General features: G+C 43.5%; 1 protein-coding gene across 1 annotated transcript; it reads right to left on the bottom strand.

Moving 5' to 3' along the window:
• Positions 1 to 6913: 6913 nt before the first annotated feature.
• On the bottom strand, positions 6914 to 31286 carry LOC139164703 (plasminogen activator inhibitor 2-like). The gene is made up of 8 exons (XM_070747151.1): positions 31210 to 31286; positions 29325 to 29438; positions 28428 to 28562; positions 28204 to 28321; positions 27527 to 27630; positions 20609 to 20647; positions 19328 to 19495; positions 6914 to 7377 (listed from the first exon to the last, which is right to left on the bottom strand). The coding sequence occupies exons 1-8, from the start codon at positions 31261 to 31263 to the stop codon at positions 6973 to 6975; spliced, it is 1137 nt and encodes a 378-aa protein (XP_070603252.1). The 5' UTR covers positions 31264 to 31286; the 3' UTR covers positions 6914 to 6972.
• Positions 31287 to 60948: the final 29662 nt, after the last annotated feature.

The raw sequence follows: 60948 nt of genomic DNA, 5'->3' as shown, positions 1-60948 counted from the left end.
TAGGACACTGCACCCATCATATGACCATGGAGAATCACTAGTGTTGTTGTAACTTTGAATGGTTACTAAATGAACTGTAGTAAGTGAAGGACTCCTTGTATTTAGTTGACAGGTTGCAACTGTTGTTTGGATATCAAAGATAATTCTTTTTTCTCTGCTGGATTGTGTAAAGTTAATTTTATTATTTTTCTCATCATACAGTGGTACCTCTACCTACAAACACCTCTAATTACAAACTTTTCTAGATAAGAAACGGGTGTTCAAGATTTTTTTTGCCTCATTTCAAGAACCATTTTCCACTTACAAACCTGAGCCTCTGAAACTGTAACCGGAAAAGGCAGGGAGAAGCCTCCATAGGACTTCTCTAGGAATCTCTTGGGAGGAAACAGGGCCAGAAAAGGCAGGGAGAAGCCTCTGTGGGGCCTCTCTAAGAATCTCCTGGAAGGAAACAGGGCCTCCACCCTCCCTGTGGTTTTCTCAATCACACATATGATTTGCTTTTACATTGATTCCTATGGGGAAAATTGCTTCTTCTTACAAACTTTTCTACTTAAAAACCTGGTCACTGAATGAATTAAGTTTGTAAGTAGAGGTACCACTGTATTTCCATACATCTCTACAAAAAAAAAACCATTAGAGGAAGTAATTGCATCAAATTAGATCTTTTATTTAGCTCACATTAAAAAATCTGCTTTCAAAATGATTTAATAAAAACAAACCATTGCTTGTGATTTCTTATGTTTCCTTAGCAGGAGCAGTAAATATGACTTTACTTCTTTCTGAAACATCAGTAAAAACCATATGCTACAGTTTCTAAAGATACCGGAAAGCAAAAAGAGGATGTTTTTAGTTTTGTTGTGCCGGATGAAAAAAAGGAATGGGTGATCAGCTGCAAATAAAATGGCACCTTGGTCACCAGCAGTTGAAGCAGCTGCTTCTGTTCCTTCTTCATTGACGTCAACAAAGCACTTATGAAAAATCTGGGATACACTCAGGTTGCTGTTTGCAGACATCCCGGTGAAATCAGCTGTCTCGGCGTTGAAGGCATCTGTTATTCCCATGTTGATCAGCAATGATTTCAGTTCATTGTGGATAGTGAAACTAAACCCTAACAAGGACCCGCAGGGTCAAACAATAATTTCCGGGGCGGAAAATGATGTCAGAGAAACTTCCGGGGCAACTTATGGGCGTAGCTCCATGCTGATCGAGGTGAAGGGCCCCGCCCTCAACTGGATCTCTGCCATGCACCTGCATGTGGGAGGTCTCGCCATCTAAACCCCTACAAGGGGATAGAAATGGGTGGGACCCAAAGACGGGTTCCTCCCAAATGGTCAGATCGAGCTAAAGGCACCATGACCTTTGGAGAGAACCTGTCAGTCATCCCCAAAGATGCCCAACGGAGAACACGCAGTTGCTAAACACCACCCAGTTTTCCACCCCTAATCTGCCTACCCAAATGACCAAAGGTAAGCCAATTAGCCTAAACAGGGGGAGAAGCAACCCCTAACTTCCTATCCATCACCACAGTGTGAAATAGGCGAAAAAACGGTTGCAGAAAATACAAAGACCGCCAAAAATTCCTATTCGGCCCCCCAAGGGCGACCCACAGTGGCACACTGAAAGATAGGGAGGGTGGGCGGGTGTTCGCTGCTCGTCGTCATCGGGGCAAAAAGGAGGCCCAAAGCCTGCACAGCCCCTTTTATAGAGCTGGCAGGCTCCGCCCCCGACGACGTCATCGGCAATAGCCGATGAAACCCAAAATGGCCAGGATCTCGCAAAATCTCACGAGATCTCGGCTTTCCAAGATGGCGACTGCGCCGAGGGCCGTGTCTCCCTGGCCCTGCAGCAAATCCGGGCCGGGGAGTAAGTCACCGGCCAGGCATTGCAGCAGAGGCGGAGTAACGACACGGACACAAAGAGCTCGATTTAAAATGGGTCATTTTTATTAATTAAATTTGCATAATTTATTCATTAAATTAGCATAAATTTAACTAAACCCTAACAAGGACCCGCAGGGTCAAACAATTAATTCCGGGGCGGAAAATGACATCAGAAAAACTTCCAGGGCAACTTATGGGCATAGCTCCATGCTGATCCAGGTAAAGGGCCCCACCCTCACCTGGATCTCTGCCATGCACCTGCATGTGGGAGGTCTCGCCATCTAAACCCCTACAAGGGGATAGAAATGGGTGGGACCCAAAGACGGGTTCCCCCCAAATGGTCAGATCGAGCTAAAGGCACCATGACCTTTGGAGAGAACCTGTCAATCATCCCCAAAGATGCCTAATGGAGAACAGGCAGTTGCTAAACACCACCTAGTTTTCCACCCCTAACCTGCAACAGAGTGGGGGTCAGATCTCTATCTTGGCCCCCTGACTCCCCGCTCTAACTGCAACAGCTCGCACAGTGACCTCTGCAGGTCCTGTAAGAAGATGGTGTTCCCCTGGTCTGACAGGTGAACGCCGTCAGCGCGGTAAAGCCACGGCTGGTCTATTGTGATGTTGGGATGGGAAACCACTACCCCACCCAACTCTCTAACCAACCTACCTATAGCCTTATTCACCTTTCTCCTGACCTTGTGAATGCCCCTAAGGGAAATGGCATCCCCAGACGATCCTCGGGAGGATCTCAGACTTGCGTGGTTGGCCAAGCTTTGCGAAGAACATGCAGGTCTTCGCGGGCATGTCAAAGCAATGCCAGACCCCCTAGTACACACAGGTCATTGCCACCGAGGTGCAAGACCGACCACCTGGGCGCGACACACCTTGTGCCGCCTTCCCAGGAGCAACGGGAGAAGCCCTTCCCCATGGCCTCTTCCTCCCCTTCAGACAATGCTGACCCACCGGCCCAAAGACAGCTGGGTCCCCACGGCGGTTCTTGCTGCGGAGCGGCCAGCTCAAGACCATACTGTGGCTGCACAGCAACGCTGTCGGTCTCGCCCTGGTGGGACTATCTAGAAGAGGGCAGAGAAAAGTTACCTAGCATGACATCCTGTCCTACTACCTCAGCTGGCCGTACATAACCCAAATAGGCTGCTGACCACCACCAGCCAATCTCCCAGATCCTGTGACCCAGGAAACCAGACACCGCTGCGCTAGTGGCAGCACCAATACGGAACGAAGCGTTCCATAGCTGGCGGGGTCAATGCCAATCTTGACTAAAGCCCTAGTCACTAAAGCCCAGAATTGGTAGCGGGTAAGTGGGGTACCGACCTGGTGTCTAAAAAGGTACCCCCGCCCCGCACTCCTAAGACTGCAGAAATTAGAAAGAGCTGCCACCGGGCACACAGACTGATCGGTGGCTGCCATCAACTCTATCCTGACACCCCTACATAACTGGTCAGTTTTGGATTGTCTCACCAATAGGGAGACACCCCCTTCATTAAAATACAGATCAGAAAACTGAAAAGCCTGGAGGGACCTGTCGCCCTGGGAGGAGGCCAAGGCCTCACTGACTCGAAGGGCCCCAAAAAACATAACGCTTGAAAAAGGCAGGCCTCGTACAGAGAGGCGCACAGGCTGTTCCAAGCATGATTAATAAGGGACAGCTGCTGTACAGTTAATTCCTGTCTACTGTCCGATGGGGGAGCAGGCCGTTCCCTAACCCAAACTTCCAGCATCTTCCGAATGCGGAAGTCGCAAGAAGAGTCCGGAAAGCCACTGGCCTTAGACAGAAAGGCCAGGCCTGCCAACCTGGACCGTATGGTTCTAACTGAGAAGCCGTGCTGCCTAAGCAGCACACAGAACTCCATGAGGTGATCTACTGGGAAGGGCCAAATGTGAGGGTAACCCCTAGCTTGCCTAAAGTCCCAAAGCTCCTTATCTGAGTTCTGATATGCCCTTAAGGTGCTGGGTGCCACCGAGAGGGCCATGGCCCTGCTTACTTCCATCCTCCACTGTTCGTGAGCCCGCCCAGGCTCCAGAGGTGGTCGGGGAAAACTTCCGGTGATGCGCGAGCCCACGGAGCCAGCATCTGAAACCTGGACAGCTGACCACGGGGCAAGGCATCAGCTATCCCGTTATCTAGCCCGGGAACATGCCGGGCCAGAAACAGGGAATTTAGAGACAAAGACCGGTGCACAAAATGGCGCACAAGCCGCATGACCCTGTCGCTCTTGGAGGACAGGGCATTCACAATGTGAACCACTGCCAAGTTGTCACACCAGAAGTGCACTGTTTTGTCAAAGTTCATCAGTTCATCAGCAAAGTTCATCAGTTCATCAGCAAAGTTCATCAGGAATGAAGTCATTCACTGATTCTCCCTTTGGGAAGGACAAGTGGTGAATCAACCTAAATTCACCACTGGCCTTCTTGGGAACCACCCCCAAGGGGGAGACCCGAAGAGCTGGCGAGAGCGGGCATGGGAATGGTCCCAGTACCCTGCCCTCGGCCACCTCTTTCTGAAGTTTAGCCCTAACAATATCTTCATGACCCACAACCGATCTAAGGTTGTCAGACATGAAGGCCTTCCTAGGCCCAACATATGGAATCCTGAAACCCTTGGTAAAACCCTGCAAGAGAGCAACTGCTCTCCCACTAGGGTGATACTCCCTCAACAAATCTTCCAGCGCTCCCAGCTTAATTGGGCTGGACCCCTTTTTCCCCAGCAGGCGGGGGCCGTTTAGCCGGCCCCGCCCCATCCTTCCTATCCTTGCCCCCCTTGGGCTTGGTGCAAGCACTGGTGGCATGGGAACCCCCACAATTCCCGCACGCGTGTCTGAACCTGCATAAGGGACGAAAACATGCCCCTTTGGCTGCAAACTCATGACACGGAGGGGCAGCTCTCATTGCACCTCCACCACCTGCCCGGGCCGCTGGTGTTACCGCCGGCTCCTCCTCCATATAGTGACCACTGTCCGTGCGGTCGCCACCCCCGGCCCGAGACATGTGGGTTGCGTTAAACCACAAGTCCGGGACGACCACGTCCCATGGGAGTGTGCGCTCAAAGGCCACACGCATCCTGAAAGCTTCATTGTAGTGGCGCCAAACCGTGCCCTTGTACTCAAAATGACCACGGGTGATAAGGTCAATGTACTTAAGGATAGAGGCAGCGTGAGCAGGCTCCCTCTGTATCACCACTGAAGCATAGGTCAGGTATGCATACAGCCATGAGCTAAAGCACCTACTAACCCTGACCTTCTTGGGTTTGTCTGCCTTAGCCTCATCCTCTTTATCCTTCTTAGGGACTTCCCTGTTAAGGATGGAGAAAAGATCTACATACTCTCCCCTCCAGATCCGCTCCCTGACAGTGGGATGAAGGTGAAAACCCAAAGGCGTGGAGGGTAACCCCCAAAGAATGGCAGCTGCCCGTACAGCAGCCAATGGGTCTAAAACCATGTGAACCCTCACGGTCGCCTCCCCTGACCCTGTTGAGGGCACTGAAGCCGTCGAAGGGGCCTGGGCCACCGGAGTAGCAGTGGGTGAAGCCCATACCTGACTACAGGTGATGGCTGAACTACCCATGGAGTTGACCCTACTCCCAAAACCCGGGGGCACAAGGGCTTGTCCGGTCAGAGGGAGGGGCGGTGTGAGTGTTGGGTGTGGTGCAGTCTCACCTGCCCCCAAGGGGGTAGAAGCCATCCACGAAGACCCAGCTCCTGCTGAGCCAGGCGTTGCTGCCATCTGCCCGGTCTGGGCCGCTGGTTCACCTGGTGGCCTACCAAGGGCTGCTGGAGCTGATGGGATGGTGCCTCCAGGCCCGTACCCTGATCTCCAGCATGCATCCAAATCATCCAGCCTCTCGATGATCCTGGACCAAGAATGAGCAGGTATATTAGACTCAGTTGCAGGGGGACCCCTCATCCTGACCCCCCTCCTGACCCCGGGTTGGGTGTCCTCTTGTATCAACCTGGCCCTAACTGAAGGTCTCAGGGCCCTCCTGGGCCGTGCCCCCATCTCCACCAGTGGGGGTAAAGGCTTCTGCCTTTTAGGAGCCATCAAGATGTCAAAATGAGTAAAGTTAAATGAAAAAGCCCCTTAATGGGAATTGCTCAAATGGGGATTGCCTCCGCTAATCCTGGTAAGGCGAAACTGCCCACTGGAAAGTAAAAAGGTTCACCCAAAGGCCTCTAGGGCCAAAGCTAACAGCCCCCAACTAGGCTGGCAAGGCCGCACCCACCCACCCCGGAACCAGGCCGCCAAAGGCTAAAAGAAGAGAAAACCTCCCCCAGAGAGGAAAGGCCCCTGCCCAGGAAGATTCCCCCCTTGTATCCAAAGGGGGGTCTCGAAAGCTCTCCGCCCCCCTGTGACTCCAAACCGAGGCCTCTGATGAGGGTTGCAGCCTTTCAAAATGGCCAACACCACGAGGCTGCCTCCCAAAATGGCCGATCGATAAAGCGAACCCCAGCCAGGTGTTCACTGCTCGTCATCATCGGGACGAAAACGAGGCCCAAAGCCTGCGCAGCCCCTTTTATAGGGCTGGCAGGCTCTGCCCCTGATGACGTCATTGGCAATAGCCGATGAAACCCAAAATGGCTGGGATCTCGCGAAATCTTGCGAGATCCCAGCTTTCCAAGATGGCGGCTGCGCCTCTCTAGGAATTTCTTGGGAGGAAACAGGGCCTCCACACTCCCTGTGGTTTTCTCAATCACACATATGATTTGCTTTTACATTGATTCCTATGGGAAAAATTGCTTCTTCTTACAGACTTTTCTACTTAAAAACCTGGTCACTGAATGAATTAAGTTTGTAAGTAGAGGTACCACTGTATTTCCATACATCTCTACAAAAAAAACCCCCATTAGAGGAAGTAATTGCATCAAATTAGATCTTTTATTTAACTCACATTAAAAAATCTGCTTTCAAAATGATTTAATAAAAACAAACCATTGCTTGTGATTTCTTATGTTTCCTTAGCAGGAGCAGTAAATATGACTTTACTTCTTTCTGAAACATCAGTAAATTATAGCTTGGGTTTTGTTCGTTGCTTCTGCTGTAACTTCCTTTCTATTGGCTAACCTTGGGTTGAAATTTTTCAGGGGGAGCAAAACCTTCCCCAAAAGAGGATGTTTTTAGTTTTGTTGTGCCGGATGAAAAAAAGGAATGGGTGATCAGCTGCAAATAAAATGGCACCTTGGTCACTTCGGCCATCTATGATACCAGCAGTTGAAGCAGCTGCTTCTGTTCCTTCTTCATTGACGTCAACAAAGCACTTATGAAAAATCTGGGATACACTCAGGTTGCTGTTTGCAAACATCCCGGTGAAATCAACCGTCTCGGGGTTGAAGGCATCTGTTATTCCCATGTTGATCAGCAATGATTTCAGTTCATTGTGGATAGTTAATTGTATCTTAGGCAGATGAACATTTGCTTCAACTTCTTCCATTTCTTTTGGGCTTGTCCACTTGGAGAAGGCCTCATAGGTTAATTTGTTTTCCAACTAGAATAATTGTGAGAAATATACACAAAGAAAACCAGATAGTCATCATTTTGAAAAGGCCTCACTTCATAGTTGTATGCTAAATAGTGAAAGCTTTCTGTTTATTTGTTTACAGATTGGACATAAGATCTCAATGCTAAGGTTATGTGCAAGATGGTGTCCCAATAGTTTTTCCCTCTCTGCAGTATATAAAAATTATAGATATTATTGTTGCAATTCTTCCTCAGATCCTTGCTATTCTGACGTTTCAGATCATATCATACTTCACCCCTACCTCAGAAAATGATTCTTTTTGTTATGACTGCCATTCTTTTCTCATTAAAAATGCTTGTTGATGATTTCCTATGAGTATCTCCTCTATAACCTTCATCATGTATTTTTTCTTTTCTCATTAAAAATGCTTGTTGATGATTTCCTCTGCAATGAGACAATATCTGCTGGTTATGGAAAATCGTTTTTTGCTGTAACGGTATACTGTACGTTGATGTTGTGAAAGCTTTCTTTCCTAATTGTTTTTGAGTTGCTTTTTAGATGTGTACATTCAAGTTTCAAAACTTTGTCTAACATATGGGGACTTTGTATTCCAAGAGTTTGTATTCAATAAACCTAAAAAGAGAAAGAAAGGCGTGGTGCCCCCTACCCCAATCTTTTCAGAGAGTATACGTAGATCACTTGAGCCCAAAATTTCTGGGGCTGAATGAAAGGTTTTGCTAAGTGAGCTTTGCCCCATTTTACAATCATTCTTGCCACAATTGTTAATTGAATCACTGCAGTTGTTAAGTTAGTCACGTGGTTGTTAAGTGAATCTGGCTTCATCATTGCTTGTTAGAAGGTCACAAAAGGAGATCACATGACTCTAGGACACTGCACCCATCATATGACCATGGAGAATCACTAGTGTTGTTGTAACTTTGAATGGTTACTAAATGAACTGTAGTAAGTGAAGGACTCCTTGTATTTAGTTGACAGGTTGCAACTGTTGTTTGGATATCAAAGATAATTCTTTTTTCTCTGCTGGATTGTGTAAAGTTAATTTTATTATTTTTCTCATCATACAGTGGTACCTCTACCTACAAACACCTCTAATTACAAACTTTTCTAGATAAGAAACGGGTGTTCAAGATTTTTTTTGCCTCATTTCAAGAACCATTTTCCACTTACAAACCTGAGCCTCTGAAACTGTAACCAGAAAAGGCAGGGAGAAGCCTCCATAGGACTTCTCTAGGAATCTCTTGGGAGGAAACAGGGCCAGAAAAGGCAGGGAGAAGCCTCTGTGGGGCCTCTCTAAGAATCTCCTGGAAGGAAACAGGGCCTCCACCCTCCCTGTGGTTTTCTCAATCACACATATGATTTGCTTTTACATTGATTCCTATGGGGAAAATTGCTTCTTCTTACAAACTTTTCTACTTAAAAACCTGGTCACTGAATGAATTAAGTTTGTAAGTAGAGGTACCACTGTATTTCCATACATCTCTACAAAAAAATAAACCATTAGAGGAAGTAATTGCATCAAATTAGATCTTTTATTTAGCTCACATTAAAAAATCTGCTTTCAAAATGATTTAATAAAAACAAACCATTGCTTGTGATTTCTTATGTTTCCTTAGCAGGAGCAGTAAATATGACTTTACTTCTTTCTGAAACATCAGTAAAAACCATATGCTACAGTTTCTAAAGATACCGGAAAGCAAAAAGAGGATGTTTTTAGTTTTGTTGTGCCGGATGAAAAAAAGGAATGGGTGATCAGCTGCAAATAAAATGGCACCTTGGTCACCAGCAGTTGAAGCAGCTGCTTCTGTTCCTTCTTCATTGACGTCAACAAAGCACTTATGAAAAATCTGGGATACACTCAGGTTGCTGTTTGCAGACATCCCGGTGAAATCAGCTGTCTCGGCGTTGAAGGCATCTGTTATTCCCATGTTGATCAGCAATGATTTCAGTTCATTGTGGATAGTGAAACTAAACCCTAACAAGGACCCGCAGGGTCAAACAATAATTTCCGGGGCGGAAAATGATGTCAGAGAAACTTCCGGGGCAACTTATGGGCGTAGCTCCATGCTGATCGAGGTGAAGGGCCCCGCCCTCAACTGGATCTCTGCCATGCACCTGCATGTGGGAGGTCTCGCCATCTAAACCCCTACAAGGGGATAGAAATGGGTGGGACCCAAAGACGGGTTCCTCCCAAATGGTCAGATCGAGCTAAAGGCACCATGACCTTTGGAGAGAACCTGTCAGTCATCCCCAAAGATGCCCAACGGAGAACACGCAGTTGCTAAACACCACCCAGTTTTCCACCCCTAATCTGCCTACCCAAATGACCAAAGGTAAGCCAATTAGCCTAAACAGGGGGAGAAGCACCCCCTAACTTCCTATCCATCACCACAGTGTGAAATAGGCGAAAAAACGGTTGCAGAAAATACAAAGACCGCCAAAAATTCCTATTCGGCCCCCCAAGGGCGACCCACAGTGGCACACTGAAAGATAGGGAGGGTGGGCGGGTGTTCGCTGCTCGTCGTCATCGGGGCAAAAAGGAGGCCCAAAGCCTGCACAGCCCCTTTTATAGAGCTGGCAGGCTCCGCCCCCGACGACGTCATCGGCAATAGCCGATGAAACCCAAAATGGCCAGGATCTCGCGAAATCTCACGAGATCCCGGCTTTCCAAGATGGCGACTGCGCCGAGGGCCGTGTCTCCCTGGCCCTGCAGTAAATCCGGGCCGGGGAGTAAGTCACCGGCCAGGCATTGCAGCAGAGGCGGAGTAACGACACGGACACAAAGAGCTGGATTTAAAATGGGTCATTTTTATTAATTAAATTTGCATAATTTATTCATTAAATTAGCATAAATTTAACTAAACCCTAACAAGGACCCGCAGGGTCAAACAATTAATTCCGGGGCGGAAAATGACATCAGAAAAACTTCCGGGGCAACTTATGGGCGTAGCTCCATGCTGATCCAGGTGAAGAGCCCCGCCCTCACCTGGATCTCTGCCATGCACCTGCATGTGGGAGGTCTCGCCATCTAAACCCCTACAAGGGGATAGAAATGGGCAGGACCCAAAGACGGGTTCCCCCCAAATGGTCAGATCGAGCTAAAGGGACCATGACCTTTGGAGAGAACCTGTCAATCATCCCCAAAGATGCCCAATGGAGAACATGCAGTTGCTAAACACCACCCAGTTTTCCACCACTAACCTGCAACAGAGTGGGGGTCAGATCTCTATCTTGGCCCCCTGACTCCCCGCTCTAACTGCAACAGCTCGCACAGTGACCTCTGCAGGTCCTGTAAGAAGATGGTGTTCCCCTGGTCTGACAGGTGAACGCCGTCACCGCGGTAAAGCCACGGCTGGTCTATTGTGATGTTGGGATGGGAAACCACTACCCCACCCAACTCTCTAACCAGCCTACCTATAGCCTTATTCACCTTTCTCCTGACCTTGTGAATGCCCCTAAGGGAAATGGCATCCCCAGACGATCCTCGGGAGGATCTCAGACTTGCGTGGTTGGCCAAGCTTTGCGAAGAACATGCAGGTCTTCGCGGGCATGTCAAAGCAATGCCAGACCCCCTAGTACACACAGGTCATTGCCACCGAGGTGCAAGACCGACCACCTGGGCGCGACACACCTTGTGCCGCCTTCCCAGGAGCAACAGGAGAAGCCCTTCCCCATGGCCTCTTCCTCCCCTTCAGACGATGCTGACCCACTGGCCCAAAGACAGCTGGGTCCCCACGGCGGTTCTTGCTGCGGAGCGGCCAGCTCAAGACCATACTGTGGCTGCACAGCAACGCTGTCGGTCTCGCCCTGGTGGGACTATCTAGAAGAGGGCAGAGAAAAGTTACCTAGCATGACATCCTGTCCTACTACCTCAGCTGGCCGTACATAACCCAAATAGGCTGCTGACCACCACCAGCCAATCTCCCAGATCCTGTGACCCAGGAAACCAGACACTGCTGCGCTAGTGGCAGCACCAATACGGAACGAAGCGTTCTATAGCCGGCGGGGTCAATGCCAATCTTGACTAAAGCCCTAGTCACTAAAGCCCAGAATTGGTAGCGGGTAAGTGGGGTACCGACCTGGTGTCTAAAAAGGTACCCCCGCCCCGCACTCCTAAGACTGCAGAAATTAGAAAGAGCTGCCACCGGGCACACAGACTGATCGGTGGCTGCCGTCAACTCTATCCTGACACCCCTACATAACTGGTCAGTTTTGGATTGTCTCACCAATAGGGAGACACCCCCTTCATTAAAATACAGGTCAGAAAACTGAAAAGCCTGGAGGGACCTGTCGCCCTGGGAGGAGGCCAAGGCCTCACTGACTCGAAGGGCCCCAAAAAACATAACGCTTGAAAAAGGCAGGCCTCGTACAGAGAGGCGCACAGGCTGTTCCAAGCATGATTAATAAGGGACAGCTGCTGTACAGTTAATTCCTGTCTATTGTCCGATGGGGGTGCAGGCCGTTCCCTAACCCAAACTTCCAGCATCTTCCGAATGCGGAAGTCGCAAGAAGAGTCCGGAAAGCCACTGGCTTTAGACAGAAAGGCCAGGCCTGCCAACCTGGACCGTATGGTTCTAACTGAGAAGCCGCGCTGCCTAAGCAGCACACAGAACTCCATGAGGTGATCTACTGGGAAGGGCCAAATGTGAGGGTAACCCCTAGCTTGCCTAAAGTCCCAAAGCTCCTTATCTGAGTTCTGATATGCCCTTAAGGTGCTGGGTGCCACCGAGAGGGCCATGGCCCTGCTTACTTCCATCCTCCACTGTTCGTGAGCCCGCCCAGGCTCCAGAGGTGGTCGGGGAAAACTTCCGGTGATGCGCGAGCCCATGGAGCCAGCGTCTGAAACCTGGACAGCTGACCACGGGACAAGGCATCAGCTATCCCGTTATCTAGCCCGGGAACATGCCGGGCCAGAAACAGGGAATTTAGAGACAAAGACCGGTGCACAAAATGGCGCACAAGCCGCATGACCCTGTCGCTCTTGGAAGACAGGGCATTCACAACGTGAACCACTGCCAAGTTGTCACACCAGAAGTGCACTGTTTTGTCTCTAAATTGCTCTCCCCACAGCAATAAAGCTACTATCAGTGGGAAGAGCTCCAAAAAGGTCAAATCCTTGACCAAGGGAGAGGCCCTCCATTCCGGACGCCACATGGAATGGCACCACTGGTCGCCTAAAATAACCCCAAACCCGCAGGTCCCCGCAGCAGCATCCGAACATAACTGCAGCTCGGCTTCCAAAAGAAGTTCGTGGCTCCAAAAGGAATGACCATTGAAGTGGGCCAAAAAGACCCTCCATAAGCGCAGGTCATCCTTGACCCCAGTGCACAGGTGGGTACGATGATGGGGCAAACGTAGCCCCTTCATCACAGTGTATACCCGCCGGGAGAAAGCCTTGCCAGGAGCCACCACACGGCAGGTAAAATTAAGAAGCCCGGCGAGTTCCTGAAGCTGGTGAAGGGTCACTTTCCGGCTATCTAACACTATGTCAAGCTTGCTCTGAATCTTTAGCAGCTTGTCCAGGGGCAATCTACAAGATTGCTCCTCCGAGTCCAATTCAATACCCAGAAAAGTAATCCTGGTGACGGGACCCTCGGTCTTCCCAGGGGCCAAAGGGACCCCTAAATGAGCACAAAGGGCTTCAAAGGCCGACATCAGGGTAGAACATTGCTCTGAATGCGCGGGCCCCGCCAACAGGAAGTCATCAAGGTAATGAATGACCAAACCCAGACCAGAGCGCTTCCTGAGCGCCTACTCCAAGAAGGTGCTAAAGCTCTCGAACAGGGAGCATGATATGGAGCAGCCCATTGGCAATTCTCTGTCTACGTAAAAGCCACCTTCGAAGTGGAAGCCCAGGAGCTCAAAGTCATCTGGGTGTATGGGAAGGAGCCGGAATGCAGACTTAATGTCGCATTTACCCATAAGGGCTCCCACCCCACACTTTCTAACCATGGCCACTGCCGCGTCAAAGGACACATAGCGGACTGAGCAAAGCTCATCAGGAATGAAGTCATTCACTGATTCTCCCTTTGGGAAGGACAAGTGGTGAATCAACCTAAATTCACCACTGGCCTTCTTGGGAACCACCCCCAAGGGGGAGACCCGAAGAGCTGGCGAGAGCGGGCATGGGAATGGTCCCAGTACCCTGCCCTCGGCCACCTCTTTCTGAATTTTAGCCCTAACAATATCTTCATGACCCACAACCGATCTAAGGTTGTCAGACATGAAGGCCTTCCTAGGCCCAACATATGGAATCCTGAAACCGTTGGTAAAACCCTGCAAGAGAGCAACTGCTCTCCCACTAGGGTGATACTCCCTCAACAAATCTTCCAGCGCTCCCAGCTTAATTGGGCTGGGCCCCTTTTTCCCCAGCAGGCAGGGGCCGTTTAGCCGGCCCCGCCCCATCCTTCCTATCCTTGCCCCCCTTGGGCTTGGTGCAAGTACTGGTGGCGTGGGAACCCCCACAATTCCCGCACGCGTGTCTGAACCTGCATAAGGGATGAAAACATGCCCCTTTGGCTGCAAACTCATGACACGGAGGGGCAGCTCTCATTGCACCTCCACCACCTGCCCGGGCCACTGGTGTTGCCGCCGGCTCGTCCTCCATATAGTGACCACTGTCCGTGCGGTCGCCACCCCCGGCCCGAGACATGTGGGTTGCATTAAACCACAAGTCCAGGACGACCACGTCCCATGGGAGTGTGCGCTCAAAGGCCACACGCATCCTGAAAGCTTCATTGTAGTGGCGCCAAACCGTGCCCTTGTACTCAAAATGACCACGGGTGATAAGGTCAATGTACTTAAGGATAGAGGCAGCGTGAGCAGGCTCCCTCTGTATCACCACTGAAGCATAGGTCAGGTATGCATACAGCCATGAGCTAAAGCACCTACTAACCCTGACCTTCTTGGGTTTGTCTGCCTTAGCCTCATCCTCTTTATCCTTCTTAGGGACTTCCCTGTTAAGGATGGAGAAAAGATCTACATACTCTCCCCTCCAGATCCGCTCCCTGACAGTGGGATGAAGGTGAAAACCCAAAGGCGTGGAGGGTAACCCCCAAAGAATGGCAGCTGCCCGTACAGCAGCCAATGGGTCTAAAACCATGTGAATCCCCACGGTCGCCTCCCCTGACCCTGTTGAGGGCACTGAAGCCGTCGAAGGGGCCTGGGCCACCGGAGTAGCAGTGGGTGAAGCCCATACCTGACTACAGGTGATGGCTGAACTACCCATGGAGTTGACCCCACTCCCAAAACCCGGTGGCACAAGGGCCTGTCCGGTCAGAGGGAGGGGCGGTGTGAGTGTTGGGTGTGGTGCAGTCTCACCTGCCCCCAAGGGGGTAGAAGCCATCCACGAAGACCCAGCTCCTGCTGAGCCAGGCGTTGCTGCCATCTGCCCGGTCTGGGCCGCTGGTTCACCTGGTGGCCTACCAAGGGCTGCTGGAGCTGATGGGATGGTGCCTCCAGGCCCGTACCCTGATCTCCAGCATGCATCCAAATCATCCAGCCTCTCGATGATCCTGGACCAAGAATGAGCAGGTATATTAGACTCAGTTGCAGGGGGACCCCTCATCCTGCCCCCCCTCCTGACCCCGGCTTGGGTGTCCTCTTGTATCAACCTGGCCCTTACTGAAGGTCTCAGGGCCCTCCTGGGCCGTGCCCCCGTCTCCACCAGTGGGGGTAAAGGCTTCTGCCTTTTAGGAGCCATCAAGATGTCAAAATGAGTAAAGTTAAATGAAAAAGCCCCTTAATGGGAATTGCTCAAATGGGGATTGCCTCTGCTAATCCTGGTAAGGCGAAACTGCCCACTGGAAAGTAAAAAGGTTCACCCAAAGGCCTCTAGGGCCAAAGCTAACAGCCCCCAACTAGGCTGGCAAGGCCGCACCCACCCACCCCGGAACCAGGCCGCCAAAGGCTAAAAGAAGAGAAAACCTCCCCCAGAGAGGAAAGGCCCCTGCCCAGGAAGATTCCCCCCTTGTATCCAAAGGAGGGTCTCGAAAGCTCTCCGCCCCCCTGTGACTCCAAACCGAGGCCTCTGATGAGGGTTGCAGCCTTTCAAAATGGCCAACACCACGAGGCTGCCTCCCAAAATGGCCGATCGATGAAGCGAACCCCAGCCAGGTGTTCACTGCTCGTCATCGTCGGGACGAAAAGGAGGCCCAAAGTCTGCGCAGCCCCTTTTATAGGGCTGGCAGGCTCTGCCCCCGATGACGTCATCGGCAATAGCCGATGAAACCCAAAATGGCTGGGATCTCGCGAAATCTTGCGAGATCCCAGCTTTCCAAGATGGCGGCTGCGCCGAGGGCCTCCGTGGGGCCTCTCTAGGAATTTCTTGGGAGGACACAGGGCCTCCGCACTCCCTGTGGTTTTCTCAATCACACATATTATTTGCTTTTACATTGATTCCTATGGGAAAAATTGCTTCTTCTTACAGACTTTTCTACTTAAAAACCTGGTCACTGAATGAATTAAGTTTGTAAGTAGAGGTACCACTGTATTTCCATACATCTCTACAAAAAAAAAAACCCATTAGAGGAAGTAATTGCATCAAATTAGATCTTTTATTTAGCTCACATTAAAAAATCTGCTTTCAAAATGATTTAATAAAAACAAACCATTGCTTGTGATTTCTTATGTTTCCTTAGCAGGAGCAGTAAATATGACTTTACTTCTTTCTGAAACATCAGTAAAATTATAGCTTGGGTTTTGTTCGTTGCTTCTGCTGTAACTTCCTTTCTATTGGCTAACCTTGGGTTGAAATTTTTCAGGGGGAGCAAAACCTTCCCCAAAAGAGGATGTTTTTAGTTTTGTTGTGCCAGATGAAAAAAAGGAATGGGTGATCAGCTGCAAATAAAATGGCACCTTGGTCACTTCGGCCATCTATGATACCAGCAGTTGAAGCAGCTGCTTCTGTTCCTTCTTCATTGACGTCAACAAAGCACTTATGAAAAATCTGGGATACACTCAGGTTGCTGTTTTATTTATTTATTTATTTATTATTTGGATTTGTATGCCGCCCCTCTCCGAAGACTCATCCAAATGTTTGCAGACATCCCGGTGAAATCAGCCGTCTCGGCGTTGAAGGCATCTGTTATTCCCATGTTGATCAGCAATGATTTCAGTTCATTGTGGATAGTTAATTGCATCTTAGGCAGATGAACATTTGCTTCAACTTCTTCCATTTCTTTTGGGTTTGTCCACTTGGAGAAGGCCTCATAGGTTAATTTGTTTTCCAACTAGAATAATTGTGAGAAATATACACAAAGAAAACCAGATAGTCATCATTTTGAAAAGGCCTCACTTCATAGTTGTATGCTAAATAGTGAAAGCTTTCTGTTTATTTGTTTACAGATCCCTTAAGCCAGGGCTGTCAAACTCCCGGCCCACAGGCCAAATGTATTACATGCTGGCCACACCCATGCCTGGTTTAACAAAGATGGGAAAAGTCCCGATATGTCCACATGACGCTGCCATGAAAACATGAATTTGACATCCCTGCCTTAAGCTATACAGAATAAATCCTGTTAGCCTTTAGTGTAAATGCTTTTCAAATGTTATCAGCAAAGTCACTGTGTCAGCAAAAAAAAGGTGGGCTTAAAAATGAAACTTGATTTATAAATACCCAGCATACCTATAAATCAAATGAGCAAAACTAATGAAGGTTACAGACCATTGAATTTAAGCTGTATCTTCAATATATAGTTCAAGAATAGCACGTTGACTAGTTTACTAGTTTTCCAAGATTATTTGAGGGAACAAACGGTCATTAAATAAAACAAGAGATTTTCAGAATATTATAAATATTAATAAATGGTATTTCAATTGTAGACTTTTAAACATAGAAACATAGAAACATAGAAGTCTGACGGCAGAAAAAGACCTCATGGTCCATCTAGTCTGCCCTTATACTATTTCCTGTATTTTATCTTAGGATGGATATGTATGTTTATCCCAGGCATGTTTAAATTCAGTTACTGTGGATTTACCAACCACGTCTGCTGGGAGTTTGTTCCAAGGATCTACTACTCTTTCAGTAAAATAATATTTTCTCATGTTGCTTTTGATCTTTCCCCCAACTAACTTCAGATTGTGTCTCCTTGTTCTTGTGTTCACTTTCCTAAAATTAAGGATATAACTACAATACCTCATCCAAACCTCTGCTTTTTCTTCAAGAAATTATGTGTGATTAAAAAAACCCCAAAGACTTATTATGCATTAAAATGTTACTTTATAGGAGGTGAGCTGGAATCTGTTCTTAAGTTGTCCCAGTCCAGCACAGTTTGTTTCAAATAAGGCAGAATCTATTTCTAAACTATAGGGTTGCAACAATGCTAAAATTCTTTGGTTCAAATGGAGGAAGATTTTTGTCTCTTGCAAAGTGTGAGATTAAGACATCTAGTTATTCTGAGGTTTCACTACTAGGAAATAATTCATTTTTTATTACTATTAATAAAGTGTGCCCTGCTGTATCGTGAATTTTTAGGGCATAATGCAAATGTTCCAAGTCATCTCAGTGAATACCATCTCATTCTTTTACATGGGATAAAAGGCCTGCTACTGCCTAGAAGAGAGAAGACTTTTGTGGGATGGTGAATAGGGCAGCAGATAATGTACCCAGCAAAAGTGATAATCCATCTCTCACAGTGCTAATACCTTACCATGTCTCATTACTTTTACTGGTTCTTCTACTACATTTTATTCTGTATAGTACTTATTTCCCTTTGGCTGTATTACAGAATTAATTCATTCCCGATTTCTAATAGGTTTTTTTTGAAGTCTGTGCACTTAGATGTTTTGCAGCATATGTATGTATGGGTTATTAGTCAAAGAATCAAATGAGGAGGGTGGAAATTAATAACAAATGCTTTTCCCAAAGAAATCGGTATTTGCCATCCATATAGCAGCAGACCAGTGTTAGCAGGACCCATGCTGTTTGTTTGTTTGTTGATTTATTATCTTGTAACAAGTATCTCACTTATAAAAGCTCTACAGTGTAAACTGTCACCCAGATTACTTAGAACAGTGATTTTCAACCTTTTTTGAGCCACGGCACACTTTTTACATTTACAAAATCCTGGGGCACACCACCAAACAAACTGACACAAAATGACACTCTAACACAGTACATATTATGCATATAGTTAATAATATCTATATACACCATCAGGATAGACATAACCAGCTGAGGCTGAGGCGTCATCTAGTGGTGGCAACATTTACCTCCAGTCCTGACCAGGATTATTTATTAATCAGATTTGTATGCCGCCCCTCTCCGTAGACTCGGGGTGATTAGAAATCGGGACCATGGGGAGGAGTAACAGCTTCAACTACTCACCAGTGTCATCTTGTTTTTCTCTTCTCAGTGTCATCTTGTTTTTCACTTCTGTGCATGCGCAGAAGCTGGGTTTTTGACACTGTCCATATGTGTGTGTGCCCATGTGGAATGGGAGAAGCGAACCAACAGCGAGGTAAGTTTCAACCCATCCCCGGATTGTAGTCTCTTTATCGTATTCTGTGATACCGCATGGATTCTGAAACTAATTTTATGATATTTATTGAAAGCCTGTATGTAGCATCCATACACATTTATTCCATTTAGATAGGAGAAATACTGTTTCTCAGTAAAGCATACTCAAAAATGCTCAAAAGACAGAATACTTTCTTTTTCCACTAAGGATCGTGGACTTTTGATGGATTAGATTTTTTTTCTTTTCTTTACTCCTTTTGGGGATAAATGATTTCATACGTACGATAACCAAGTCATAATAGTTTCTTCATCCAAATAATTAAGGGTCATTTTCTGTTTAAATACAAATCTAATATCTGACTGAAGAGTGTCATAAATTTTAAATAATTAAGTGGTTTCTGATACAGAACAAGTCAAGAGGAAGCATTAAAGATAACACAGTAAACATCTGGGATAAAAATATCAAAACATATTTCCCTTTTAATGTAAGCAGTTTACCATTTCCAAGCCAGTGCTGTCATCATTGATGTCGTCAGGAAGCAGTATAAACATGCTGAAATCATTACCGATGTACTGGAGTTCAAGAATCTGGACCTGTAATTCATCTATATACTTCCAGTTAAATTTGTCGTGCTGGTACATCATCTTTATTGGCTTACTTGTGCTCTGAAAAGAGGTAGAGATATTTTGTTATGAATGGGATTTCCATGCTGACCTCCAATATTTTTACAGGTTTCAGAGTGAATGCGGCCAAAACCTTAAGCAATAGGAATAGCACTTAAACATATATACTGGTTCATAGTGGTTTTCAGAGCTCTCTCGGTGGTTTACAGAGTCAGCATATTACCCGCAACAATTTGGATCCTCATTTCAGTGACTTAAGAATGATGAAACGCCGAGTCAACCTTGAGCCGGTCAGGACTGAACTCCTGGCAGTAGAATGCAGAGTTAGTCTGTAATACTTCTGCATACTAATCACTGTGTCAGGGTTCCAAATAACAGCTGAACTTAAATCAGAGACTGAGGCACAGCATTCCTCAAAATTCCAATTTGTTAGCAGAGCCATGTTGGTACCTTTGTGAGAAACCCAAATCTAAAACTACAAGTTTAAAGTTTATTCCCTTGTAAGTTTATCATGTTGACTGTATATTGTATATTGATTTTTACTGTATATTGTTTATGACTGTTGTTAGCCGCCCCGAGTTTTCGGAGAGGGGCGGCATATAAATCCAATAAATGAAATGAAATGAAATGAAATGACCACTGCTTTCTGCCAATGTGTCTGCTATTCCCATCAGCTTCAGGGCAGGTACTGAACAAAGAATGACCTTTAATATCTAGAAGGAATGTATTATGGCTGCATCACTACTTTCCTCATGCAACTACCCCTCCCAAGTTCCCACAACAACTTACATTCTGAGCATAGGTGTGTGGCAGGCCAAAGTCTCCAAGTCCACAATGGCTTGGGCCTGACACTCATGGTGCCATATACACACCATGCCTCATAGTGTTCTTTGCCAAAATTTGGAATATTGCCTAAATATATCTCACCTACCTTCGGATGTACACTCTTTGACATGTCTCGCAATGCCTCCTGAGGCTTTAAGGTGATGGGTAGCAATAGAGCACAGAACATTCAGTTGGAGAAGATAGAGTCTTTGGAGAGGGGCTGCATACAAATCCAATAAACTATAACTATAACTATAACTATTGAGTATGGACAGTGATCTTCAAAACCTTATTTTGTTGCATACAAAATTGCATTACATAATGATTTGCCTTGTTCAACCTGAAAGGTTGTTCTGTGGTGTCCTCTTTGCTGGAGAGACGGAGTAACGACACGGACACAAGAGCTGGATTTAAAACTGGGTCATTTTTATTAACATAAATTTGCATAATTTATTCATTACTTTGCATAAATTAGCATAATCAACTATGACCCGGAAATGGACCTGCAGGGTCAAACAAATACTTCCGGGGCGGAAATGACGTTATGCCAAAACATTCCTGGGCAACTCATGGGCGTATCTCGATGCAAGTCCAGGTGAGGGACCAGACCATCACCTGCGACCCTGCCATGCTTTGCATGAGGGGGGTCCCACCGGCTAACCCGAATCCGGGAATTAAAGGTGCAGGACCCAAAGACAGGTTCCCCCCAGCTGCTCAGGCAGACACTCCCTCCATGAGCTTGCGGAGAACCTGTCAATCATCCCCAAAGATGCCCAAGGGAGAACGCGCGGTTGCTAAACCACGCCAGTTTTCCGCCCCTAACCTGCCTACCCAAATGACCAAAGGTAAGCCAATTAACCTAATAAATGCAAGCACCCCCTAACCCAGGGGTAGGGAACGTTGGCTCTTCTATGACTTATGGACTTCAACTCCCAGAATTCCTGAGCCAATCATGCTAGCTCAGGACTTCTGGTAGTTGAAGTCCTCATGTCATAGAAGAGCCAACGTTCCCTACCCCTGCCCTAACCGCACATCCATCTCCTCAGTGTGGAATGGGCGAAAAAACAGCTCGACTAAGAGGCAGAACTGCCAAAAATTCCCATTCGGCCCCCTAAGGGCGACCCCTAAGCACACTGCAAAATAGGGAGGGCGGGCGGGTGTCTGCTCGTGGCTCTGCTGTCCGGGCGAAAAGGGAGAGCCCCGGGCCTGCTCGCCCTTATATAGGGCAAGCAGGCCCCGCCCGGACCAATCAGCAGCCGGGCCAATCAGGCCCGAACTCCCGAGCGAAGTCTCGCATTGCGAGACTTCGCCCGGGATTCAAAATGGCGGCCGCCATGAGGGTCCGGTGTCTCCCGGTCCCTCCAGCAAAGCCTGCCGCCGGGTAAGTCCGGCGCTGCAATTGCTGGAGAGATGGAGTAACGACACGGATACAAGAGCTGGATTTAAAACTGGGTCATTTTTATTAACATAAATTAGCATAATTTATTCATTACTTTGCATAAATTAGCATAATCAACTATGACCCGGAAATGGACCTGCAGGGTCAAACAAATACTTCCGGGGCGGAAATGACGTTATGCCAAAACATTCCTGGGCAACTCATGGGCGTATCTCGATGCAAGTCCAGGTGAGGGACCAGACCATCACCTGCGACCCTGCCATGCTTTGCATGAGGGGGGTCCCACCGGCTAACCCGAATCCGGGAATTAAAGGTGCAGGACCCAAAGACAGGTTCCCCCCAGCTGCCCAGGCAGACACTCCCTCCATGAGCTTGCGGAGAACCTGTCAATCATCCCCAAAGATGCCCAAGGGAGAACGCGCGGTTGCTAAACCACCCCAGTTTTCCGCCCCTAACCTGCCATGGAGCGGGGGTCAGATCTCTATCTTGGCCCCCCGACTCCCCCCTCTAGCTGCGCCAGCTCACGCAGAGACCGCTGCAGGTCCTGTAAGAAAATGGCATTCCCCTGTTCTGACAGGTGAACGCCGTCGGCCCGGTAAAGCCATGGCCGGTCTATTGTGATAAGGGGATGGGCCACTACAACCCCACCTAGCTCCCTCACTGTTTTACCCAGAGCCCTATTCACCCTACGTCTCGCCCGGTGAATGGCCCTAAGGGAAGAGGCGTCCCTCCACACGATCCTAGGTAGGATCTCTGACCACACCACTTGCGTGGTGGGCCATACCTCGCGAAGCCTTCGCAGGTCTTCGCGTGCCTGGATGATCAGCGCCAGGCCTCCCAGCATGCACAGGTCATTGCCTCCTAAGTGCAATACCAGCCACCTGGGTGCGGCCACAGGACGCTGCCCACCCAAACCCACCTGGGCACGACCCCGAGGAGCCGCCCCCACCACACTGCCGGGCGCAGCCACAGAATGCTGACCACCCAGCAACGCCGGTAGGAGACCCTCCCACCGCATACCTCTCTGGCCCATCCAGGCAACCTTGACCCACTGCCCCAGGGACAGCTGGGTCCCGATGGCGCTCCTGGCTGCTGAGCGGCCAGCCCAAAATATCATGCTGTGGCCACACAGCAGCGCCGTCGGTTTCGCGTTAGCCTGGGGACCTGCAAGAGGACACACAAAGAGAGGTTACCTAGCCTAAGCCCTGCCTAGGATCCTCAGTGGGCCTAACCTAACCCAAATATGCCGCTGACCGCCAGCGGCCGATCTCCCGAATCCGATGGGCCGGGAAACCAGAAAGTGCCGCGCTAGTGGCGGCGCCGATGCGGAACGAATGCGTTCCATAACCGGCGGGATCCATGCCTACCCGGGCCATTGCCCTAGACACTAGCACCCAAAATTGGTACCGGGTCAAAGGGGTACCGTCCCAATGCCTAAACAGGTACCCTTGCCCTGACCCACGCAGACCACAGTAAAGCTGTAGGGTGACCACCGGACACACCGACTGGTCGGCAGCCGCACTAAGCTGGATGGTAACCCCTCTGTGTAGCTGATCTTTCTTAGACTGCCTTACTACAAGGGACACCCCCCCTTGTCTAAAGGCCAGATCAGCAAACTGGAAGGCTCGGAGCGAAGTGTCAGCCTGAGACGAAGCCATGGCCTCGCTGACCCTGAGGGCCCCAAAAAACATGACACAAGTCGCTGCCCTAAAAAGATGGGCCTCGTACAATGAGGCACACAGACTGTCAAAACCCCCGTTAATTAAAGACAGCTGCTCCACCGTCAGAGCCCGACGAGTGTCACCAGGGGCCCCCGCTTGCTCCCTCAGCCAGCCTTCCAGCATCTTCCGGATGCGAAAGTCACCCGAAAAATCTGCAAACCCCCCCCGCCTTGGACAGAAAGGCGAGGCCGGCTAACCTGGACCGGATCGTCCTAACTGACAGGCCACGCTGCCTAAGCTGGACGCAGAACTTGGCCAGGTGCTCTACAGGGACAGGCCAACATAGCTGGTAACCCCTGCCCTGCCTAAAATCCCCAAACTCCTTACCTGCACGCTGGTATGCCCTAAGGGTGCCGGGCGCTACAGACAAGGAGATTGCCCTGGATGCCTCGTCTCTCCACCACTCTGGATCCCCCCAGACTCCAGAGGTGGCCGGGGAACTCTTCTGGCAACTCTCGGGCCCACGGGGCCAGGGTCCGAAACCTGGACAACTGACCACAGGACAAGGCATCAGCGACCCCGTTATCCAACCCGGGGACGTGCCTAGCCAAAAACAATGCGTTTAGGGACAAGGACCTGAGCACAAAATGGCGGACAAGCCGCATGACCCTGTCGCTCTTAGAGGACAGGGCATTCACCACATGGACAACCGCTAGGTTGTCACACCAAAAGTGCACGGTCTTGTCCCTAAACTGCTCCCCCCAAAGCTCCAAGGCCACTATTAACGGGAAGAGCTCCAAGAACGTCAGGTCCTTAACCAACGAAGAGGCACTCCATTCCGGAGGCCATGCCGACCAGCACCACTGGTCACCTAACACTACCCCGAAACCACAAGTCCCCGCGGCGTCAGAGCAGAGCTGCAACTCAGCTTCCAAAAGAAGCTCGTGCCTCCAGAAAGACAAACCATTAAACCTGACCAAGAAATCCCGCCACACGCCGAGGTCAGCCCTGACCCCAGCGCAGAGGCGGGTACGATGATGGGGCAAACGGAGCCCCTTCATCGCGTCATACAACCTCCTGGAAAAAACCCTACCAGGAACAACTACCCGACAGGCAAAATTAAGAATGCCTGCCAATTCCTGAAGCTGCCGTAGGGTAACCTTCCGGCAGCCCAGTACCTCATCAAGCTTCCGTCTAATCTTGAGCAACTTCTCTAGGGGCAATCTGGAAGATTGTTCCTCCGAGTCCAATTCAATACCCAGAAAGGTAATCCTGGTAGCGGGGCCCTCGGTCTTCTCAGAGGCTAAAGGCACCCCCAAGTGAGCACAAAGGGCTTCAAAGTCCCGCATCAGAGCAAAACATTGCTCCGAATGCGCAGGCCCCGTCAACAAGAAATCATCAAGGTAGTGAATGACCGTACCCAGACCACTCTGCCTCCTGAGCGCCCATTCCAAAAAGGTGCTAAAACTCTCGAACAGAGAGCACGAGACAGAGCAACCCATAGGTAAAGCTCTGTCCACGTAATAACCACCCTCGAAATGGAAGCCCAACAGCTCAAAGTTGTCTGGGTGTATGGGGAGGAGCCGGAATGCCGACTTAATGTCGCATTTGCCCATAAGGGCTCCTGTCCCACACTTCCTAACCATAATCACGGCCGCATCAAAGGATGCGTACCGGACTGAACACAGCTCGTCAGGAATGAAGTCATTCACTGACTCCCCTTTTGGAAAAGACAAATGGTGAATCAACCTAAATTCACCACTCGCCTTTTTGGGGACCACACCCAAGGGAGACACATGAAGATTCGGGAAGGGCGGCTCCGGGAAGGGCCCGAGGACCCTGCCCTCGGCCACCTCCTTCCGAATCTTCTCCCTAACAATGTCTTCATGACCCACAACCGACCTAAGGTTGTCAGACATGAAGGCCCTCCTAACACCCATGTAAGGGATCCTAAATCCCTCCGAGAATCCTAGCAAGAGAGCGGCCGCTCTCGAGCGAGGGTGGTAGTCGCCCAACCAACCCTCAAGCACTTGCAAATTGATTGGGCTGGGCCCCTTTACCCCCAACAGGTGGGGGAGGCTTTGGGGGACCCCCGCCCTTCTTTTCCGCCCCCTTCTTGGGGCGGGGACACACGGCTGCAGAATGGTTCCCCCCACAACTCCCGCATGCGTGACGAAACCTGCAAAAGGGACGAAAACACGCCCCCTTTGCGGCAAACTCGTGGCACACCAAAGAGGCCCCTTTCCCGACTCCCCCCGCCGCGTCCTTGGCCGGCGCGGGTGTCACGGGCTCCTCTTCCATAAAGTGACCGCTGTCGGTCCTATCACAGCCTTCCTTCCCTGACATATGCGTGGCCTGGAACCAAAGGTCCGGGACCACCATATCCCAGGGCAAGTAGGGGTCATGGGCAATACGCATCCTAAACCCCTTATCGTAGTGCCTCCATATTGTACCTCCGTACTCAAAGTGGGGTCTCGCTATAAGGTCGATGTATTTCAGCAAGGCAGCGGCCCTACCCGGCTGCCTCTGAATTACCACCGACGCGAAGGTCAAAAAAGCGTACAGCCAAGAGCTGAAACACTTTGTGACCTTCGTTTTTTTAACCTTCTCCCCAGGCACCACCTCCTTGTCTTGTTTAGGGACCTCCCTGTTTAAAATGGAGAAAAGGTCGACATACTCCCCCCGCCAGATTGCTTCCTTCACCGACGGGTGGAGGTGATAACCTAAAGGTGTCGCGGGCAACCCACAAGGGATGGCCCCAGGCTTGATACTGGCGAACGGGTCCCACACCGTGGTGGCCCCCGACCCCAGCACACCAAGCCCCGGTGGATACACAAATGGGGGCGGTGGCATAATGGCCGGCGGAGGAGGGATCCAACCCCCCACCCCTGCCCCAGGTGGGAAAGATACCCCTGGCGCCCCTACTGGCGGGGCCGGCGGGGACCAGACCTGCCCACATGTGCCCGCAGTGGCCCCCATGAAGCTGTTGCCACTCCCCAATGCGGGCGGGATGAACCCGGGACTCTGCACGGGAAGGAGCGGTGAAGTGCCTGCGTGTGGTGCGACCTCACCTGGCCCGTAAGGGGGAGAAGCCATCCACGGGGGGCCCATCCTTGCTGGGCCCTGGAACGATGACCACTGCCCCGACTGGGCCATCTGCCCGGTCTGGGCCGTCTGCCCAGCGTGGGCCAGCTGCGTGGTGTGGGCCACCTGCCCCTCCTGGGCTGGCTCCTCTTCGGGGTCGGTGCCCCATGCCGCGGCGGCAGTCATGGGAAGCCCCTCCGGGCCTGCACCCGACCGCCACCGCTCCAGTTCATCGAGCCGCTCCAGGACCCTGGCCCAGGAGAGAGAAGGGGAAACCTCGGTTTGAGGGACTGTGGGCATAAATCCCACCCCCCCTGCCGCCGGGACCACCCCCGGGGGCCCCTGTGCCGCAGCCCGAGCCCGGGCAGATGGCCTGGCAGCCCTCCTAGGCCGCACCACTGGTTGGGCCGGGAGGGCCTGAGCTTGCCGCTTTTTAGGGGCCATGTGCCTAATTTAGTGTATTCTAGCTTTTACAGAAAGAAATAAAAAAGGAGGAGGGAACAACCCCAAAGGCCTGCACCCACGAGGCAAGGCCTGCCCTATGCAGCAGGCCTCACCAATGCCAACCTCAAGAGGACGAACCTCCCCCCCCACCAGCGGTGGCAGCAAGGCCTCACTGCCCACCGCTTGGTACCTAGGCCCTTTATAGGCAGGGCCGCACCCTCCCAGGTACCCCTGCCGCCAAAGGAAAAGCCCCCAAGACCCCCGACCACCGGGGCGACTAAGGCTCCAAACCAGAGCGGAGACCAGCCGATGCTGGCTCCGCTGACCACTAGCTTCTCCTGCCGCCAAAACGCCTTCCAACGAAGCCTTCTCACCCGACTCCAGCACTTAAAATGGCCGCCGCGAGAAAACAACAAGTGTCTGCTCGTGGCTCTGCTGTCCGGCCGAAAAGGGAGAGCCCCGGGCCTGCTCGCCCTTATATAGGGCAAGCAGGCCCCGCCCGGACCAATCAGCAGCCGGGCCAATCAGGCCCGAACTCCCGAGCGAAGTCTCGCATCGCGAGACTTCGCCCGGGATTCAAAATGGCGGCCGCCATGAGGGTCCGGTGTCTCCCGGTCCCTCCAGCAAAGCCTGCCGCCGGGTAAGTCCGGCGCTGCAATTCTTAAAGGTCTTCAACCAGTTGCCTTTGAAGTACAATACGTTCACCATGATCAGCTGGGTGAGGGGATTTATGGAGCCCTCATTCAATAGGTTGAGGATTTTACCTTATCACAGAAGGAATGAGAAAAGGAATGTTTCTGCATCTTTATTCACGTGACAAAACCTAATGGTGGAAACATAAGCTAAAATAATCACTTAAGAAATCCAATTTTATCTTTTAAGTGTGGCTGTGCTTATCTGCATGATATTTTCAAAACCTTATTTCTTCACATACAGATTTTCTTTCATTGTTCCAGTTGAAGCGCTTATTGCTGACTAAAATCCTGCTTTAAAACAACTTCACTTCGTTTTCTTATGTGCCACTTTTACACTTAAAACTAGTAGCTCATTTGAGTGTCATCCAGGATGGAAACAAATTAGTATTATCAAAATCCTCCCTAACAATCTTTATTTTCAAAAAAGCATTTTGTATATTCCCTCTGTCCAAGCCCTAATGCAGCTCTTAATACCATTTCCACTTTACGGTTGCTCCTTGCTTCTTCACATTGTAAACACATTATATTCAATAGAAATCTATCAAATGATAATGTTTATATGTTGTAAAATGCAGGGAAAAAATGATAAAGGAAGCCAACTTCTTTATAAATGCCTGGCTAATTGTTTGGATTTTTTTTTACCTGCTGTCTGCTGTTCAACCCATGCATTGATCTCCTTTCTATCATCCTCTTTAGTTTCTTGAAAGTTTACTGTTTGCGGCTCAACTTTATAATATTTCTTCATTGATTCTGAGAATTCCTTATAGGTAAAATGTAGTTTAATAGAACATAGCAATATGATTAGCCCCAAAGTCCAAACTTTAACAATACATAATTATGAATACATTCTCACTACTAAAACTCACCCTTTGAAAAGACACCGATTTATCACCGTATAATTGATTGACGCTACTTAGCAAAACATTTTTTGTGGGTTTGTTGATTTCTTGATTTAAGACTTGGAATCTTGAATGGATGTTACTTTGTATTTTAGGGGAAGGCTAAAAGAAAGGAAAAAACAAAGGAATTTATTAACAACAGTGGGGAGGTATTCTATTGAAGGGTATTAATATACTGCATGCTACTATACATTTATTTCTAAATCTTTGTGACTTGATCTTTTAATTGTATGGTTTCCAGTTGGAGCAATTAATGATTGTTCTTGTAATGTAACAGTTTGTCTTTGAAAATATTGGGACCTGTTAAGCAGTAAAGATATGCAAATTGTAACTGGATATAGTGTAATTTCAACTAGCAATGATTTCTAATTTAAGCAATTTGAAAAACAAACAGAGATCTTATGGTTTCTCTGTTACATTACAATAGTCTAGGTAGAAACCAGCAGTGACCCAGGCCTGCCATGCCCCCAAGACAGTTCTCTTGGCATTGTCTATCTTGTTTTTTTACAGAAGCCTTGTTTTATTACTGCACCTGCGCATAGCATGCAATGTGTATGCACCTGCACATCAGGTGCACATCACATCCCTGAATGAATCAGCAGTAAAGAAATCCAGAACCCACCTGTTTCTAGGGATAGCTTTGCTTCTGTGTTTTTGTTTTCACCTTTTTTTTAATCAAATGGATTTAATTTTAAGAAGTCAATGCAAATGGTATAAACAATATCTCATGCTTTTCAATTATTATAAAGAGAGCATTTAATGAAAATAAGGCAAACTGGAATTGGTTGTGAGATATTTTTAGCCTAGCTTCAAATTAACACATTCAATCCCAAATTATGTTGGGAATTATTGTTAAGGAATCACCTTTGTAAGTGAGATGCATGGATTATTCAAAAGCTCTTCCATTTTGGAATACACTCGCGGATGCCTCGGAGGATAGGTGGTCTCAGTTCCTCCAGATTTATTGAAATGAAACACCTATAATGAAATACATTATGAATACATAACACCATACATAACACTTTAGAAAATGTCCAGAGATCTTGTGTAGCTTCTTCTATGGCAATATTAAACTGCTAATCAGAGCATACAAAACATTTGCCAGAGCAATCCTTGAATACAGATCACCCGTACGGAACCTGCACTGTATATTGGACAATAATACAATTGAGAGAGTCCAGAAATATTTCACAAGAAGAGTAGTCCATACCTCTGCTCACAACACAATACCTTATTCCACCAGACTTGAAATTTGGGGCTTAGAAAACCTAGAGCTATGTCACTTTCAATCTGATTTAAATGTAATTCATAAAATCATCTACCACAATGTCCTGCCTGTCAATGAATACTTCAGCTTCAACCTCAACAACACACATGCACAAAGTAGATTCAAACTCAATGTAAACCGCTCAAAACTCGACTGCAGAAAAGACGACTTCAGCAACAGAGTGGTCAATTTTTATTTATTAATTGGACTTTTATGCCGCCCCTCTTCAAGGACTGTAATGCCTGGAATGTACTACCTAAATCTTCTTCCCCAAACTCCAAAAACTTTAACCTTAGACTATCTACAGTCGACCTCACCCCATTCCTAAGAGGTCTGTAAGGACACCATCATGTCTACCACCACTGTCCTTCTGTCCTATTATCCAAATTTGCCTATACCTACTTTGCTTTTGTTTATACCATACCTATTATCTTGTACACATTTTATCAAATAAATAAATAAATAAATAAATAAATAAATGAATGAATGAATGAATGAATGAATAAATAAATAAATAAATAAATAAATATTTTATTATTCTATTAATCAACTATATTCATTGAATTTTAAAGTAAATGCAAACAATGGTTTCAATTTGTGGACCCATTCCAATATTTTTCCACTTTTCTTTTTTCTTGTCAAAATTTTTAAATGCCTAGCATTATACAAAAAGTGTTTTAAACTTGGGGTTCTTTTTCAAATTATGCTACAGTATTGTGTTGTATTGCTACAGTGAAACCTCAGAAGTCAGGAAGTGAAACAAGTAATGATTCCATCAGCAATGATGATATTATGGGATATGAATGGATGTAAAGTTCATGAAAAAATAAATATATATATTTTAAAAAATGAGATCACAAGCCACTCATTCAAATCAAATCAAACCAAGTTTATTATCACAGTCAACGACTAGAGACCAGAACAAATCAAAACTCTCAAGGAATATCCGATTTAAAATTCTAAAATAAAATAATAGATAACAGATAAAATCTATATTAATTAATTTGACTTGATTTGACATGATTCACTCATTCAAAGATGAGGCAATGCTCATTATTGCTTCTGAAGTGGCATTCACTATTTTGAGATGGTAATTCCAGGTCTACATATACAGAACATCAGTTAAGAGTATGTTAAATTTTCTTGTTTGGAAACTCCATTTAGAGCATCTTGTGATTGTTTGGAAAATGATAGTCTCACTCAAAAACTTAGTCCTTCTTAGTTCTTCGTGTTTGTAGCAACTTTATATGATGCAAATACAATGAATAATGAGAAATCTCTATACACTTGTCTTCCCAAATCTGGTGGTTTTCAGATGTATTGGGTCTATATACTTAGACTTACCAATCAATATGCTGATTGGAAATGATGGTTATGGGAATCCAAACACAATCTGTAGCCCATCACTTTGGGAGATAGCGGAATACAAGAAAAAACAGTCGTCTTTTCAAACCTTTCAGTTATGATTAAGTCAAAACTTACCTTTGCTATCTGTTGTGCAGTGTGATCTTTAGCTCCAAGGTAGAGAGTGGCCATAACTGATGAAATACTCCACGGTGAAAACAATACATTTGTGTTGGTTTGAATCTTGCATAAATGTTTGAAAAAATCAACAGCAAAACTAGTGTTAATGTCTCCATCGCCATTTAAACCTAGTTTTTTATAAACAAGAAAAATGCATTCAGGTCTATATATGAGCTCCCTGGAGACCACACAAGTCCTGTGAGGAAACACTGGAAACTTCTGATAAATAGGCATGACAACAAAGTTTCTGGAAAGTATCTATTTAGTCCACAAATTTATCTATAGCTGCATGGGGGCATTGATAAAACTCTGCCACTGAAGACGTATTCTTTATATTAATTGCTGGAGAAGCCTCTAACATACAAATGGGTGATAACTAGGCAGTATTTAGATGATACTTGCAAAGCAGCCCAAACCTTTGCAGCCTTGGGAAGCAAGAGTTTTCCCCCCTGCTTTCTCCATCTTCTGCATCAGTAAAGATAGGAAATGTGTGGACTGGTCAACAATCCCTCCTGTCTTTCAACTTATTAGAATTATTTTCAAATTGCAGGTTGGTAAAATAAAAAAGGAAAAAGAACCATCCAGGCTGAATGAGCTTTGGGGAAAGCTTGTAAGTTTAATGATTGTGGAAATATAAGCTGCTAGGTGGATGGATAGATGGATACAAGACAAACAGAGAAAAGGGACAGAGAAAAGACCATAGAAAGTCCTGACACAAGTGAGGTTGAGCTGGCCATGACCACACTGGTCACCCCATCTTCCAGAGGTCAAACACAACTCTGATGTGGCCATCAATGAAATCGAGTTTGACACCCTTGGTCTATGGCCTATTTCAAAAAAATCTGTCTGATATTCATACATACATACATACATACATACATACATACATACATACATACTACAGTGGTACCTCTACTTACAAACTTAATTCATTCTGTGACCAGGTTCTTAAGTAAAAAGGTTTGTAAGAAGAAGCAATTTTTCCTATAGGAATCAATGTAAAAGTAAATAATGTGTGCGATTGGGGAAACCACAGGGAGGGTGGAGGGCGTGTTTCCTCCCAGGAGATTCCTAGAGAGGCCCCCATGGAAGCTTTTCCCTGCCTTTTCCAGCCCTGTTTCCTCCCAGGAGATTCCTAGAGAGGCACCACAGAGGCTTCTCTCCGCCTTTTCTGGCCCTGTTTCCTCCCAGCAGATTCCTAGAGAGGCCCCATGGAGGCTTCTCCCTGCCTTTTTCCGGTTACAGTTTCAGAGGTTTGTAAGTGGAAAATGGTTCTGGAGAAGAGGCAAAAAAATCTTGAACACCCTGTTCTTATCTAGAAAAGTTTGTAAGTAGAGGTACCACTGTATATATAATAGTAAGCCTGAACACACCTATATTATTTTATTGTTTTTCACACCTTACAGTGATTCCAATTTACATACCTCAAATTAAAATATAATACAATACAATATCAAATGCCCAATTCTTAGTCAAATTAATCAAATTTTTCTAATTATTTATCCAAGTATTTCTGGTATATATCATTCATCCTGTGCTACCTCCTTTCCAGGTGCTATCATCCGGATTTTAGATAATGTTCTTTTTGGCTATTTGCTATTTTTCCTAACTATGTCATCATGCTTCAGTCCCTTTCTAACGTTCTTAGAAAACACATTCCTACTTTCATTTAACCTTGCTGTTCAGTTCGGGTCGTATGTGACCCAAAGCCAAGTTTGAGTCCCTGTAAAAAATTTTCCCTGCATATCTGAAACTTGAAATTTCATGACTTTTCATCATTTCAGGGGTTCTCTCTATGAGAATTTTTTTTGGGGGGTGGGGGGTTTCTTTCTTGCTGAAAAACAAAATGTCACACTAGTTGTGTTCCCGGGTCACCCTGACCCGGACCAAAAACTCTTCATTTGAAGTGCTTATGTTTGGTCAATTTGAATACTTTTTTCACTTGGAAAGTAGTCCGAACATTTCTGCACACAATGATATGAAAATTGAAATGAAAAAAGTAATTCTTATTGGTTTATTTTGCTGATAGAATGCGTGCCCCCCCCATTTTTGTGAAATATTTTTCAATTTATGGATAGTTTTGCTTGCAAAATGTGTTCAATTTTACTAAAGTTGGTGTGGGATTGGTAGTTTGAACATTTCTGAATATAAGAAAAATATAAATGAACTGAAAGAAATGTTTCTTATTGGTTGTTTACAATCATAAATAAGCCCTCCTCCCCCCTTGGCTGCTTGCAAACATTTTCACTTTATATTTACGCAAGCTTCAAATCCGAAATATTTTTAATATCTTATGCATTCATTTACTCAATTTAACATTGCTGATCATCAAAACAATATTTTTGGGGTGGTGGCTAATTCTTTTCTGGGCAAAAAAAAATCATCACTTCGAGTCTGTTTCTGTTGTTATATGACCAGACCAAAAAGAATTTTTTTAGGTACTTGAATTTGATCTTTTTGAAAACTTTTTCAACTGGAAAACTAGTTTGAACATTTATGAACATAATGATATGAAAATTGAACTGAAAAAATTGAGGCTTATATATTTATTTTTATCAAAAAGCCCCTCCCCCCATGTTTTCTGAATTTTTTTTCAATTTATACTTTTTTAGGCTACAAATCTCTAAGGAATATTCCCTCAAAAGTTTTGATATACTAAATTGAACAATCCTGAACATAAGAAAAATAGAAATGAACTGAAAAAAATGATTCTTATTGGTTTATTTTTGCCACAAAAGGGCCATCCGCTAGGCCTTATAAACCTAAAAAAAATTCCACAAACATGGGGGGAGGCACATTTATGTGCAAAATAAACCAATAAGGATTAATATATTCAGTCCAATTTTCATTCCATTGTATGCAGAAATGTTCAAACTTGTTTCCAGGTGAAAAAAGCTTTCAAAAAGACCAAATATAAGTACCTAAAATGATCAATTTGCAGTCCGGGTCAAATAGACCCGGGAACATAAGATTAGGGAGTTTTCTTGAACTGAACAGCAAGGTTAAGAAAAAATCCAAGTCCACCATTGGTGGTAGAATGTGCCTTTTCTTTTTTACATTTCCAACAAAGTAGTGAAACTTTTGGGAACATTTTAGAGAGTTTTTCCAGTGACAAATGCCACCTGTAGAACATCTTACACTGGTTTTCCTTGAAAGTAAACGATTTAGTCATCTGCCAATTGTAAATCCAGAGTTTTTCCCACTTTTCCAATTCAATTGTGTATCCAAAATTTCTTTCCCAGCTTATCATGTTTTCTTTTACAATTTCCACTTCTGTTTCATATTGAATTAAGTATTTATATAGTTTACCAATTAGTTTTTCATCATTCCCTAAAAATGTCTTGTCCAGGTCCCCCCTCCCTACTTGAAAACCATGTTCCCTTTTATCTTTTTGGTATGCATCTTTTATCTGTAAATACGTCCACCAATCTAATAATTTGCCATTTTGTTCTAATTCTTCCTTTGATTTTAAATTTGTATGCTGATCTAATAATTCTTTATATCTACGGTAATTCTATTTTGGGGTTTAATTAAACTTGGATGATACTTTAATTCAATTGGCGAAACCCACTCTGGTATCTTTATAAAATGTTGTTTTTTTATTTCCTTCCAAGTTTGTATGAGAGAGGTTCTTAATGCATGTTTTTTGAAATATTTATGTATTTTGTCCCTTCCAAAGCAGAGATAGGCATGGCAACCTAAAAGTAAATCGTAGCCTTCTATAGTTAGTATTTGTTTATTTTCTAGCGTAATCTACTCTTTAATCCAAGTTAATGATGATGCATAATAATATAATTTAAAATTTGGTAATCCCAAGCCTCCTCTTTCTTTCACATCTTGTAGTGCCTTTAATTTAATTCTCAATTTTTTTGCCTAGCCAAATATAATTTAGTACTATTTTGGTAAGTTCTTTGAAATAATTTTTGCCTGGATTTATAGGAATTGTTTGAAATAGGAAGAGGAGCCTGGGCAAGACACTCATTTTGATTGAATTAATTCTCCCTAATAGAGAAAATTGCAAACTTTTCCAATTTTTAAAATCAGTTCTAATTTGGTTCATTAAGTTCATGTAGTTATCCTCTTTTAATGTTGCCATTTTGGCTGTAACCCAGATTCCCAAATATTTAACTTTTTTGACTATTTTCATTTTAGTAATTTGTTCCAAATAATTTATTTGGTTTTTTGTGCAATTTTTAGTTATAATTTTTGTTTTTTGTTTATTAATTTTTAGTCCTGCTACATGGCCAAAATCTTCAATTTGTTTAATCAATTTAGGCGCAGTTATCAAAGGTTCCTCAATTATAAATACCAAATCGTCTGTGAAGGCTTGGACTTTGTAAGTTTCTTTTCTTATTCTTAAACTTTTCATTTCTTCATCTTCTCTTATTTTTACCAATAGTGTTTCCATAGTTAGTATAAATAAAAGTGGGGAAATAGGGCATCCCTGCCTAACTCCTTTTTCAATTTTGAACGTTTCTGTCTATTCTCCATTGATTATAATTCTAGCATCTTGCTTAGAGTATATTGCATTTATTAATTTAATAAAACTTTGTCCAAATTTCATCATTTCTAATTGTGTTATCATGAATTTCCAATTGACATTATCGAAGGCCTTCTGGGCGTCAAGGAAAACCAGTGAGTGCCATCTGCTTCTCAGGGTGCTCTTCGTAATATTCTAAGGTGTTATTTATTATCCTCAAATTGTCTCTAATTTGCCTCTTGGGGAGAAAGCCATTTTGGTCTCAATGTATCACTTGATTCAGAATTTTTTAAATCCATGTTGCATAAATTGTAATAAATATTTTATAATCTGTATTCAGTAAAGATATGGGTCTGTAATTATGGATTTTTTCTTTTTCTGTCTCAGTTTTTGGTATAAGTGATATTAATGCTTCTGACCATGTTTGGGGTAGTTTGGCTTCTTGGGCTATTTTATTGTAAATTTCTAACATATTATATTCTAATGTTTTTATTTCTTGTTTATATAACAAAAACAGTCCAAAAAGAGGAAGAAAAGGAGAGTTATAAATACTGATCTTCTTCTGTCAAAATTCTGTTTTTCACACTTTGACTGGAACCCGATCTCTCTTTCTTTCGCGTATTCAGAAAAAACTTCCACTTTCTGCCCAGTGACTGTCTTGTGGAACTAAGTTTCAATGGCGCCAGCAATCAGTAACTTCCTGTATGTTCTTTCCTTCCTTTTAATCTCTATTCCTTGCTGCAGATATTTGAATTAATAAACACTCTCTCACTACAAGTCCGCAAGGTACCGTGCTGTTTGTAGCATGTTTCTTTGTAAATAGACAAATATACATAGTGACTTTGCTTTTGAGTCTTCATTGGGGATTAATTACTGATAATTAACTGGGCCAGACAGAACAGAAGACAGCGTTATCCAGACTTACAAACGATGCAGGCCTCTCTTAGCCCATGCCTACCTCTGCACCTCAACTCATCCCTCTTTTTAAATTTTAAAATTCTTTCTTGCCCAGTGTAAAGGGTGGGAGCCCTGCCTTATGTGTCAACAGCACAAGTCCCTGAAAACTGAAAAGAACAGGACCAGGATTAGTGGGTTGTGTGTGTGTTGGATATTGACAAAAGAAAGAAAGTTCAAAAATAGGACAAATCAAAATTCTCCTAGACTCCTAATTGGGCAGTGGCTAGGACCGCTTCCAACTCTCCTATTCTAAGTGTCACCCCTCCTGCTCACCTAACCCAGAGTGGGAGAATTATTAAGAGGTTGGAAAGAATTGGGGAGGCCTTGCACTGTGTGTGTCTTTCCTCCTTGGTTCTTTCTACCTCGCTTTGAGCACTGTCCCTCCTTATCTCTGCCTTTGGCTCTATTTCAAGAGGTTTACTTTTACTTTTATTTCCTTCAGGGCTGTTTTCCTTCTGTTTCCTTTTTTATCTTTTGCTTTGATCTGCCCTTTGGCTCTCCTTTATGGACTTTGGCGATACCAGAACAGGGAGCTTGCAGTACCTCAGGAATTATCTCAGGGACCGCCTTCTGCTGCACAAATCCCAGCGACCAGTTAGATCCAACAGAGTGGGTCTTCTCCGGGTCCCGTCAACTAAACAATGCCGCTTGGCGGGACCCAGGGGAAGAGCCTTCTCTGTGGCGGCCCCAACCCTCTGGAACCAATTCCCCCCAGAAATTAGAATTGCCCCCACCCTCCTTGCCTTTCATAAGCTACTTAAAACCCACCTCTGCCGCCAGGCATGGGGGAATTGAGATACTCTTTCCCCCTAGGCCTTTACAATTTTATACATGGTATGTCTGTATGTATGTTTGGTTTTTATATTAATGGGTTTTTAATCGTTTTTATTATTGCATTATTATTGTACACTGTCTTATTGTTGCTGTTAGCCGCCCCGAGTATCCGGAGAGGGGCGGCATACAAATGCAATAAATAAATAAGTAAGTAAGTAAGTAAGTAAGTAAGTAAGTAAGTAAGTAAGTAAGTAAATAAATAAATACCGTACACCTGAATCACACCGTTTTTTATCACAACCAATAAACATTTGTGCAACTCAACAGAGAGATATTCTGTCCGATCAATCTCTATGTTTGCTTTCCTCTGTGGAGAGAAAATGAGTTTGAGCTGACCACTGACTTATGCTGTAATAAAGTTGGCAATTCCAAGGATTTTTTTTCTTTTTCTTTTTTCTTCTTTTGGCTAGCTGGATAAGAAACACACCCTTAAGTCAAGCTTCACTCCTGGAAACTGCATTCATGCAGGTTTTTGGCAGCATTAAGGAAGTGATTTGCCACTGTCTTCTGTAATATTTTTTTTTTCAATTTCTCATTTATCTAATTTTCTTGGAATTTCCAGACATGGCCTTCATTTAACTGCTGAGCAGGGCCATTTCTGCTTGTTTCTGTGATAAATCAGGTGTTTCTACCTGCTAAAGATTGTTTTGTCATCAGATCTATAGGTACCAGAGGTGCGTAAGTGCACGAGTGCCTTCCGTCCTGTCCTAATGTTTCTCTTTTACTAGTATATAAATATTATTATATCTTTGTATACCACTACTTGACAAAACAAATAAACAAAAAAACAAAGTACTCCCTTCTCCATTCCCATACTCTAGTAGAAATCGCAAATGTTTAAACAAAGAAATAGGAAGGGAAAAAAGGATCTAAGAATCCCTTCAAGGTTTGATTTTCATTTGTTTGTTTGTTCATTTATTTATTTAGCCACCTAATTCACTTTTGCTGAGTCAGGACAGTTTACAAAGAAAAAGCGTCACTGCAAAAAACCCAAAATCTTTCCATTCACCTGGCGGCAACAATTTGATGGGTTCCATATCACTCTGGAGACCGCTCCCAAGCCTGTTGGCAGAACCCAGTGATGGGCTGCCAAAATGTTTACTGCCACATTGTGGGTGTGGCTTGATGGTCATGTGACCTGGCAGGAGTGGCTTTCCGGCCATGTGACTGGATGGGAGTGGCTTACCGACTAAGGTAAGTTTTCAAATAAGTGCTTGGACTTTTTTTCAGGTGATTACTGTAAGTCACATTATTTGAATAGCCACAAAAAGGACAAATGATAGACAGCATTATTTGTTGAGAAACACAGTAACATTTTAAGGTTTTGTACTGAACCCATAAGGTTCAGTATGACAACAGATTAGGCAAGTAGCTCAATTTTCTTTAATTGCTATAAAAGTTCAGTTCTAGATAAAGATTAAAATGCTTAAATCGTTTATGGTTAAAAACATACTATTTAATTATTTCCTATTTTAAAAGTAATTAAGGATCATACCAAGGTACTAGAGAAGGAAGGACAATAAAAAACCCCTATTAAGTATTCAATAAATAGTGCATAAACTTACTATCCCCAATGTTTCTCCTCTCCTGTGGGAGCAGCAGCCCATTACTGGCAGAATCACACCTTAAGGCCTAGTAAAAGAGTGTCTAAGTGAAGTCTAATCTTACAAATAGACAAAAGTGAAATGAAAGAAATAGTAGAAAATATATATAAGATTAAGAATACAAGAGTTAAAGAGATGAGAAGAAAATTTTTACATAAATGGTATTATACACCGGCACAACTTGCACACTTCCAGGGGAAAGGGAGAGGTAATTGCTGGCATGGTTGCCAAAAGAAAGGAATTTTTATGCATATGTTCTGGGAGTGTGTTGAAGTTCAGAAATTTTGGAAGGAAGTGCAGAATGAAATAAATAAAATGCTAAACATTAATTGGATAATTACAAAAGAAATAGCGATATTAATTAAACAAAGAGAATTAAGAGATTTTAAAGAAATAAAAACTGCAGCATTGGAAAGCGCTCGAGCGGTAGTGGTATTGGGTTGGAAAGAATCTATAAAATGGACATTACAGAACTGGTATTGGTACATGGTTGACCACATTCATTTCGAAATCATGGAAATAAGATTAAACAAGTTTGATGAAAATAAATTGGAGAAGCTGATGATACGATGGAATAAGGTGAAAGATTATATGTTGAGTAGAATTTGTGACGAAAATGTGAAAAATAAACTCCAATCACTCTTTGAATAGTAAAAAAATGCAAATTAGAGCTAAGGGGGGAAAAAGAAAAGAACATAATCTAGTAAATATTTGAACCCCCCGCAATTGGTGGTGGTGGTGATGGTTATTGTCAGTCGGGTGATGGGCACATGCACTGTGCACTGTTTTATGTTTCTTTTATGTTACCTTATGTGCAAAACCAACAAAATATATTTTTTTTAAAAAAGTGAGGTCTAATCTTATCTTTGCAGGGATGATATTCCACAGAGAGGGAGCTCCCACAGACAAGACCCTTCTTCTTGGTCCAGCCAGCGGAATGGGCCTCCCTAGGTCCATATAACATTTCCTACCTCTCCACTTTGGTGAGTCAGATAGATATGACTGGGCAAAGATGATGCCTCAAACAACCTGGTTCCAAGCCATGTAGGGCTTTGAAGATGGCAACTAACATCTTGAATTGGACCCAGAAGCAAATAAGCAGCCAATACAGGTGACACATTTAATGCAAATCTAGGCTTGCACAAAACTATGCAGTCACTGCATTTTGAACCAATTGAAGGTTCCATATACTTTTCAAGGGCAGCCTCATGTCGAATGCCTTGTAAAATAGATAGTAGGGCTCTTCACAACAGTTTGTTTTTTTCCTTTCAGACAGCCAAGTAGAGAAATATTTTAGGAATTATACATTAGAGTAGCTAATAAGAATTCTAGTAGCCCTTTTGTTAAATAAAAGGCATAAACCTCCATTAACTGCAGTCATTTTTGCCACCATGGTTTAACATTTTGTTCATTTTTTTATTTAAATAAAATAACAGATAAAAGTATAAATATTACATGGAAAGAATATGAATAAATGGGGACATTAGGAAAGGAATGATAGTTTTGTAGGCTCTTGTGAGTAGTGTGAGATTGCCTGAGCAGAAGCTGCGTAGGATCAGGTTAACAACTCTAGAAGTTGTTAAGTTCTTTGAAATGTGGTGAGGTCAACAGCAGACAATCTAAGGTTAAAGTTATGGGGGTTTGGGGATGAAACTATAGCATCAGGTAGTGCATTCCAGGCATTGAACACTCTGTTGCGGAAGTCATATTTTCTGCAATCGGGTTTGGAGCGGTTTACCTTAACATGGCTCTTCTATATCTATAATTAGAGCAGATACCTTCAGAGGTATGACAGTTATGGCCCCTTTTCACTTCCTTTTCATTTATTCATAATAAATAATGTTGAGAAATCATGAAGTAAGAGGGTTATTAATATTTGGCTAGGACTGGCAGAGAGTTGGTAACATCACCACCATCCTGTCTTCCTGTCCTAGAAACGTCATTTACATCACATAGAATGATTCCATTGCTATCTGTAAAAATCAAGAATTTACTCTCAAATAGAATGGAAGCCCAGATAACTAAATAAGCCAGGAAGCATAAGAGGGTTAGAAACAATTTTATAAAAAATAATTTTCATTTCCATGATTGCTTTTCCTTTCAGAGTTTTAAGGCTACAGTCACAAAGCTTCTCTGCTTGGTTGTCTTGCAGTTCTCTGCTAGGCTGACCTTCTCAGAGAAAAGTTATATTGACTCACTGAGACTTAAATAAGAATTGGGGGGGGGGGGTGCTCAAAGATCAGATATAATCTATCAATAATTTCCTAAAATTGACTTGGTGGAGGAAACTGTCTTCTTAGTAATTCATTCACCAAAAAATTCTTAATGTGGGCTGAGGCAATTTGAAATTAGCTTGGGAGATAATGAGTTAACCTTAGGATCTTTTTTTAGAATTTCAGATATTTTGAAATAGTGACATATTCCTCTAACTCTGTTTTAAATTAAAGGTTTATTGTAGACTTATAGACTTGCATAAATTAAAGGTTTATTATAGACTTATCTGGAAATAGTTGCCTACACAGACAACTGAAATACATGTATGTATGTATTAGATAAAAGTATAAATATAATTATGAATACATGAAATGGATACAAATAAAAGGAATTTTAGAATTTCAGATATTTTGAAATAGTGACATATTCCTCTAACTCTGTTTTAAATTAAAGGTTTATTGTAGACTTATAGACTTGCATAAATTAAAGGTTTATTATAGACTTATCTGGAAACAGTTGCCTACACAGACAACTGAAATACATGTATGTATGTATTAGATAAAAGTATAAATATAATTATGAATACATGAAATGGATACAAATAAAAGGAAACATTAGAACAGGGACAGTAGGTAGACTTATGCATGCCCCTTAAAGACCTCTTAGGAATGGGGTGAGGTTGACAGTAGACAATCTAAGAGTGTCTAAGAATAACAATTTGGGGGTTTGGGGAGGAAACCACAGAGTCAGGTAGTACATTCCTGGCATTAACAACTCTGTTACTGAAATCGTATTTTCTGCAGTCAAACTTGGCACAGTTTATTACAAGTTTGTATCTATTATGTATTCATGTATTGTTGTGGTTGAAGCTGAAGTAGTAGTTGATGGCTAAGACCTTGTAGCAGATAATTTTATGTACTACGCTTAGGTCGGACCGAAGATGGCAGAGTTCTAAGCTGTCTAATACCAACATTTCAAGTCTGGTTGCATAAAGTATTCTGTTGTGAACAGAGGAGTGGAGGACTCTTCTTGTGAAATATCTCTGGGCTTGTATTAATGTCAGATATGCTGCTGGGTTCCAGACAGATGAGCTGTATTCAAGAATTGGTCTAACCAAAGTTTTGTATGCCCTAATTTGTAGTTCAATATTATAAGAGAAGAAGCTATGCAAGATTAGGTTTACAACTTTTAATGCCTTTTTGGCATGCTGTTACAGTGAGCTCTGGCACTTAACTCATTCGAGATTAGTACTCTAAAGTCCTTGACAGAGTGAGGGTCATCTTTGAGGTTGTATCCACCCAGCTTGAATTTTGTGTTCTGATTTTTTTTGCCAATGTGTAAGAAAGAGCATTTGTTGGTTGAGTTTTGGAGTTGCCAATTGTTTGATTGTTCTAACAGTTAGTCTAGGTCTTTTTGCATTGTCAGTGGTGTTGAATAATTTTACATCATTAGCGAAGAGAATGCAGTTGCTTGTAATATGGTCACAAAGATAGTTTATGTAAAAGTATAAAGAGTGTGGGTCCTAAAATGCTTCCTTGGGGACACCACTATTAACATGTGCCGGGTTGGATAGGGTGTTCCCTATTTTGACTACTTGTTGCCTGTTTAATAGGAACACAGCTATCCACATATGCAGGGATCTGGAAATGGCATAGGATTTTAGCTTTAGAAGGAGTTGAATCAAAGGCTTTATAGAAGTCTATATAAATTGCATCTATTTTTTTACCCTGGTCGAGCTGTGAAGTCCTTGTTTTGTTTTGTTTTGTTTTTTATGCCGTCCCTCTCTGAGGACCCGGGGCAGCTTACAACATTCAAAAAACAGTAACACTACCCCAAATCCAATATTAATATTAACTAGTCTAAAACTCAAATTCCTTAAAAACAATCACTCTCATTCATACGGTCAAGCATGCATTCCACTCATCGGCCAGGGGCTAATTATCTAGTGGCCCCAAGCCTGTTGGCACAAATGGGTCTTCAAGTTCTTGCATATGGTTTTGCAGTGTAAAGAGTTTCAGGTTGCAGGACAATTTTTTTTCTGAAACCAAACTGGTTTTTAGAAAGTAGGTTGTTTGTCTCTAAGTAGAGGGTAATGGATTGGTTTATGATTGATTCCATGACTTTGCATGCGATGCAACATAATGAGATTGATCTGTAATATTCAACTAGGGTAGGGTCACCTTTTTTGAAGATAGGGATGACTTAACTAGTGACCATAAGTTAGGCAAAGAGCTGGTTCTGAAAGATATTTCATAAATTATGCTAAGAGGTTCTGCTATAGTGGTTGAGGGTTTTTTAAAGAAGTAGGCACATAAACCATCAGGGCCAATAGATATAGTTTTAGGCTGCATAATGCCTTTTCAATGGCATTTCCTGTCAAATCAACATGTAGTAGATTGTTGTGATTAGTTGTGGTATGATTGGTAAATGTGAGCATGATCTGTTGCTGTTTACAAAGACTGAACCAGAGAATGTGTTGAAGAGCTTGGCCTTAACGGTTTCATCATTACAGTCTTTCCTATTTAATGGTTGGTTGGATCTTGAGGTTTTAAGTTTGTTATTTACAAAATTATAGAAAGCCCGGGTAGATTTTGTGTGTAGTAGCTTTTCCTCGTGTTTGCTGTGATAATTGATGCATTCTGCCTTTATCTGTCGGCATAAGGATTTGTAGCGACTTTGGAAGTTAGCGTATCCAGTTTGGTATTTATTTATTTATTTATTTATTGGATTTGTATGCCGCCCCTCTCCGTAGACTCGGGGCGGCTAACAACAGTGGTAAAAACAACACGCGATAATCCAATACTAAAACGGCTAAAAACCCTTATTTTAAAACCAACCATACCTACAAACATACCATACATAAATTGTAGACGCCTAGGGGGAAAGAATATCTCAGTTCCCCCATGCCTGACGACAGAGGTGGGTTTTAAGAAGCTTACGAAAGGCAAACATCTAAATGCCAAAGATCTAAATTTTAAATTGGTGAAATGGTGTACGCTGCAAGGATTTTCAACCTTGGCCACTTTAAGACTTGTGGACTTCAACCAGCATGTCTGTTTGAAGAGTTCTGGGAGTCAACCAGCATGTCTGTTTGAAGAGTCCACAAGTCTTAAAGTGGCCTAGGTTGGAGACTCCTGGGTCGGGTTGGGTTCCACTCACCTTCTACTCTGTCATGTCACACGAAACACCCAGAAATGGCTCTCTGAGCATGCACAGAAGCCTTTGCGCATGCACAGAGAGGGTTTTTGCAAGCTGTGGTGACTGGGCAACCAATTCAGGAACATGGACCACCAGTCGTTGCTGGTGGCTCGCTGAAAAGTGGCAAATTTCCGCTTCCAGTTCTAAAGAACCAGTCCAAACCAGCAGCAACCACCATTGCCCTGTATACAGTTTCCATTAGCCACAGACAACCATTGCTATTAAACTGTTCTTAACAAAGCGAAACATGACTTTTTCTAGTAATGCGTTTCCCAGATAATCCGCAAGAGCCTTAAGACTCACCTATGTCGCCAGGCCTGGGGCAATTAGAACTTGCCTGACCAATAAATGTGATGCATGGTGTCATTGGATTGTCTGATTGAGTTATATATAGGGGTTTTAGTTGTAGTTTTTTAATGTATTAGATTTGTTTTGTACACTTTGTTTCTACAGTACACTTATTCTGTGAGCCGCCCCGAGTTTCTGGAGAAGGGCAGCATACAAATCAAATAATAATAATAATAATAATAATAATAATAATAATAATAATAATAACAACAACAACAACAACAACAACAACAAACAACAACAAACAACAACATTAATATAATATAATAAAACAATAGATACAGACTAAAAAACCAAAAAAAAATCAGGAAAAATGATTTATGCTTGTATAATTTATTTTCCCATCACTAGATCATAAATACAAGATAGAGAGATGGTTGGGGGTGTTTTGTTTTGTTTTGAGGGGGAGCATTGATAAATCTCTGCATTTCTTTTTCATCCCTGCTGGCAAAAGATGAACAGTGTAACAATTAGGGCCTTCTCTGCCAACTCATTTATTAAGAGATCAGCCGGTGGGGTCAAGCAGCTTTAACTCTTAGAGAATAAATGAAAATGAAGCCAGAAAAGTGGTCTTAAGAGAGGGTTTTCTTTTTGATTAAATAGTCTAATAATTTAGCACTGTTCTTAATAATGGATTAGAATGTTAAGCTATGCCTTTGTGTAGCTTGATTACTGGTAAATAGAAAACCTGAAGCGTTCCTCTTAGGAATTATAGATTAAAAAATAGACAAAAATAAATATTATTTAATGATACATATACTGACCGCAACTAGAATGGCGGTAGCCCAATGTTGGAAACAACCTAATCCACCGAAAGACTCACTAATATTAAAAAAAAATTGGACTGTGCAGTATCTGATGCTTTAACTCTTAAGTTAAAAAACAAGGAAGAATCTGATTATTATGAAACATGGAATAGTAATATATTATGACATGTGTTTTTTTGATACAATAGATTAGATACGATATGCATACAGTTGTTTTGTGAAAACAATTTTTTAATGAAATTAATTAACAAAGAGTGTACAGAAGGCGGGTAAGAAAACAATAATAACAAATAAGATATTGATAACCAAAAGAAATAATAGTGAATACTGATTGTCTTTCATCAGAAATTTTATTTTATTTATTTTTATTTTATTTATTTATTTATTAGATTTGTATGCTGCCCTTCTCTGAAGACTCGGGGCAGCTCACAACAACAGCAATACAATATACAAAGTACAAATCCAATATACGGTAAGTTAAAAGCAATTTAAAACCCATAAATATTAAAAAATGATCATTACTACACAATCATACCAATCTCATATATTACAGTCAGAAAAAAGGTGGTGCTGGGGGGACAAGATAGTTATTCCCCCCATACCTGGCGACATACATAGGTCTTCAACATCTTATGGAAGGTGGGAAGAGTAGGGGCAATTCGAATCTCCGGGGGGAGTTGATTCTAGAGGTCTGGGGCCGCCACAGAGAAGGCTCTTCCCCTGGGTACCGCCAAACGGCATTGTTTAGTCGAGGAGACCTGGAGAAGGCCAACTCTGTGGGACCTGATTGGCCGCTGGGATTCGTGTGGCAGGAGACGGTCCCGGAGGTATTCTGGTCCGATGCCATGTAGGGCTTTATAGGTCATTACCAGCACTTTGAATTGTGACCGGAAACTGATTGGCAACCAGTGAAGGCTCTGGAGTGCTGACGAAACATGGGCAGATCTTGGAAGCCCCACGATAGCTCTTGTGGCTGCATTCTGCATGATCTGAAGTTTCCGAACATTTTTCAGACGAAGCCCCATGTAGAATAATAATCAAAATAATTTGATACTAGAAGGGATTCTATTTTCCCTCCTCACATGAGGACATCACTGATATATTCTTTTTTATTTGTTTATTGTTGTTATTGTTTATTGTTTTTTGTTGTTTTTCATTTTTGTTTGTACTTTCTTCTTTTTGTATTTTGCAAATATGTAAATGTATATATGTTTGTTTGTTTTTTCCATTGGTTATTATGTTGTTTTTTAAATCAATTTAATAAAAATTATTTTAAAAAATGAATGTATTTTAAATTGGTACCAAAAAACAGAAAGACAGAAAAAAAGAAAAAAAGAAAAAACACACAAATTCCAACTTTCTTTACAATAGTTACAAACAAGCTCATTATCTCTCTCTCCTTGGCATTGCAAGATTTCTCCAGTCCTTCATCCTTTTAAAACATTCGTTAATTACAATAGGTACTGTAAAATATTGTAACTTCAAAAGGTTAGAGGAAGTATAATTAAACTCTAGAAATTGTGCCATTCTAATCTGTTGCACACAGGAGATTTCTTTGTATGTGTCCTCACCTGTTTGTACAATATATGTGTGGGTGAGTATATTTCATCTCACACTTCCCGTTAAATGAAATCTTAAATAAGTTTACCAATATTTAGCATTTCTAAAAGAAAAAATTTAGTAAAACATTGTTTAAAACATAAACAATTTAGGAGCATGAGCTTTTTTATTACCTCATATAATTTACAGCCTAGAAGAGGCTTTCACAGTTTATTTATTTATTTATTTATTTATTTATTTATTTATTTATTTATTTATTTATTTATTTATTTATTTATTTATTTATTTATTTTTATTTATTTATTCATTCATTCATTCATTCATTCATTCAATTTTTATGCCACCCTTCTCCTTAGACTCAGGGCGGCTTACAACATGTTAGCAATAGCACTTTTTAACAGAGCCAGCATATTGCCCCCACAATCCAGGTCCTCATTTTACCCACCTTGGAAGGATGGAACGCTGAGTCAACCTTGAACCGGTGATGAGAGTTGAACCGCTGACCTTCAGATCTACAGTCAGCTTCAGTGGCCTGCAGTACAGCACTCTACCTGCTGCGCCACCCCGGTTCTTTCTCTTCCAACATTGTAGCTAGAATACATAAATAAATATAGATATATCATGTAAATATATAGAACTGTATTTCTCTATTGTGTATTGCAGCTTTATTTATTTACTTACTTACTTACTTACTTACTTACTTACTTACTTACTTACTTACTTACTTACTTATTAGATTTGTATTGCTCTTACAGATCATTTTTCACTTACACAGCTAGTAAGTAACATGACATTTTAAAGAAAGAACTGATTTTGGAAGGGTTTACTTTCTATTCGCACATATTCTTATACAATAGCTGAGAGCAAACATCTATTGTATTTATAACAATAAAACTTCTAATACTAATAGGATGATGATGGTACATGTTCTAGGTTAAAAAGCAAAGCTAACAGCATGAAAAGATCAAGTCTTATGCAAAGCAATCATTTTGACTGAATTTTGATTTTTCCTTCAGCTATTATGCAAGTAAATCAAGCAAGTAAGATACCTGGGAGGATGCCTAGATGATGAAGGGTAGGAGGTGAAAAGGCACAGAACTAAAGGAAGGAGCTAGAATTAAGCAAGCCATCTGAGAACTCAGATTAGAAACTTCATGGAAAGTTTTGAACGTTGAAGCTTGGAACTGCTGAGAATATGTGCTTTCTCTAGAGCAGTGGCCTCCAATCTTTTGGGTTCCAGGGACCAGTTTCGCAGAAGACTTTTTTCCGCAGACCAGAGAGACATGGAATTGTGCACTGCCTGGATTTTGTGCATGCACAGATGGAGGTTCACTCACTTGTGTGCCCTTGTTCCTGGTGGTACATCAACCAGTGCTGGTTCATGAGCTGTGGGTTGGGGATCATGTTCGTAGAATAGCATTGTTCTTATCTGTAAATGTTTAAATGAAGATTCACACAAGCATACCTTAGGGCCGGGATGGCGAACCTATGGCACACGTGCCACAGGTGGCCCACGGAGCCATGTCGCCAGGCACACCAGGCAGGGACCATGGAAATTCTGGGTTCCTGGCATCATGCACAGTGGCTAGAATGCACTAACAGGCTTGCAAAGGGCTGTTAGCTGCTCCTTCCTCACCTGATTAATCGCAAGTGGGATGGTGCGGGGGGGGGCATGAGGGGCTGTGCAGGGCAGAAAACCTGGTTGGCCTCCACCTCCACCGCTTCAGACTCTTGCTGCCCTATCCACTCGTGCTGCCCACTGCCAGGAAGAATAGAAGAGAAAGAAAAAAAAGGAAAGGAAATAGAGGTAAAGGAAGAAAGGAAAGGAAAGGAAAGGAGGAGGACAAGCTGAGTATGGGGCTTCCTTCTGACCATGAAGCCCCTGAGAGTACTGGATCGTCGGAAGCTACTAACTGGGCTGGTGGCTGTGTGCACCAATGGAGGAGTCCCAGTGCTGGACAAGCAGCTGCAGGAGTTGGAGGGGTAGTCCTGCCCCTGCTGCATCCCCCCCTGCAGCGCCCCCCACCCTGTCTGACCCACCTCTCATCCATAAGAGGCTGCGGTGCTGGGCCCAACAGACCTGCAAGTGGCAGCTGTGGAACCTGAGCCTGCGAAGCCCCCTGAGCACCTTGACCCTCCACGCAATGGAGCAGATCCTCCATCTTGCCTTTCCCGAGAATTTGTTGGACTGCCACCTCGCTCTAGGCTTTGGCTGAAGAGACCCTTCTGCCTGTCACCCGAGCTGCTGAGGGGGAGGCAAAACAGGTGGCAGGAGCATATGTGTGTGTGTGTTGTGTGAGCATGCGTACATGTCCACTCCTCTTATTCGCTTTCCATGCCTGCCTGCCTACCTACCTACCTCTTTCCCCTCCTCTTGCCCCCTCCCGCTCACACCTGAGTGAATCGCCTCCTTGTCTGATAGGCTGATGTCTTTGACAACACTTCCCGCTGCAGCCCTTACTGCTGGGGGGTGGAAAGGGAGGAAATAGGCAGAAGATATGGTAAGGCTGGTTTGGATGGGGGAGGCCGTCGTTTCTGTGGTGAGGAGAGGGGTTGGGGGAGAGGGGCTGGTTAATTGGGGGGAGGGCTTTTTGCTAACAAAGGAAGAGGAGGAGGAGAGGATGGTGCTGCCTACCACCACCCACCAGCAAGAGAACGGGATGGGGAGGGGGGGCATCACCTCTCCACACCCAAAGCCACTTAGAGCTACTGGTCATCTGGCAAAGGTTTGAAATGGGCAAGAGGAGGAAAGAGGAAAGAAGCTGGTGTTTTCAGGCCCTTGCTTCTTCTCCTCTCCCTCCCACGCTTGTCCACATGGTTCCTCCCACAAGTTGCCTGGTACCGAGAAAAAAGTGCCGGCCATGTGGCAAGAAATGGAGAGAGAGGCCGGAATCTCCTGGATTCTTGCTTTATGTGATTTAAAAGCTTTACTGGCTGAGGGATTCTGGTAGGCTTAAAGTTACCAAGGTGGGAGACCCCTGGGCTAGCCAGTTCCTCTCGGTTTTCCCTCTCGATATTCCCCTCCTTTCTCTCTCTCTCTCTCTCTCCCCCTTTCCCTCCATGAATTTATCCAATCTGGTGTCATAAATGCAGCGAAATCACTGACGAGCAGCAGCCGGTGCTTCCAGGTGCACAGCTCTGGTAGGAAAATCCCAGATACGTGCGCAGCTGCGCGCCCCTGATGTGCCCCCACAAGAGATTTGGTTCCTGTGCATGTTCAGCCAGTGAAATCTCATGAGAGAACACGTGTAAGAGCAAGATTTTGGCTATTTTTGCTGATTTTTTGCTTCTCTGCATACGCAGAAGCAAAAATATAGGCAAAAATAACCGAAATCTCACTCTTGCGTGCCGCATGAGATATAGGCAAAAATAGCTCAAATCTCACATCAACAGGTGCACATGTGACTGATGGGCTGATAGGCGTACACACACCCGCGACAGCATCCGAGGGAGTTCGGGTAGCATGTAAGAAGAGCGGCCCTTCACTGAGCAAGGTGCAGGTAGGCTGCCCACCTAGGGTTCCAAATTTAAAAGTCCCTAGTGGTTATCTGCTCTACCCAATGAGACAGACTAGATTTGACTTAAGAGATTTCAAAATGTATTTTTTGACGACAGAGGCTGCTGCTCATGCTGTGGAGGGCAGACCACATCTTCCACTCCAAAGGGTTCTAGGAAGTAGAGACTTGTTTGCTGAAATGGGTGGTTATAGAAATCAGTCAAATAAATTTCCAAATACATATCCAAAGATTTTCCCATGGCATGAGAGAATTAAGAGCCACATGCTAATGGGTTCCAAAAAGTTGGGTGATAGATGGTCCAATGACCATAAGCCATTTAGCTGTATTTGATGGAATGGGGAATCTGTGGCCCTTCAAATACTACTGAATTAAAATGTCCAACATGCTATCAACTAGCTGAGGCAGGAAGAAGTTGAAGTTCAGCAATTTCTGTTGGGCCAGTGACTTTCCAGCCCATGTATACCTGATTGGTAGGCTGCAGCATAGGCCCAAATTTACTTGTAGGACATTCTCTAAAATTAGCAATGAAAAGGATTTAGTTCAACTGGCAGCCTTTTTAACAGTTTGCATTAGAAAATTAGATTGGGAAGCAGATCCCTTTCATCAACTGTTCTCTGTTAAACTCATCCTCTAACCCCATGATGGTGGACCTATGGCAACCAATTTTCACAAAAACAGGGGTGTTTGTGCCTTCCCTGAGCCTTCAGAAGCACTCTGCACACTTCCAAACTCTCTATGTGCCTGTTTTTCACCCATTTTTCCAAAACATGGGGTGAGAAGAGGGATTGAGAGGCCTGCAAAATGCTCCTAGAGGGGCCAGGGAGGACAAAAGCTTTTCTTACCTCTTCACAATCTTGGTGTGTCTTATAGTCTGAAAAATATGGTAAATTGCCCTATTGGCCCTCAGAGATAAATAGGTAGGTTTGGGGTTGCGGTTAGGGCACTGGGACTCACAAATATTCACTGTCACTGTCATTGAACACCAGAGAAAAGTAGACACAAGGACATCCAACTGAACCAGATGTGATGTTGCCAACGGTTCGCTACTGATTTGGACAGTCCAAACTGGGAGGAACCCACCCCTGACTCAGCACCATCTTAGAATTGCTTCGGATGTAGAAAAAGGTACCTGCACCTAAGCAGATAGAAGAGAGGGAAAGACTACTTCAGCTTCAACCAAAACAACACAAGAGCACACAACAGATTCAAGCTTAATATTAACTGCTCCAAACTTGACGGTAAAAAAATATGACTTTAGTAATCGGGTTGTCGAAGCGTGGAACTCCTTACCGAACTCTATAGTATGGTTTTGACTGGAAGTTGACCAAAAGCTGCACTGGTGAGCCTTGCTTAGCCAACCCTGCTGTTCTGCTCAAAAACACATCCTTAATTTCTGTTCCCGGGTCTATTTGACCTGGACCGAAAATTGTTCACATTAGGTACTTAAGTTTGAACATTTCTGCGCACAATGAAATGAAAATTGAACTGTAAAAAAGGATGCTTATTCGTTTATTTTGCTCATAAACATAGAATAGAAACATAGAAACATAGAAGTCTGACGGCAGAAAAAGACCTCATGGTCCATCTAGTCTGCCCTTATACTATTTTCTGTATTTTATCTTAGGATGGATATATGTTTATCCCAGGCATGTTTAAATTCAGTTACTGTGGATTTATCTACCATGTCTGCTGGAAGTTTGTTCCAAGGATCTACTACTCTTTCAGTAAAATAATATTTTCTCATGTTGCTTTTGATCTTTCCCCCAACTAACTTCAGATTGTGTCCCCTTGTTCTTGTGTTCACTTTCCTATTTAAAACACTTCCCTCCTGAACCTTATTTAACCCTTTAATATATTTAAATGTTTCGATCATGTCCCCCCTTTTCCTTCTGTCCTCCAGACTATACAGATTGAGTTCATTAAGTCTTTCCTGATACGTTTTATGCTTAAGACCTTCCACCATTCTTGTAGCCCGTCTTTGGACCCGTTCAATTTTGTCAATATCTTTTTGTAGGTGAGGTCTCCAGAACTGAACACAGTATTCCAAATGTGGTCTCACCAGCATTCTATATAGCGGGATCATAATCTCCCTCTTCCTGCTTGTTATACCTCTAGCTATGCAGCCAAGCATCCTACTTGCTTTCCCTACCGCCTGACTGCACTGTTCACCCATTTTGAGACTGTCAGAAATCATTACCCCTAAATCCTTTTCTTTTGAAGTATTTGCTAACACAGAACTGCCAATACAATACTCAGATTGAGGATTCCTTTTCCCCAAGTGCATTATTTTACATTTGGAAACATTAAACTGCAGTTTCAATTGCTTTGACCATTTATCTAGTAAAGCTAAATCATTTACCATATTACAGACCCCTCCAGGAATAATATATAAAAGGCGGCCGCCATGCTTATAATCAAATAGGCTTATACTCAAGTAGCCTATGGTCTTATATTCGAAAATAAACCGATAAACATCAATTTTTTCAGTTTATTTATATTTTTCCTATGATCAGGAATGTTCAATTTTGTATATCAAACCATTTTGGGAGGAAATCCCTTGGAGATTCGTAGCCTAAAAAAATATAAACTGACATGAAATGCTCAAAAATGGGGGCGGGTTTTTTTTTGATCAAAATAAACCAATAAGCATCAGTTTTTTCAGTTCAATTTTCATATCATTGTGTGCAAAAATGTTCAAACTAGTTTACCAGCAAAACAAGTTTTAAAAAAGACCAAATTTAAGTACCTAAAGAAATATTTTTGTTCGGGATCCTATATGACCTGAAACAGTAAAAGTGTAATTCCCCCCCCAAAAAAATTTGCCCCCACCCCCAAAAAAATATTTTTATGAGGATCAGCAATATTATTTAGTAAATCAATAACTAAGATGTTAAAAATATTTTGAATTTGGAACCTAAAAAAATTTAAAGTGAAAATGGTTGCAAGCAGAGGGGGGGGGGAGGCCTTATTTCTGATAAAAAAAACCCCAATAAGCATCACTTTTTTCAGTTCATTTTTATTTTTCTTACATTCAGAAATGTTCAATCTACCAATCTCACACCAACTGAACGCATTTTGCAGGTGAAACTATCTATAAATTGAAAAAAAGATCACAAAAAGGGGGAGGCGGTGGCTTTTTGATCAAAATAAATCAATAAGCATCAGTTTTTTCCGTTCAATTTTCTTTTCATTGTGTGCAGACATGTTCAGACTACCTTCCAAGTGAAAAATGTTTTCAAATTGACCAAACATAAGCACCCCAAATGAAGAATTTTCTGTCTGGGTCAGGCTGACCCAGGAACACAACTTTAGCGACTTTTTTTTTCAGCAAGAAAGAAGCCCCCCCTCCAAAAAAAATTCTCATAGAGAGAACCCCTGAAGTGATGCAAAGTCATGAAATTTCAAGTTTCAGATATGGAGGGAAATTTTTTTACAGGGGCTCAAACTTTGATTTCTGGTTTCACAGACCCGAACAGAACAGCTTTTATATAAAAATACAAGCTACATACAATGAATTTTGGCTTCTGTACCAAAAGATGAGAAAGAGGCAGCTTCAGGGATTTGTTAGTAGGTTCCTAGAGATATTTGACTGCCCTCAAGATTGGACTCCTTTGCAGAGATTTCACAGAAGGAGCTGTTCTCTTGGCCCAAATGCTCTCTCTGTTTATTTTATTTATTAGAAACATAGAAACATAGAAGACTGACGGCAGAAAAAGACCTCATGGTCCATCTAGTCTGCCCTTATACTATTTCCTGTATTTTGTCTTATAATGGATATATGTTTATCCCAGGAATGTTTAAATTCAGTTAGTGTGGATTTACCAACCACATCTGCTGGAAGTTTGTTCCAAGGATCTACTACTCTTTCAGTAAAATAATATTTTCTCACGTTGCTTTTGATCTTTCCCCCAACTAGTAAAATACATGATGAAGGTTATGGAGGAGATACTCATACTAATTTTTTTTACAGGGGCTCAAACTTTGATTTCGGGTTTCACAGACCCGAACAGAACAGCTTTTATATAAAAATACAAGCTACATACGATTTTTGGCTTCTGTACCAAAAGATGAGAAAAAGGCAGCTTCAGGGATTTGTTAGTAGGTTTCTAGAGATATTTGACTGCCCTCAAGATTGGACTCCTTTGCAGAGATTTCACAGGAGCTGCTCTCTTGGCCCAAATGCTCTGTTTATTTTATTTATTTATTTATTTTGTTCAATACACAATGAGGGTTTTAGTGGATATATATATATGTATGTATATGTATGTAATATATAATATTACACGGGGCAAAACCCGAACTCAGAACAATCTACATATATATATATGTTAGTAGTTAGTATATATATGTTTTCGTAGATTTTCACGGGTATATGTATGTAGATTGTTCTGAGTCTCCCTCTAGCCGCCCTACAAATATCCTGCCGTGACCCTCCCTCTCTCCAGCCCTCCAGGACGGGGAGCGCCAACGAGCGCTCGCCACCATCCCTCCAAGAAAAGGGGGGGAGCCACCCCAATTAACCGTGAGGTGGCTGCAGGGTGGTCAGCTGTGAGGCGGGGATCCGAACGGAGGCTCTGATGGCGGCGGCTGGACATTTTGCTGTACGCCGGACATGCTGGCATTGCGTGGCTGGCACTTGTCTAGACCGCCGTCAGAGCCTCTGTTCGGAGCTCCGCCTCACAGCTGGCCAGCTTGCTCCCCCCCCTCGCCCCCCAGCGGCTACTGGCCGGTGCCGCTGCTGCCGCCACCCTCCCACCGGGCTCCAAAGCTCACCTGCTGCCGCCGCAGCCAGGAAAGCTCCAGCCGGGCGGGGCGCTGCAGCTACCGGAAAACCTGGAAGGCGCAAAGAAGGAAGATCAGCTTCCTTTCTCACAACTTTTTGCTCTGGCACTCTCAGCAAAAAGTTGGGAGACTAGAAGCTGAGCTTCCTTCTTCCCGACACACCTGACCATGTCCACACTGGTTGTGAAACACTGCTCCAAAGAGCTTCTCAAGCTTTTTGTTTGTTTTGGGCGGTGGAAGGTTTGTTTTTTATTTATTTATTTATTTTGTCCAATAAACAATGAGGGTTTTAGTGGGTATATATCCATATACACATAATAAAATACATGATGAAGGTTATAGTGGAGATACTCATAGTAAAATATATCTAAGAAATAATAGAAAAGAAGATATAGGAATAGAACATATTTTATTTTTATTTTATTTATTCATTTGTCCAATACATAAATACACAGGAAGAAAAATAGACATGTAGTAATATATATAAGGGTAAAAGTGAACTTATAGGAGAGGATATTTGAAAGGAAGAAAATATATATGAAAAGCGAGAGAAAGGAAGACAATTGGACAGGGGACGAAAGGCACACCGGTGCACTTATGTACGCCCCTTACTGGCCTCTTAGGAACCTGGAGAGGTCAATCGTGGAGAGTCTAAGGGAGAAATGTTAGGGGTTGAGACTATTGAGTCCGGTAATGAGTTCCACGCTTCAATAACTCGATTGTTGAAATCATATTTTTTACAGTCAAGTTTGAAGCGGTTCGTATTAAGTTTGAATCTGTTGCGTCCTCTTGTGTCGTTGTGGTTGAAGCTGAAGTAGTCATTGACCAGTAGGACGTTGCAGCATATGATCTTGTGGGCAATACTTAAGTCGTGTTTTAGGCGCCGCAGTTCTAGGCTATCTAGGCCCAGGATTGTTAGTCTATTTTTGTAGGATATTCTGTTTCGAGTGGAGGATTGAAGGGCTCTTCTGGTGAAATATCTTTGGACATTTTCAAGGGTGTTGATGTCTGAGATGTGGTATGGGTTCCAGACAGATGAGCAGTAGTCCAGGATGGGTCTGGCAAAGGTTTTGTAGGCTCTTGTGAGTAGTGTGAGATTGCCTGAGCAGAAGCAGCGTAGGATCAGGTTAACAACTCTAGAAGCTTTTTTGGCGATATTGTTGCAGTGGGCTTTAGCACTTAGGTCATTCGATATTAGTATTCCAATGTCTTTTACTGAGTGTGGGTTGGCCGTAAAATAGTAAAATACATATCAATGAAAGAATAGAAGAAGAGATATAGGAATAGAAGAAAGGTATAGGAGATATAGGAGAGCAATAGGACAGGGGACGGAAGGCACTCTAGTGCACTTGTACTCGGCCCTTACTGGCCTCTTAGGAATTTGGATAGGTCAACCATAGATAATCTAAGGGTAAAGTGTTGGGGGTTTGGGGATGACATTATGGTGTCCGGTAATGACTTCCACGCTTCGACAACTCAGTTACTGAAGTCATATTTTTTACAGTCAAGTTTGGAGCGGTTAATATTAAGGTTAAATCTGTTGTGTGCTCTTGTGTTGTTGTGGTTGAAGCAGAAGTAGTCACCGACAGGCAGGACGTTGCAGCATATGATCTTGTGGGCAATACTTAGATCTTGTTTAAGGCATCTTAGTTCTAAACTTTCTAGGCCCAGGATTGAAAGTCTAGTCTCATAGGGTATTCTATTTCGAGTGGAGGAGTGAAGGGCTCTGCTGGTGAAGTATCTTTGGACATTTTCAAGGATGTTAATGTATGAGATGCGATATGGGTTCCAAACAGATGAGCTGTATTCGAGGATGGGTCTGTCTAAGAGCCTTTCATTGGGATGGGGAAACTGAGGGTAAGGTAGGGAAGGGCTGCCCTCAAGATTGGACTTCTTGGCAGAGATTATTTATTTATTTATTTGTTTGTTTGTTTGTTTGTTTGTTTATTATTTTTTTGTCCAATACAAATTGAAAGTTAAGGAGAATAAAAACGTGTAGTAGTAAATATAAGGGAAGGGATAGAAGAAGAGATATGAGAATAGAATACATCAATGAAGAGTAGAGGAAGGATATTGGATGGGAGAAAACATATATAAAATATAGGAGAGACAATTGGACAAAGGACGGAAGGCACACAAGTGCCTTATGCTCGCCCCTTACTGACCTCTAAGGAATCTGGAGAAGTCAACTGTGGAAAGTCTAAGGGAACAATGTTGGGGGTTGACGCCACGGAGTCTGGTAATGAGTTCCACACTTCAACAACTCGATTGCTAAAGTCATATTTTTTACAGTCAGGTTTAGAGCGGTTGATATTAAGTTTGAACCTGTTGCGTGCTCTTGTATTGTTGCAGTTGAAGCTGAGGTAGTTTGTTGACAGGCAGTATGTTGCAGCATATGATCTTGTGGGCAATACTTAGATCATGTTTAAGGCATCGTAGTTCTAAGCTTTCTACAATGAGGGTTTTAGTGGATAGGTGGGTGTGGGTGTGGGTGTGTGTATACACACACACACACACACACACACAGTAAAATACATGATGAAGGTTATAGAGGAGATACTCATAGTAAAATATAATTAAGAAAGAATAGAAAAGGAGATATAGTAATAGAACATATCAATGAAAGAATAGAAGAGATATAGGAATAAAAGAAGGTATAGGAGATATAGGAGAGCAATAGGACAGGGGACGGAAGGCACTCTAGTGCACTAGTACTCGCCCCTAACTGACCTCTTAGGAATCTGGATAGGTCAACCGTAGATAATCTAAGAGTAAAGTGTTGGGGGTTTGAGGATGACACTATGGAGTCTGGTAATGAGTTCCACAATTCGACAACTTGGTTACTGAAGTTATATTTTTTACAGTCAGGTTTGGAGCGGTTAATATTAAGTTTAAATCTGTTGTGTGCTCTTGTGTTGTTGTGGTTGAAGCTGAAGTAGTCGCCGACAGGCAGGACGTTGCAGCATATGATCTTGTGGGCAATACTTAGATCTTGTTTAAGGCGTCTTAGTTCTAAACTTTCTAGGCCCAGGATTGAAAGTCTAGTCTCGTAGGGTATTCTATTTCGAGTGGAGGAGTGAAGGGCTCTTCTGGTGAAGTATCTTTGGACATTTTCAAGGGTGTTAATGTCTGAGATGCGATATGGGTTCCAAACAGATGAGCTGTATTCGAGGATGGGTCTGTCTCAGAGCCTTTCACTGGGATGGGGAAACTGAGAGGGTAAGGTAGGGAAGGGCTGCCCTCAAGATTGGACTCCTTGGCAGAGATTATTTATTTACTTATTTACTTATTTATTTATTTATTTATTTATTTATTTATTTATTTATTTATTTATCTCCAATACAAATTGAAAGTTAAGGAGAATAAAAACGTGTACAGTAGTAGTAAATATCAGGGAAGGGATAGAAGAAGAGATATGAGAATAGAATACATCAATGAAGAGTAGAGGAAGGATATATGGATGGGAGAAAAGATATATAAAATATAGGAGAGACAATTGGATAGGGGACGGAAGGCACACTAGTGCACTTATGCTTGGCCCTTACTGACCTCTAAGGAATCTGGAGAAGTCAACCGTGGAAAGTCTAAGGGAAAAATGTTGGGGGTTGACACCATGGAGTCGGGTAATGAGTTCCACACTTCAACAACTCGATTGCTAAATTCATATTTTTTACAGTCAAGTTTAGAGCGGTTGATATTAAGCTTGAACCTGTTGCGTGCTCTTGTGTTATTGCAGTTGAAGCTGAAGTAGCTGTTGACAGGCAGGATGTTGCAGCATATGATCTTGTGGGCAATACTTAGATCATGTTTAAGACATCGTAGTTCTAATCTTTCTAGACAGAAAGCTTAGATTTCACAGAAGGAGCTGCTCTCTTGGCCCAAATGCTCTCTTTGTTTATTTTATTTATTTATTTTGTTCAATATACAATGAGGGTTTTAGTGTGTGTTTGTGTGTGTGTGTGTGTGTGTGTGTGTGTATATATATATATATATACACACACACACACATAGTAAAATACATGATGAAGGTTATAGAGGAGATACTCATAGTAAAATATATCTAAGAAAGAATAGAAAAGAAGATATAGGAATAGAACATATCAATGAAAGAATAGAAGAGATATAGGAATAAAAGAAGGTATAGGAGATATAGGAGAGCAATAGGACAGGGGACGGAAGGCACTCTAGTGCACTAGTACTCGCCCCTAACTGACCTCTTAGGAATCTGGATAGGTCAACCGTAGATAATCTAAGAGTAAAGTGTTGGGGGTTTGAGGATGACACTATGGAGTCTGGTAATGAGTTCCACAATTCGACAACTTGGTTACTGAAGTTATATTTTTTACAGTCAGGTTTGGAGCGGTTAATATTAAGTTTAAATCTGTTGTGTGCTCTTGTGTTGTTGTGGTTGAAGCTGAAGTAGTCGCCGACAGGTGGGACGTTGCAGAATATGATCTTATGGGCAATATTAGATCTTGTTTAAGACACAGAGCAGGTAGAGTCTATCAGAGAGGTTTTACTCCTTTCCATTCCTTTTCTTAGGTTCCTGACATTTCAGAGACGCTTCAGAGATATATTCTCCTGCTACAGGCCACAAAAACCTTTGAACTCGTCTTCAAAGGATGGGTGCCATTGCTTTCCTCGTAGAAGAAAGCGAGTTACATTTGAAATACAACACGAAGGGGACCAACGTGAGTACACCCTCTTGTTTGGAAAGACTATCTCAGCTTTAGTGGATTGTATCAATTATTCTGATTGGGATAATTACATGATTGGCTGTCCCTGCTGTAATTTAAGTTTTATGTATGGTTTGTTTGGGTTGCATGAATGTTTTTAATCAAGGGCTTTTTTAACTGTTCTGCTTTTTTAATCAGTGGATTTGTATTTTGTGTTCCTGTTGTGAGCCGCTCCGAGTCTTTGGAAAGGGGCGGCATTCAAATCAAATCAAATAATCAAATCAAATCAAATCAAATCAAATCAAATTGTTGAATGGTGTGTATGTAATTTATTCTTCTAGGTAAGCATGCTGGTGCTTGTAAGATAAGCTAACAACTACTAGGACCAGAGTGTTTCTGACAGTGGTGCCACATATAACAAATATTTTTTCATTGCAGATACCATAATTTTCCTGCACAAAATCCACTGAGGTATTTTGGCTATGATTAATAGAGCAATCCAATGCTTAGCAATAAGCCTGATTGATTACATGAATCTTAATTTAATCTCAGATGAGGGAGACTTCTCTGGTAGGCTACAGCTTAAAAGATTTTAGTCCACCAAATGTTTTAAATGGAACTACGTTAAGTATTGTAGCAACAATTGATTGCAAACATGCCTCTTTACACTAAGGAGAGTCATTGGGGAAGAAAACTGTAGGTAGCCCAGTATTATCAAGTTCAAGGTCACTTCTGACAATTATAGAGGTTAATGCAGCA

Source organism: Erythrolamprus reginae, chromosome 3, assembly GCF_031021105.1.
Source record: "Erythrolamprus reginae isolate rEryReg1 chromosome 3, rEryReg1.hap1, whole genome shotgun sequence".
NCBI lineage: Eukaryota > Metazoa > Chordata > Lepidosauria > Squamata > Dipsadidae > Erythrolamprus > Erythrolamprus reginae.
Note: the sequence above shows the minus strand (reverse complement) of the source record. Positions and strands in the feature narration are given on the sequence as shown.

Coding starts and splice junctions, on each gene's coding strand:
- LOC139164703 (XM_070747151.1), bottom strand. CDS start 31,263: ATGGCCACTCTCTACCTTGGAGCTAAAGATCACACTGCACAACAGATA. Junction 29,439..31,209: donor CTGCACAACAGATAGCAAAG/GTAAGTTTTGAC, acceptor ATTTCATTATAG/GTGTTTCATTTCAATAAATC. Junction 7,378..19,327: donor ACAGCACTGGCTTGGAAATG/GTAAACTGCTTA, acceptor CAATTATTCTAG/TTGGAAAACAAATTAACCTA.